The sequence below is a fragment of the Pungitius pungitius genome, chromosome 10, assembly GCF_949316345.1.
Source record: "Pungitius pungitius chromosome 10, fPunPun2.1, whole genome shotgun sequence".
NCBI classification, from domain to species: domain Eukaryota; kingdom Metazoa; phylum Chordata; class Actinopteri; order Perciformes; family Gasterosteidae; genus Pungitius; species Pungitius pungitius.
In genome coordinates, this window is record NC_084909.1 from 1,023,216 (window position 1) to 1,092,217 (window position 69,002).

Consider the following 69,002-nt stretch of genomic DNA (forward strand, 5'->3'; position numbering starts at 1 on the left):
GCCGTAGCAACGATTCATTTAACGAATGGATTTCCACTGCAGATTGTGTGTTAATTGTGACGTTTCGTTTTGCATTCTCACTGTTATTCGAACATTCTGCCGCATGCAAACCAAAGAGCAAGAACGTTCACCCACAGGATCCCGTGAGAAAGCGTCATGGCGGTCAAATGAGTTTTTTTCCTGCAAAGGTTTTATCATTGTTTTCTCAGTTATGTAACGGCCTCCCGGGGGGCAAAGCTGGGAGCCTTCTCCGTGTAATTAATATTCAACCCATGTCTCCTGCACATCGGTCTGCCAGCCTGCCTCCCGCAGTCGTCTCCATAGTAACGGGTAGGTGAGTGAATGAGAGGACGGACGGGATGAGCCGCGTGGGCCCGTGAGTGGGTGGAAGACGGCGCCCACGCGGTTCCGGTGAGCCGTCCGGCCACCGCGTCTCCTCCGAGGCACCTGCCAGTGAACCTCGGGCGCCGCCCCGTGTTTTTCCCGCTCTTCTGGATTTTCCCTCTCTGCTTCTTCTCGTGAGTCACGAAAAAGAGAAGAGCGACGCGACGGTTGATCCCCCCCGCACAATCGACGTCAGACCCACACCTCCGTCCAAACATCATGACCCGGTTGTTCCTTGGAGGCTGCAGGCCTGAGGTTGTACATAATGCCGCAGGAGAGTCTTCTCCTCTGTATCTTTGGTTGTTCATTTTAAATGTTGCAATATGATATCAAACAATAAGGCATGTTAAACGTTATCTCCTATTGCCAGGACATCAAATGCAATGCAGCACTTGAGGGTGTACGAGTACATTTGTGTACTCAAAGGTCATTTTGATTGAGGTTTTCCTCAACGTTTAATCACTGATTAGGATCCTTGGGTTTCTGTGACCTCAGAATGAGCCGTGTGTTTTGAATCTTGGCTTCTAATGGTTTGAATTGGTACTTTGTTCGTTTTTGATGACTAAATTATTACCAGTATTCATGTGACTTTACTGTGTCTTGGAAAAGTTCAGTCCATTGATCAGTGTTGTGAGTCATATGTCATGCTACATGCTGTGTATCTTTACATAACTATATGACGTGTGTTTGTATGACATTTAAGTTGTTATGCAATATTTTGCGACGTCCAGGGCGGCACAACAATTCCATCACTCATCACACACCTACACGGTGTGCATTGCTATTGTCTCCTCATAAATCGCCTCCCACCACACGACTCTGCATGATTATTCATCCATTTATTTTCATGTCAAGGTCCAAACTATAGAGACGCTGCAATCCCAGACTTCAAAAGCAAGCATGTACCTATTTTAACGTCCTGCAGTTTTGCCGTATTTGAGATTTTTCAACAAAAAAAAAATATAGCTTTCTGTAGCCGAAGGTATTTTTGGAAGGCTGGAACTCGTAAATATAAACAGCCGGATATCCCGTGTTGTAAAGCTGAACAGCTTGTATGAGGGTCCGTGTCATCCTAACACTCTGTTTGTCATAAGTCCACCGGTTAACTTTCGTTCACTCTCCCAAGGATCCAAACCACAAAGAGGTTTTCCTCTGAAATGCTTTGTTTTGACTCAAACCTTGTTGTCCCTGTAACCGGGGCACGAGACACCGGGCCTACATCTTTTCTCCCCTGAGTTGTTTTACATCTCGCACGTCTCTCCGCTCCCCCCTTTGAGTCTCTCACCCCCCCCCCCCCCCCCCCCTCCTCTCTGGTTCTCCCCTCTGTCTCACAAGTTCTATTCCGACAGCACGTAGGTGTGCTGTTCTAACGTAGCAGAGCCCTCATTACTGCTCTCCCCAGGTGGAAGAATGACTCACTGGCTGCGACACCTCACGTCTCCACACAGATCCCACTGACTGCCTCCTCCTTGTCCCCTGATGATGCCCTTTGGTGTGACAGATGCCTGCCTTACTTCCATAAAAAAAGCAAAAAAACATTTAATGTAAGCTTGAGCAAATGTACATGTAGGCCTTTTTTTTAGAAGGTTGCTGGGAGAAACCGTAACAATGGAAACAACAGAAAACAAAACATACAGAACATGCACAACAGCAGCAAGCAACTATTTGCAGTTTAAAAATAGAAGTGAGCAATGAAGAATGAAGTCGATCTCCCCTCTGTGAGTGTTGTTATCCCAGATTCCCCTTTTTTTCACTCATGTTTTAGTTTGGGGGCCGGCTTAACGTTCAGCCACGGGAATTCAACTTTCCGCTGCAAGATGGCATTCTGTGTAGCGTGACCTGCGGTGATGTAAAGGGCATTTGTGTTGTGCAATATTGGTCACAACCAAAGCTTAAGGTTGTTTGAGCTTAAGGTAGATCGGCTCCAAAGGGACAGCTTGGAGGCTCACTGCCGGCCCCCAGACACAACAAATAGATGTGAACAGGGATCACATCCAATGGACCAAGGCTCAGGGCCGATGTCTGATTTGAGTCAAATCGCCACTCGTCTTCTTTTGGTAAACATGTGTGCACAGATGTATCCTTTTCCACCTAAGTGAGAGTAAAATGAAGATATTCTGCCTTTCATCATCCCCCTCCTCCTCCTCCTCATCATGCTTTTCTCTCCCCGGCTCCTCGGTCCTCTGCATTCACACTGTTAATCCTGTGGATTGCAGCAAAAAAAAAACACCCACCAGGTCTGTTACGCAAGAAGAGAGAAGCACAAGTGCTGAGCAGCTACAAAAGGCGCAGCAGATTAGTGGCAGGGGGGGGGGCGGAGTTGGCACAGGAAGACAGTGAGAATTACGACGTGCAGTGGAAGTGACTCAATCCCTGTTGGGTGAACAACACCTGCATCGCTTCTCTACCGCCCCGACTCCTGGCTGAATACCTGGAGTCTCTCCCCCTGGAGCTTCACCCCGCGGTGCTCACTGTGCCTGCCCGTCTTCTCTCTCTCACTCACACACACACACACACACACACACACACAGTAAGAGAGAGGGGGATTCAGTTGTCAATAGCGACCCAAAGTCTTTCCTGTTGATATGCAAGACGCATATGCGGATGGTGTTGTTGTGAATGGGTAGCTCGCTCAGTCTTTCCTTCACACACACAAACACACACACACACACACAAGCCTGCACCAGGAGCCACACCAACCCTTGTAACGGAGGAATATACTACTGCTGATGTGTGTTTGTACATCAGTGACTTTAAATCGAGCAATGCATATAAAATGTACATTCTATTTGGGAAAGAAGAGGTGAAAGATCTCCAGGTTGCCCTTTTGCTGGAGAACCCCCAATGCAGGACCTCCGGGGTGTCATCCGTCAAAGCTTGATGCAGTGCACAGTGCATCTGACGTGGATACCACTTGATTTAGGACACTAATGGGTGCCCTCCTAATAATGTAGAAAACATGATCCAGGTCTGTGCAATCGGATCACAGCCCTCTGGAGTGTTTTATCCAGCATTAAAAGAAACGTAATTGCAGGCCTTTCAGTGGGGACCCAAAGGGACGCGGTGCCGTAATGGATGCCCTTCAAACTGAGAAGGCATGGTACCCCGTGCCCTCTACTGTGCCCTTCCTGTCAGAAAAGAACTGATGCCATGCACCCGTGGGATCCTTCCGGTGGGTAACACGTGAAGCGGTGCACTAATGGTGGTCCCTTCAATCGAGGCCCCTTCAGGGGGCTCTTCACGTGGAGAAAACGGGACGTTCAGCGCTAAATGTGGCCTCTGCAAACACACGATGCCTCGCCACATGAAGCAGGAGCCCTTTTTATTTGTTTCAACCCTGCCCCTTCGTCAGGGGGAGGATGACACTGCTCTCTGGTGGTGTACACGGATTATGGGCAGAGCACTGCTTTTTTTCGGTACATGTGACCTTGTATGTTTTGTGCATTGAATCGCTTGATAATCTTCAAAGGAGATTTACGTTAATCGCCCTGTGCGGTAGGTGGTTAATCTGGTGTTTTGTTTGCTTCTTCAGAACAAGTCTGCTCTCAACGAGTTATGTGAAAAATAAAATTTAAAAAAAAGGATCCGCCGTTGGAAGAGTTATGGCGCCCCCGTGTGGCTAAAACACCTGTGGCGTCATCACACCATGACGTCATCAGCAAATACACGTTAAAGAAAGTATAGCTAATAAGTAATGACTACTAACCAAATACACAGCGAAATAGAAGTTATCTTTGGATTTAAAAAAAATGTTGGCTACTAATGATACTTGTAAATTCTTCAATTCTTCAATTTTTGAATTGTATTACATTTTCAAACAGAAATTTGTGGTTGTTTTTGTTCACATAACAATCATTGGCCCATAATGGAGCAATGATGGTTATGTTTTATTCCAAATAGGTATTTAAGGTGTGAGTAAAGCTATAAATATAATTACAAATGTACAGTTGAATACATATTTTGTTGTTTTATTAAAATAAGAGTATTATAGTATTGTGGGCCGACTCTGCTGACAAATCGACGGCTTGCTTCAACTTTCATTCTAATCTTTCCGTGTAACCACTTTTCATCATAAAAACCCTCAGTTTATTTATTAACATTCAAATAAGCACGAGCACACACATTTTGTGGAAACACGTGAGACACACAGAACAATGCAGGTGGTTTGTGAGCACAGATGTATTTAAAACCTTTTATTTATTTCATGGGTTTTGTATTGGTTTGGTGGTTTTGCCTACAGCAGGAAGCCGTGTGAACGAACGCAGTGTAATCCAATCCCAAATCACTTAAAAGCAGCAAGAGCCTGAGCCTGCCTCTACAACAGCATACACAATATTTACAGGTTTCACAAAGTCAGTTTCTCTCGTTCGTCTCAAGAGTTTATTTACACAAACGACGACTGTGTTTCTGCACTGGTTTATTTTTATTGCAAGTTTTACTTTCTTATAATAGGACGTTTAGGTAAACTGTGAGTGCAGTGGTGTATATGTTTCAGGTGGTGATGGCTCAGAAAAAGGAATAAAAACAATCACAAACGCCCGATCAGGCCGTTCTACGACCACCAGGGGGCGCCAGTCGTCCAGAAACACGTTGCAGCGAATACACCCACCTGTATGTAAAAACGAGCAAAGGACAGGAGGAAAACACATGGGTATAAAAACACAGTCTCTATTTAATTACCTTATATTTAGAATCATTTTCGACATTGTTCGTTTCGAGGAGAAAAGAAACGCTCTCGCTATTTCCGAGTTGAGTTTAAAGAGGGTGCCACGCGCCGTGCGTCATTTCAATGAGACACGATGTCTTGGTTTAAAGGTTAAATGGGGCTAAAGGCCTAAATCCTATTTTGTTTGTTTATGTACAAGTCTGAGGCCTTCTCGCAATTACACGTTAACATTAATGCTGTTAAATCTGTCGTTACATTTCGGGGGGGGGGGGGGGGGTTAAATCCTAACCAAACGAATGCATCATTCGCCGCTGTCGCCTCTCTTCGTTCGTTGCCGTTTTTACGGTGTTTGTCGGTCATTTCTCCACAGTCAGTTGTAGTGGCCGTTGATGCTGGTCAGGCTGTTGATGCTGTTCACGCAGCCGATGTGGGACGGGGACACGGTGCCGAAGGGCCCCGGCGGCTGGAGGTTGTGGGTGTGATACAGGGCCGACGGTGGGGTGCCGGGCCAGTAGGAGAAGCCCGGCGGCCCCACCCCGGGACCCACCAGGTTCAGTTTGGAAATCCCGGCGAAGGGGATCGGGGAGAAGTTCCCCTGGAACTTGTAGATGGCCTGCTCCGTGGTGGACGGCTGGCACACCTGCGCCAGCCCGTGGAAGTCGAACTTGTAGGCGTAGCGCTTGCCGTGCACCTTGGTCATGATGTTCTTGTCGTAGTAGTAGCGCAGCGCGCGGCTCAGCTTGTCGTAGTTCATGTTGGGTTTGCTCTTGCGCTCCCCCCAGCGCCGCGCCACCTCGTCCGGGTCGATGAGCTTGAACTCGCCGTTGGTGCCCTCCCAGGCGATGCACGACATGTTGGCGCTGTCGGAGAGGAGCTCCAGCAGGAACTGCCACAGCTGGATCTGCCCGCTGCCTGTGGGGGGGGGGGGGGGGGGGGGGGGGGAGGGGGGGGGCAATGATTGCATGAAAATGATTTGTTCTTTTATTATCAAGAGGGATCAGTAAACACAACACATTGGGTTGGGACGACATGAAACGCGCCTGTTTAAATGCTACATAAATGGTTTAGTCTGGGTTTTTTTAATTTGTTTAGACCGCGCTGTGTTTTTGCAAACGCAAAAATAATATAAGACTAACATTTAAAACACGTCAATGCACTTTGAACTGAACGTGCACTCCATTTATAAAATGGCATTGCATCCCGAGGAGAACTCTTTCTTTCATTGGATAACCTGTATTTAAATGCATATCGTGTTTTCATTAAAGTGCATTGTATTTATTGATTGGTTGTATAGTAACAAATCAATCTAAAATCTACATGTATGTTACATCTTCACATGTTTCATATGTTTTTAGAAAGCGCCGGGTTTGAATTATTTTTCTATCTGAATGTAATATTTAGTGTAATTCGTTTTTACATATCGGTTATGAACCTAACGATAGATGAGACACATTTTCAGATGACATTATTTTGGGGTGTGTAACCCTGTGAGGGGGTGAGACGAATAAAGTCAAATTAGTATCTGTGACCGATAAACTACCGACTATCAATTAGATCAGAATAAATTAAATGACCCTTCAAACAAAATGCAATCAAACTAATAAATTCATTTTAATGTTAATCTGGTAATTGATTCCTAAATTATTCCTTGGGGGGGGGGGGGTTACCAAGAGTTTTCTTTAATAACACTAGAACACAACTGCAATTACATTTTTTTATCCACCGTTAATATTTAATCAGAAATAATCGCAGATATTATATATTACAGTATTGGCTTCTATCATGTAATTTAAAAAAATGACATTAAATAACTGTGATAACGTGTATATTTATTGGGTGTCCTGGCGGTCAGTGATTACTTACCTTTCTGTACTCCTGTGTTTAGTGGACCCCAAGATGTTCCTTTGCTTTCCTTCAACAGAGAATCTGTTGGATCTGAAATCAAAACACACACATCGTCACCACCACGAGGAGTCTGCCCCCCCCCCCCCCCCGCCGAGGCCCGCTGCCTAATTCTTATCTATCATTGGAATAGTCTATGATGTTGTTTTTCTTGGAATCAGTTCAAAATACTCTTATTTTCTTATTTGGCTTTGCTGGGTCAGGAGAACAACTTCCTTGTTTCTATTTCGAAGACATTTATTTAATATCCGCAAGAAAGAATAAAAAATAGGAAAAATAAGGTTGAAAAGGGCGAATTCAATCCGATAGACCTAATGAACCTGTTTTCAGTAGGACATCTTATAGAAAACTGTTATAAGCCGCGGTAAAAAAAAAAAAAAAATCAACCAGACCGGTGCGTTGGATTCGAAACCAAATTTAAAAAAACTTTAAAAAACGGCACAATCTCTACAAACTGTCCAATTGATTAAAAACTCATGATCGGCTCCTCAACCGGTCGCAGTCGAAGGCGAAACTCGCGTCGTCTCCGCGGTCTCCCTCTCCCCACGAGCCAGGAAACGCGTCCAGGAAAAAGGATTTCCGATTTCCGACAAAAGAGCAACGCGGGCTTCCACGTTAAAAAAAAAACCACAAAAGCGGAACAATGCGCCGCGCGGGCACGCGGAGCGACTCCAACGGCACCGCGCCTCGCGCCTCGCTTCCATCCTTCCTTCCACGGGACAAAATGACGAACCTGAGAGATACATGTTGAACATGAGGCTTCCTCCGCCGTCCTGTCTCATTGTGTTCGCTGGTTCAGAATGGGTTGGATTTCATTTCGTTTCGTGGCGGAGGAAAAGATTTTTATTAAACTTTATCTCATAACTGGGATCTGGAATAAATGCGGGTGGACAGATTGAAGTTTCCAGGCAACTGTCACTGGCCCCCATCTCTGAGACAATATTCAGACAGCAATTTCCCCTGCTGCATTGCTTTAATTAAAAGAGCAATTTACCTCTGTCAGCCCGCCTGGTGCCCACAATAAAAAGAGGCTGATAGAAATTGGGCCCTTATCAATCCACCATCACAGTTTAATAAAGTTTCCGCGTTAAGATCTGAGTTTCTATGGTGAATTGAAGTGTTTGACATGGAAACCAGTTCAGATCCTCCTCACTTTTCTGCCTCTTTACCTCTGGGCAAACAACAAAGACCTATTTTGTGTTGGGAGAAGAATATTTACCTTGAAAGGGACGCTTCAGTGCACATGAGTAAGCAAGGACATTTCCTCCCCCATGACCTTCTGTTTGTGGGTTTAAGGTTATATAGCCTCAATCGGGGGTTGTAACTTTAAAACCTGATGCTCAGTGACATTGTCATTGTTCTCCTGGTGTTTTCCACAGGTAGCGGCCTGTGTGAAGCTGTGTTGGGCTCTATTACCTCAGCATTAACACCCTTTGTGATTATTAGTCCTTTTATTAAAACTCTGCTATTTGTAACTGAGCAGGTTTTTCCATTTTCAAAGATGTCGAGGCCAATGGCGGCAAAGTTGAGTCCTATACCGCATGGAACTGGGATCATAGCCTTTTCATGATTGTTAGACATTGATTTATATCGCCCGTCAATCATAATTAACACACAATCTCTTTGACCTTGTTCGGCTTTATTGTTGTAAAAAGCTCTCTGCTCCTGTGTTTAAACCAAAGAGAGGATTCTTTGAACGTTTGTGCGTTTGTGCTTGTCTGGTCCTTATATGAGAGCGACAACGCAACAGACCCATTTAAAAAAAACACTGAAACAGAAGCACAAGTACCACACTGAAAGGGGTTCTTCTGTGTCATCTGGCATCTGGTTCGGTCCGGTCCAAACAGCTGCTGCAGCCCTGCAGCTGTGTCACGACACGTCGTTGTTTCAAAGAGACGCAGAGGAGGAATCTGTCAACAACACTTTGACCGGAATAACTCATGCATTTACACTTTGAATAATTTAATACATGCGTCTAATACACGGCCTTGTAGTGACTGAATTGACAGTAAAATGTGTGCAAAACATTCATAACATTATTTCACCTGACTGAGCTCCGCCCATATGCAAACACACATAAAGTACACACATATATACTCAGGCTGTATTGTATGACAGGTTATTTTGTGTATTCGTCGGCTGCTGATTCTGAGGGAAGAAAAAAAAAAGAAACAGATGCATCAGATTTAAAAGGTCTTTGAGTGTCTCATTAGTTTAAAAATCATAGCTGTATGATATCTCGGTTTTCTCCTCACAGACAAAAGAGGAGGAAATCTCGTGCAGCCGATCAAAGCAGAATTAATTAGCCAATACCCCCCCCCCTACCCCACCCCCCCCGTGTCGCTTCGTCCTGGTGGAGAAGATGGAGAGATTTTCCATTCTTCACACGGAGGCGGTTGGCCTCGGCTCACAGTCTCTGTGCCACTGGCGTCCCAGACTTGCTTTAGCTGCCTGTGTCCGAGTAAAGAGCCGCAGGCAACTTAAAACAAGCCTCGGACGCCGGGCCGTACGGATCCAGGTGAGGCGGCGGCAGAAGGCGACAAGTCCACTGAGAAACATCAGAAAGGCCCTTTGTGTTATCGCATCGCACTGACTCCTTGCTGCTGATGGATAAAGGTTTCACATGTTTGTCAAATGATCGAAGAAGTCAGCGGAAAGTACATCTTACAAACACACCTCAGCCCACTAAGACGCCGACTGGACTCACCTCGGGGCCCCGGAGGAGCTCCTCCTGCACCTCCCGGGGTGCGACTCCTCCGCTGAGGCCGCGCCGGAGCTTTAATCTGTCTGCAGAGGAATGCATGTTTGAGAAAGGTGTGTGCGTGCGTGTGTGCACGGTTACACATTTATGAAAAGATCCTGGTTTGTTTTTTTTGGGTGTGGGACGGAGAAGCCGCCGCATGCTCGTGGGCGTGTGACACAAACCCCCGTGTCCTGGACCGACGGGAGGCGTCAGTGTGTGTGTGTGTGTGTGTGTGTGGAGGCAAACACACACCAGGATCCCTGTGACGTGATGTGACTGGAAGATAAACACCACAATGAGCAAACACACGCTCAGCCAGTGGACTTTTAATAGTTGGGTGTGTGCAAAGGAACTGTTGGTGGGGTAAATCATCAAAACATGTGCTTCCGGGTTTTCCTCTTCTTGATGGTCTCTCGTGGTGTTCACATGATACAGAAGGCCTTTCAGTAGTTGGAGTTTAGAAATCATCACACATGCTGCAGTTTTCACAACTAAAAACTAGGATAACGTAACTCACGGAAGGCTGATGTTTTGCACATGATGGATTCATCAGGACTGGAAGTAGAGTGTATTTATTTGCCTTTCTCCTCCTGGTCCGGAGGGGAAAGCCCTCATTTGATATTCAAACTCTAAACGTGTCTTTACAGCAGTGACTGAAGACTTCACTCACTTACTCACTGCAGTTCTATTGTGCGTCTGCTACACGGTACTTTTGTTGTATCCAGTAAAAAGAACAAGATCAGCAGAACTTGAATGTGATTTCAGTCTATTTTTCCCCCGAAGACGATTCATGTGAGAACACAATTGTACATTTGTTTGTTCAGTGCTGGGCTGGCTATCGCAGGAGGATGTTGGCACAGCAGATTATCGCTACTTTTTCTGATCGTCCCTCCCATAACTGCTTAATTAGGGATTGTAACAGTATAAAAGAAATAATATAAAAACAGACGTGATCTGGTGCACTTTCTCACAGTCTGATACCAACAATGTTACACGTCTTCGGCCCTAACTGTGTTTATTTCATTCTGGTGATCGTGAAAAGAATGTAAAAAAAAGAGAAAACCCGACACAGAGTCTGTAGTTTCGAAGAAAAGCCTTTATTTCCCATTCCTAGAACATGCTTTAGCATGGTAGAAGAAGTAGAAGTAGATATCCATACACGCAGAGCCACACAGTGGTAGATGGAGTTTCTCCGGCTACTGTTGTGTGAGAGGCGTCTGTCCGGGGGTTCGAGTCGAGGAACGGGGGTTTTCGAGGGGAGAGGGAGAGACAGAGAGAGAGAGAGAGAGAGAGAGAGAGAGAGAGAGAGAGGTCGGGTCGGGCAGGCTGCAGGAGGGCTTAGTGCTGGATCCTACGGATGGACTGCACCTGGTTGGTGTGAGCCTGGGTGCTGAACTCGTTGTAGTTCCTGTACTCGCCCTGGCGTCTGTCTCTCTCCAGGATGTACTGGTAGCCGCGGTAACCAGGGAACTGGTAGGCCACCCAGCTGCACACACACACACACACACACACACACAGAGAGAGAGAGAGAGAAGGTCAGACCCCAGAGTACAATCTGCTTGGCGAAGGACAGCTGTGATTTGCATGATGTGTTTCTGTTCGTTGGACGTGTGACTCACGCTCCCGAGTTGACTTTGATGGAGGGCACCTCCTTGCTGCACCAGCCCATGGCCTGCAGGGACGGGTAGTCGTCGCACATCTCGAACTTACGGCCCTGGAAGTCCTCGCACTCGTACAGGGTCACCTTGCTGTCGCTGTGGTTCTGCAGAGAGGGAGACATTCGGTCAGCCTCCCACCAAAGGTCAGCGTGCAGGATGAGCGGAAAGGACGCCGCGGCACTTACGGCGCACTTGATGGGCCTGAAGGAGAGCATGTGCTCGGTTCTGTAGCTGCTGTTTCCGCTCCAGGCCTCGTAGCGAGGGTAGTCTCCCTTCTCCAGGATGAACTGCTGCCCCTGGAACTCTGGGTACTCGAAACCCACCCAACTGGAGAAACAGGGACAAGGGTTGCAATGCCGAGGTCAAATGAGCTGACACAGAGAATGACCTATTGATAGAATTCTAAAATAAAACCGACGATGAACCTGCTAAATGCGAGTGAGTTTTTAGTGCAGCAGCACTGGGGCCCACCGAATGCCCCCCCCCCCCCCCCCCCCCCGGGCGGAAAAACAAAAAGCAGCTTCTTTTGTCAAAGGGAGCACAAAGCAAACATGAAACGCTGCTGCTGCACCCACGGCTTTTTATCTGATCGCCAGTCAGTCAGTCAGCCATTCGGGCTCCGAGCCGCCAGCTGCACACGTCCAACTCGTATCACAACGGGGACACACTTGGGTGCACGCACACACACACACACACACACACACACACACACATGCAAACGATCCATGCCAAGTAGCGATTGCAATAACACCGTGAGCTGCAATTGATGGTTTTTGTTTGTTCTGACTCTGTGTTTAGGTCTTTTGGTCTTTAATCAGAATCGTTCAAGCAGAGAAGCAAATAATGTGATTGTTATGGTTTGGTAAAAAACGCCATGTTTAAGCAGCAGTGCGTGTTCATTTGAGCCTGCAGACCATCACAGTGTGGAATATTATCCCCACTCTCATTATGGATTCGGGTTACGTACGAATTCGAACCAGATTCCAGTAAATTCATCGACTGGATTCACAACACGGCGTTTGATCTCCACGCACGGGGGGGGGGGGGGGGGTGGACGGAACGAGGAGGTCGTAAGACGGGACTGAGATGGAGGGAGCAGAAGGAAAAGAACACCAGCCGGGGTGGACTTACGGTCCGTTCTCCACCTTGATGGAGCGGATCTTGTTGAAGCCCCTCTCCATGATGTTCTGGCACTCCAGCATGAACTCACAGCGCTTGCCCTGGAAGTTCTCCTCCTCCCAGACTGTGATCTTAAACTGGCCCATCTGCTCCATCTGTTGAGTGTTCATGATTGCTTGCTCTAGTGTTGGTACCTTTGATCAGGTGGAGGAACGGGAAAAAAAAACAAAATCAGCGTGAATGGATGGAAAAAGCAAATCAAAATCACAACACGACCGGCACCACCCGAGTGTGGGCATGTCTCCTTCCCTCAGGAGTAGTATTGCTCCAGCAAGTCAGCAAACCACATGTCTGGTCCAGCATCACAATAACGGATCCCTTCTAACAGCCGTCGCTAATCACACCTAGCTTCAGTTTTGGAGATGAAATATAACACATTTAAAAGACTGGTGTGACGAAAAAAATGTTGGTTTGATATCTACATGCTCAACACGGGCCCAACAGCAAAGCATCGTCGTGCCTCTAAAATATAAAAGCAATGAATGTTTTTTTTAGTTTTTTTTTACTTTTACCAGCCAATCCTGCCTGAATCGAATCGCACGTCTGTCTATCTCACACTGTGGGCAGCAGCTGGGGGGGGGGGGTTCCTCCCCGGTACACACAGCCTATTCCTGTTAGCTGAATCATAGCCGGGTCCGAGGCCGCTTGGTGGTATACTCACAGACGGTACTGAGGCGGGACAGATCCAGTGTAATCAATGTCGGGGGAGAGACCCACGCCCGGGTTTTTATAGGGGCCGGGCCCACCGGACCCCCTGGACCGCTCCGTTTTCCCCGGGCAGCCTTGCACACTCAGCAGCTGAGCGTTGGGGGGGGGGGGGGGGGGGGGGGTGCAGCTGAAAGGGAAGCATCAGCCTGGCGCTTTGTGGAGGCTCCCGGGCGCCATTGTCCTCAGAGCCTCAAAAACTGACGCAGTCATCAATCTGGCAGCCCGCGGGTCAGTGGCGAACGGACCCGGGGGCCACACAATGGTAACGCACTGACACAACAGTTTGATTGGTGTGGCAGGATAATGGACACATTCTGGGAGCTGATCCCCTCTCTCTCTCTCTCTCTTTCTCTCGGCTGAAGGTAAACCCGCTGAAGGCACAAGGCATCGCACACAGGCAGCACAAGGACACATGGGCCCATTCCGACCGAAGGCCGTCTTCATCTTCCTCGTTTCCAGAGTCTGCTGCAAGAGCTGCTTTAATGAAAAAAAAGCCTCAAATAGTGCTTTGGGGGAACCTGGCTTATCCTTCTGTTTAGAATATTAAAAATTGCATCGGTGTGCACTGTAGCTTATACCAACGGGTACTCATACATCATCATACATTGTAAAACATCAATAGAATAGTAGTTTATTATAGGGACTAGGCTATAATAATCATTGTGACATTTAAGGACTGAATGACAAATGAAATATAGGAAGAAAACATTATGTTGGAACACAAATGAAGATGTATATGTTTATTTTTATATTTTAGCTCAAATGTCCAATGATGATGATTCATGATATCAAATATGTGATTTTTCTAAATAAATCGTATCTGTACAAGTTTCCTTCTCCTGCATTTCAAATAGTATATACAGCTTCAGAAAACACCAGTGAAATGGATGAGTTACATGTTACCACCTATATTAAAATACAGGCATACCAGAACAAATACAGTGTTTTGAAGTGTCATCAGTTACCGTTACATTTTATTATGGATTTGTGTTAATTGTTCAACTTCGAGAAAAAATACACCTGCGCTCATATCATTAGTGAATAAAAAACCTTCATAGTCATCTATTATATTATTCTTTTGTGGGCCTCTACTGATAACATCAAAAGATTATTATTGTTTCTTTTTCTGTGTGTGAGGCCAAATTAAGTATAATAAAATACATATTTAGATATCAACAGTACAGATAGTATATCATTGTAAAACAAACAAATATTAAATATCAAATTGAAATACGTGATGATTTGTAACTCAGTTGAAGGAACACTGGCCATCCATCAGTTCCGGGTCCACATTTAAAGTTAAAAAATCAAGCTTTCGACACATTGATTATATGCCTTCACTTTGATTTAATCCTACACGTTTTGATTATTTAATGCACCACTGTTTCAACAGCGTTGCAATAACGACACGGATCTGAGAGATGTGTTACATTCATCATTGGTGACATCTAGTGGTCAATGTGTGCATTACACTCAACACCTGTAGAACAGAACAGAAACCTGTCAAAAATGGTCTGCTTTTTTTTTGTTTAGACAGTAAAGAATTATCGTTATAGTAGAAACATTCCAACAGACCAAAATATACATTTACATGGGACTGAAATTGAGTTTATTTGGCACAGGGTGTATGTGTGTATTACTTTTGCTTTGGGAATATAAGTTCACACGGTGACATTGTGGGAGCAGAAACATACAATAACACAACATAACAATACAATCTGCTCAAACGTGAACAGAGTAAACATATGTGTGTGTTTTCGGTTCCCCTCCCTTGGACCCATGTGTGAGTTGTTGACTTGTATAAACAGCTTTCTTGTTGTCTTCTGCTAAGTCATTCATTGTCCCTGTCCCTCCATATGTCCCTTCATGAGTGTGTGAGTGTGTGTGTGTGTGTGTGTGTGTGTGTCTTTGTGTCATCAGGAGGTCGGAGGCTTGCCCCCAGAGCAGGTGATCAGCAGGTGAAAGGACGGGTTTATATAGACACAGATGTTGTGTGCGTGTGTGTGTTTGTGTGTGTATGTGCGTGTGTGTCTTTGTGTGTGTGTGCGTGTGTGTGTGTGTGCGTCATGCGCACACCTTGTCTTTATGTATGTAGACACCCGATGCAGTTCATGTAGCACACACCCAAAGGTCTTGTTAACTTTTACCCATCATGTCTGACAAGATGGATCAGCAGTAAATCCTTACCTTCACGCACGCACGCACACACTCACACACACACACAGACACACAAGCTAATTTAACTGTAAAATATAAGTGAGGGGTTTTGCATCTTTCGGGGACAGTGTGGTCCAGTATAGAGCTTGTACTGTTCTACTTTGAATCCTTATCTTGCCATGTAAAGAATCCACTCTTCTCTTCTCACCGGTCACACGAGACACATCGAGTTTCATATCATTAAAGATCCCAAGTGGAAATAATCCACCAGAACATTTGTCATTTACCCTTTTTTGGTTGCAGCAACATGCAAAAACACAACAGGTGGCAGCGTGTTAATGGTTTTCCAGGCCGTACACACGGCCGGTTCTTTGGTGATAATAACTTGACATGTTGGCATCATCCAATTCGTTATCGTAAACGAGTCAACTGTTGTTGTTGTTGTTGTTGTTTCCACACAGTTTAAGTGGGTTAACGCTGCTGATTATATTTCCGTTTCTGGGTCGGCGTGAGTTGAATAGTCAGTAAATGCAATTGCATTAACACAACCGTGTTTGCATGCAATTGCACACGCACACACGCACACACACACACACCCACGCAGTGACATACAGATTGCGCTGAATAAATGCCCTCTTTCAGGTGGAAGGTTACCGTGGAGATTAAACCAGGTAAGGATGACATGCGAGCTGGACATCTGCTCCTGCTGCCTCTGCTTGTCCCCACTGATCTCTGCAGCTTGAATCACCTCCAACAGAGACCACATGCTCCGGAGCTTTGGGTGTGCTTGGTGCTTGTTGTGTACATGGAGAGACATCGGTATTGAATTGTGATGAGAGACGCACACAAAGCAGGCTGGTTGCCATGATCGGATGCTTTTTTTTTTTTTTTAATTCCCACAAAGACCTCACAGCTCATTTGAGAAAATGTCCTTCTGAGATCTCAAATGTTCACTTGCATCCAGTAGCGCTCCTTGATATCACAACGAGGGGAAGGTGACCAGGAGGCTTGAGCATTTGCATGACTCTTCATTATCAGTAACTGACAGAGGAAACAGCACACAGCCCACAGGCAACACACGCACGCACACACACACACAGACACACACACACACACACAAAGCCTGTGGGGAGAACTCCCTTTTCCCATTTACAGAGAGCAGCAAACAGTTGGGCAGCACAAATGTAATCATGTGGCCTCTGTACAGATGCAAACGATGGTCTTGGTGATAGTCCGAATGGTGGAGCAGAGCACAGTGAGGGTCACGGACGGGCCAGCCGAGTCCCTAAAGCCACCTTAGATTGCCCCAAAATCACAATATACAGATATGTTCTTGTTCCACTGTAGACTGACGACACTCTTTAATGAAGAAAAAAAATTATTAAAAAAAACAATAGGATCAACAGAGGAGGGACTAGTTTCTCAAGCAACACATGTAGTAGAATTATATAAAATGGAATGAATATGAACAAAGGAAAAGTTCAAATGGATTTACATGCATGTTTCTCTCCTGTTGTGTGTTCTCAACAAATGACACTACAATGAAACTTGCTCAGTGAAAATGATTGTCTTGTACAGTATGTGACTAACACACACACACACACACACACACACACACACACAGACACAGTATGGGCTTTTTAAAAAAAAGTTTCTAAATTGTTGCTTTGAAAATTTCTAATTGTGATAGATTGAGACGCTTTTATTTTAACGACTCTCCCCCCCCCCCTCAAGGGTGTAGCAGCACCAGGACCAGCTGGGATAGTCCGTTTAAATTGGGCCGAGGTAACCAGGATACCGAGAAGTGCGAGCTTCCCCTTCCACTGGCGTTAAGCAAATATTGACCCGGAGCTTAAAGCAGAGGCAAATATGCTCTCAGGTAAAAGCAGGGCCGCCTCGCAGCTAATGTCCCTTCTGATGAGAGGGTTTTGTTACGCAATGAAGAGTGAAGGGGGTGGGATGTACCAACATGAACGTCAAAAGGCAACTCTGCAGAGGGGAGCAGAGGTGTTAACTATGTGTGTGTGTGTGTGTGTGTGTGTGTGTGTGTGTATGTACCTGGGACACGCTGTGCTGTGGGACAACACACTCTGTCACAGAGGTCCTCGCTCAGCGGGACGTGATGTGTTAGCCTTTCAGAGAAAGGGATTATCGGGGTTTTACCATCGGCTCATGCAAAGATAAATTTGCTTCAACTTTCTTCAGAAGAAGGAACTTATTATTTCTACAATGATCCAATCAGTCGGGGGGGGGGGGGGGGTTGTAATCTGTGATCTGTGTGTGTCGGGTTTCTGCACCATGTGTTACAGCTCTGAATATCTGTGTTATTTTCCCACAATGAAACAGGGAAACCTCCAGTGTGGCTTTGGATTGAGTTCATCAAATGGAACCAGGGATTTGAAAAATGGTACTTGACTCATCAGTAAAGTGGAATCATTGAGCTGCAACACCAACTTTATTGTCTGAAAATCCAAAAGCAGGACAAAAGGAAAACACCAGCGTTCATGTACACGTCACACAACCAGGCAGAGAAAAGCAGATATGCTGCTGAGCATAAGGAACGACACGTACGCTGACTTGTGAAAGTGTGATTGATGAATGCTGCATCCAAATGGCAGATGGCCCCTATCAGTGTGTGTTTGCCAGCGGTTAATGTTTATTTAATGATTAACATAGCCGGCCATTAGGCCCGCCTCTCTCTGCCCCCGCCTGCAGGTCCATGACGTAGGAGATGGACAGTAATGAATAGGCCTCCAAATGGAAAATACATATTACATTCGATATGAGGGAAAAAAACAACACACACACACACACACACACACACACACACACACACAGGGACGATATGCGGATCATCTTCCCCGTCGTCAATGTCAACCTTTCAACATCAGCAGGCACTTAAAGGTGAGTTCAACCTCTGGGTAGAAAACAACCAGGGAATCACTTGGACTCTTTTTTTTCCTTACGTTGGTTACATCTTCATCGGTGGTGAAAGGTTCCTTTCATCTGCAGCATGGATACTGGAACTCCTAAAATCACCTTCACCTGCTGCGTCTCAATGAGCGACCCCTCCTTTAAGGCCTGGAGCACGGACTCAAACCAAATGAACCGGCTGGAACCCCTTTTGTGCTTTCTTATAACACTGACAATTAAATACAATAAATAAATAAAGTCTTTTCAAACGAGCCTACGGGATTCTTTCTTTCTCCCCCCCCCCCCCCCCCCCCCCCTCCCCTCACCTGCAGATGAATGATTGTGACTCATTGAATTGTCTTTTGCCAGCTGTATGCAAATAAGGGACACACACTGCTGCACACCTGGTGCTTCAGTCACCGAACAAACGCCGTCAACAAGTCGCAACGGCCCCAGACTCCTGACCCCCCCACCACCACCCCACCCCCCCACGACGCCTCGCGCGTTCTTTGGTAACATCTTTGACATTTTTTGGAATGTTTTCCAGACTTTCGCTGCAGTAGAAAAAGGCGGCGCAGAAATCTGCCACCACTCCTCTGCCTCTGGCTCCTTAAAAGACAAACTTCAAAAACAACTCAAACAAAAATACCATAATAAAAGGTCTGAAGTGACACTCGACAGTGAAACAAAGGTTCGCGTCTTTCCCCCCGCGTTGCCGACCCGTACCTGCGTAACGCGAGCCGAACGAACAAAACTTCATCTTTCAGGTATTGTACGTGTGGCTCAACGTGAAGCAAATACGGACATGAAAAAGGTCACAGAAAAGATCACCGCGTGTCACCACGATCCCCGGTGGGGTGGGGGGGGGGTCGCCGCAGGCCTCCCTCTCTCTCCGCTGTCGGGGTGACCCTCTGCAGGGAGATTTGGGAGAAGTCAGAACACACGGCGCAGGATGGATGGACACACAAAGCCTGAGAGCCTACCTTTCGTGGAGGGGGCAGAGCAGGGAGGGAGGGAGGGGGGGGGGGAGGCCCCAACGCGAACAGCCTGGGTCGGATGAGGGCTCACCTTTTCCACGCATTGAATGTGCGGGGTTGGCGTCAGGTATACACCTTTTATACCTCCACATGCTCTCCCTCCCCCCCTCCCTCTCTCTCTCTCTCCACCCGTCATGCATGAAAACAACACGGATGATCCTCAGGGCATGCACAGACACCTGTCGCATGGTGCGTTGCTCTGATCCAATATTGACATAAAGGGGGAGGGGTGCTCGCGCGCACACACACACACACACACACACACAATGCATTATTCCTACCATCCAAAGCGCCCTCCCTTCCCCCCTCCTCCTCCTCCTCCTCCTCCTCCTCCTCTGTGCCAGGCAACGCGTGTGACCTTTGTGCCTGCGTTGATGTGCAGAAAGGTGCGTTGCAACGTCGCTACCTGCGGACTCCGATTTACGTACCAGGCCTCATTTGCATATCATATGCCTCGCAAATGACTCTCTCCTCTCACGGGGGGGGGGGGGGGGGGGGGGGGGGGATCTTCAGTTTATTCCAACTGCCACCGAAGACAAAAATCCACCCGGAGAAGTGAGGGAAACAAAGATTTAGGCAAACGCACGCATGCAGAAGACCAAAGGAGGAGAAGCCTTTGATTCATGACGTTTATTAGGCAGTTTTCGGGGGGGGGGGGGGGTCCAACGTCAGTAGTGTTCTTCTCTGTGACACCATTTTTCTTTCGCTGAATAACCAACGCCATCGTGTAATCTGGATATTTTTCTGTGATTTAACAACCCAACAGGTGAAGTTTTTTTTGTTCTCCGACTGACAACAGAGAAAACACAAAAAGCCACGTGACGGCTGGAGGGACTTTCCTCCGGGGTGACATCTCTCCATCTCTTTACTATTGGGGGGGTTGGGCCTTTGTGTTTGTTGTCCCTCCGGTCGGGTTTTGTAACGGTACCGCGATGATGTCATTATCTATCTTAAATGGGGGTTTAGTAAGATGATATTATCAATTAACAGGCACGGGAGGCGCATTAAAAGACTGTTATGTGGCATTGTGGGAATCGCAGGAACGGCGATGAATACAAGTTGTCTCAGGCTCTGCTGCTTTTATTGTAATTGTTTCCAAACCCATCATTATGGAGGCACAATAGAGAGATGAGAACATGGACATTCAACCCAATAGGAAACAAATTAGTTAAAAAGTTAATAAAATATCACATTTGACATATGTGCAGACGTACACTGTGTCTGGAGATTATCCAACGCTTGATTGATCAGTATTTAAGTGTTGAGGGCAGAATGGAGGATGAAAATCACGAGGTAGAATAGCAAACGTTTAAAAGCATCTCGCTTGAAAAAACAAATAACATAGTAAGTTGATATTTGCACAGTAGTGGAGGAACAAATATTAGTCATGAAAAGACGATTTCCCTCGTAACATTAATTTAAGTATCAAGTCTCAGCTCCCCGAAACAAATGGTGTATGCAGGTCTAGTAACAGCTTTGTCCCCAGGACGCACCGTAAATAAAAAGGTTTTGCTTTTAAAGGGAGGAACCTCAAACTGAAACAGACTTTCCTTTGTATCTTAAAACAACTCCAAGGCGGACTTTAATAACCGAATGATCGTCACGGAAAAGTGTGACAATGTGAAGAATGATGCTTGAGATTCAGATTGAACCATAGACCGTAGCAGCATTTTCCCTAAATTACAACCTCGGATGTCACAGCTATCGTACCAGTCTGGTACTGCAACGGTTGCGTTAACACAAACACACAAATGGAAGTGCCTCAGGAAACAAACTGGTCCCAATAGGGAAAAAAAAAAACTGGCATTTCAAGGTAATCCACATTTTACTGATACATTTCCCCAAAATGTGTTTCATCCTGGTCAGAGGTACCGTAGCAGACTTTAGGCCCAGTTTATTGATACGAGGCAAATCAGAAGAACACAGTTAAAGCAGCTCATCAATACCACCGAATCAAAAGTTTGAATTTACATGCGTTCAGCAGTGACGTGAAGACGTGCTCGCTCACGTTCCTTGATAATGAGAAAATACTTTAGAGGTCAACTGCAGAAGTCCTCATAAAAAGGGTTTAATTTGAAATTCGACGCAGCGCTGCGACCTCCTACTGGCCACTGCGGCCCAGTCTCTTTGTGTAAGCCTCCCAGCCAGACTTCCTGTACGATTCGGCAGCCGCCAGCCTGTCGGGGGCCTCCAGGATCCCGCGACCCACGATGATGACATCGGAGCCGTTCCTGTAAAGGACTTCCTCCGGGGTGGTGTACTGCTGGCCCAAAACATCACCTGCGAGACGGGGATGGTTGAAAAGTGGGAGACAGAGAGAGTGGGAGGTTGTTCAGGAGTAAGCGTAGGACTATCAACATCATTTACTGATCGATAGCTCCACCTTGTGGTAAAGAAGAGGCACCACACCAAAAGAGAGAAAGCTTTTACAGCTCTCCTTCCTATGTTTGCAGCATCACAGATCTTTTTATAAAAATGATCAATGTCAAAAGACATCTTAAAAAAAAAAAATTAAAAATCGAATGTAGTCAAATTTACCGCCGGCCTGCAGCTGCACACCAGGGGTCATGTGGATGAACTCTGGCCTCTTGGTGATTTTGGAGCCACAGATGAACCCAATGACAAAGTCGGACTGCTCCTCCGCCATCGTCAGCTGTGAAGAGGACGGCTTACTGAGATGAACGGTAAACCGGTAAAGGAACAGGACCCTGGAGACAAAAAGGCGCGCTTACCACAGCCCGTGTGTACTCGCCGGTAGCCAGCGACCCCTGGGAGCTCATCTGCGCTATGAGCAAGCAGCCGCGGCCCAGAGGCTTCCCCACGGCGCTCAGGCCCTTCACGACCCCGGGGCCCGGCACCGCATGGGCGTTCACTATGTGGGACCAAGAGGAGATCCGGTACAACCCACCTGGGGAACAGATGAGGATGCTTTAAGAAAAAAAAAAAAAAAAAAAAGAGAAAATTCCTCCAGAGTGATCTCGAAGCGGAGAACACGTCGCTACGGGAAGGGCGATACCTTCATACTGGTGCTTCACCGTGTTCCCGATGTCGGCAAACTTGCGATCTTCGAAGACGAGGAAGTTGTGCTTCTCGGCGAGCGCCTGCAGCTTCTGGCCCAAGGCGGCGGTGTAGTCCTGTTGGCACACCACAGACATGCATTGGACTCCCGGGGGGCCCCCCCCCACGGCAGCGCCCTGGTAAAATAACAAACCTCCCCGTCACACACCCCCCCCCCCCCCCCCACCCACCTCCAGGATGTCCACGTGGGTCTTCAGCACGCAGATGGCGGGGCCGAGGGAGTCCGCCAGCCGGAGGAGCTCCTCGCCGCTCGTCACGTCGGCCGACAAGCACAGGTTCGACCGCTTCTCCTCCATGGCGGCCAGCAGCCGGGACGCCAGAGGGTGGACGTCTACGCACATGCAACAACCGCGGCGTGAAACCACACCGCTGCAGAGGGAGGGGGGGGGGAGGGAGGGGTTGGGAGATGGGGGCTACATACTGGGCAGCTTAGCTCGGTCTGCGTAGCTCAGCTCCGCGCTCCTCTCTACGCACGGCATCTTGGTCGCAGGGAAACCGTTGCCGTTATCGTCTTTGCGGCTAGAAGAAGAAGAAGAAGATGATGCACCGTTGGCGTGCACGTACACACACACACACACACACACACACAGACCTCGCCGAAAAAAAAGGGCGAGCGACGGCACCCGACTGCACCTGAAAGTGTTGTTGTCCAGGATGAACGTCTTGACGCTCTGGCAGGTCTTGGCGTCGATGCGCTCGGCCGCCTGCAGCACCTCGAGCAGCTTGAACATGGAGACGAGGGGGTGGAGCCGGATTCCCCGAGACGCCAACATCTCCACGGCGCCTTGCTCCCTGTCCATCAGCACTACGGCGTCGGTCACCTGCAACGAAGCATCGGGCATTGGCGAGACCGCCGCGGCGATCGTTCGACATCCGTCCGCGGCGAGCTCTCCTGAGAACGCACCTTCAGTCCCTCCTTGTGGAGCACCTCGGCGGTCTCCAGGATGCTTCTGCCGCTGGTCACCGTGTCCTCGATGATCAGACACGTGTCCCCCTGCCGAAATGAGCCCTCCACCATGCGCTTGGTTCCTGGAGAGGGTTAAATAATAATAATTCAAAAGACAGCATCGGCCACATCTGCGGTTCCAGATGCGCGTGGAATGGTCTTTGCAGCTCTGAGATGGGACTACGGTTGTCAAACAGCATCGCAGTAAGCTCCACGGTGCGTGGTTTGTACATCGTAACTTTCCATGGCGTGATGTGATGTGCGACAGTGACCCTGCAGTGACCCTTCGGATCCGCAGAAGGCGCCGTGGGGTCTCAAAGTACCCTAGATGGGACTCTAGTCACGTGAGCACCCACCATAGTCCTTGGCCTCCTTTCGCCTGATGAGCATGGGCAGTTCGTGCCTGGAGCAGATGATGGTGGCCAAGGGCAGGGCTGTGTATGGAACCCCACAGAGGGAGTCAAACTGCAGACCCTCGTCTTGCACCCGCTGGTACAGAAGACTGGAAACCTGCAGATAAAAGAGGAAAGAGTGCTTCAATTAATCAGAAACTATTAGTTACCAAGTGCGGCGGCACGCGCACGCGCGCACACACACACGCAGTGACCGGGTGAGTTGCGAGAAGGCGCAGCACGTGCTCACCTGGTTCATGAGGGCCGGGTGGGACACCAGGACCCGCAGGTCGATGTAAATGGGCGTCAGCAGGCCGCTCTTCAGCTTGTACTCCCCGAACTTCACCCCGCACACCTCGTGGAGCTTCAGGACCAAACGTTCAATGGAGACGTCTTCCATTTCGTCCGCGAGGGAGGCCGGAGTCTCGGCACAAGTTCTTCTGTGGAAGTTGAAGTGCCTCCTCCTCTGTTTGAGGCTTCCTCGCGGGAACGACACTTCCGCTCTCGTTTCTTCAGAATAAAAGCATCGTCCCCGACTCGGATAGTTTTGGGGGTTTTTTTGTACTTTTTTGTAATGTCAGGTTCAGAAAAGTATGTAAGGCTTTTTATTTTATAGCACGCCTGCATTACAAAGTTATGAGGATAATATGCCACCGTATGTATTAATATATGTATATATAATTTTACATGACTGAATAATTAAATGAATGTGACGTGTCTTACATTTACTGGAACTTGGCTTTTATTGTGAAGTCGGTTCTTACCGTAATGCCGAATTAATGCGGTGCCTCTGTGGTGCCACCTTTCATACATCTCCTCGTTTCCCTGGTTACCTTGCCTTGTCAAGTCAAGTCGCAGTGGCTTGTGGGTAATTCCCTTGTACACCCAGACACCCAGACAGCGGGAGCGCGCCTCAAAATACGCGTGCCCGTCCAGGAGGAGTTTGGGATTGGTCCATCTATTTCCCGCAATTATAATCCGAAAGGAATGCGTTAACCGGAAATCAGTCGGGACCAACCACAAGGCAGAGATTGTAAGAGGGAGCGTGATTTCCGTTTAAGGGTTGCTTTTGTTTTTTTGCTTTTCAGAATAAAAGCATAGTTCTCCACACACACACACAAAAATACGAATGCCTAATGGCTCAAACCTGTATTTTATGTTTTATGAATGTATGTGTGGTTGTTACTGGTTATTATTGGCTTCTATTTTCAGTGTCAATCATTTCGGATCTTACAAAAACCACAGCCTACTGTTCTTTGCACATCTGTATTAACGAAATAAGGAGAAAAGTGTTTTTTTTTTCAGTTTAATAAAAAGATTCATTCCACAGTAGTTCAGATTTTGGCACCAACAATATAAAAACAAGTTAATTCAAAATAGTGTACACCCCCCAAAAAAAGCATTGAATAAAATGCCTAAATAAAAGGGATAAATAAAAAAACAATTAAAAGATAAACTTAAAAAATACAAACATGAATGTAATTAAAATGCATTTCAATTGGAAACAATGGCAAATCCTCCTCAATTTTTGTTGCTGTTGAAATAACAGTTTTACTTTTGGTCAGTCAGCTTTTGCAGGTGCTATTCTTAATCTATTTTTAAAACATCCACACTGCAGATTACAGAAGTACATCCAGGTGTTGACTTCAAGAGCCTACGCCAAAATAATAGCAAGGCAACATTGTGGAATACGGCATCATCACTTTCTTTTTCTCAGTGGCCTGTTGCTCTGCTCATCGGACACGGACGACGGAGCAGCTGATCGGACACTAGTGGTATTTAATCGCTTTAATCTCCTGGATTCCAAAGAAGGTCGATTCAAGTCATTAAAACTGTGATCGAAATGTCCACACAGGGCAGTCAAGCTGAAACAGGACAATGTCACTGGATGTAAATATTTCCTGAATATTCATTCTTCACAGCGAGATAAAAAAAAGAAATGATGAATGCAACACAGTTACTATCGGGAACATCATCATATGAAATCAGACACATGTGGTGTGGGTTTTTTTGGAGGGGGGGGGGGGGGGTCAAAGGAAAAGTTACTTGTATTTTTTTAATTGAATTTAAATGTTATTGAACATTAACCATAACCAAAAATGCTGCATCAAGGTGTGTGTTTGAGTGTGTCAACAGTGTGTTTGGCGGTAGGCAGGTGCGAGGTGATCGAGCAGCAGGATTTGTGCTCTAGCTTGATGGAAGAAAAGTTTAAAAAAAAGTTTTGGATGAGGAAAATCCTGGTTTTTCTATTGCCGAAGAAAACATCACATCCAACGTGAAAAGGTGAGGGGGGTCTTTGAAAAAGGCACAGCGGTTGGTGTAGAAAAGTCTCGTTAAGGCACTTAAATTTGGTGAACCTTGAGGGCAAAGATCTGATGGAAATGTCTTCTCATAGTGAAAACAGAAGGCTTCTTTCTTGAAGTGGTATCAACGCTGCAAGGGGTCTCACTCTTCTTCCTCCTCCTCCTCCTCCTCCTCCTCCTTCGCTCATATTCCTCCTCTTCTCTAACCTGAGGGGGTCTGAGCGTCTGCAAGCAGCTCCGGCCTCAAACATTCAATCGGACATTGGATGTTCTGGAGAGCCGAGTAGAAAAGGAAACAGAAGAGATATTGTGACGTATTAGTTTTGACTAAAATACAGTAGCATCGATTTGAAAAAACGGACTATTTTTTAACACGAGCAAGTCCTTTTCAAGCTTAAAATTGTACGAGTGTGTCTATAAGCGCGTTAACATTCGAGGCCGAAAGTAAATGTAAAGCATTTGTTTTTCACATCGGCGACATAACGAGACACCGACCAGTTTGCGTAGAGCGTTTTCTCTGTAACGGTCGAAGACGTCCGAATGGACCGGCTGAAGGAGGTCAGCGTCCACATCGGCGGGTCCTCCCGGGCTTCTGCAGTTCTCACAGCGCCAGCCCTGAAGAGGTGGAGGGACAGGATGAGCACAACAAGGGACGCCATGAAGCAGTTCTGGTGGCGGGACACACAGACAGCGTTGCGCACCTGTTGTCCTCCGTAGCAGGTACAGGTACAGATGGCGCCCAGGTATTCCTTCTGCCACTGGTTTCCCACCTGGTACATTTTCCCATCGTCATAACACGTCGACTCGTCTGTAAGGGGACAGTCACACGTCAACACAGATTTATTTTGTTTTGTTGCATTAATGCCCTTTTCCGTTCATTTCCACAACAGCCGCGGTCCAAATGTGTGCGTTACTTACGGGGTTCACATTTGAATTCTCCCTTGCCATTGCCCATGCAGGTGCAGCTCATCATGTGACCGTTCTCGGCCTGGCGATCCCACTTCTCGCCAATGCGGTAGTTATTATTGTTGTCATGACACCACTCTGACGGAGGGGGAAAAAGAAGTGAGATGAGAGAGAGAGAAAGTGAGGAAGGGAGTGAGAAGAGAAATGAATGGACATCATGGAGAGGGATATGTAAGAGAAGCTCATTAGAGCAAACATTTCCAAAAACATCATCAGACAACGCCCCAGTGGGTTTTACTGGTTCCCAGTGGATTACATACATTGTGCCAGTGGGAACAAACACATAGAGGCAGCGAAATGACATTGAACTAATGGATGTTGTCCCAGTTTCTGGTATCGTCGTGTTAGTTCTACGGACAATACCAAAAAACAGACAGACGCCAGTTAGCTTAGCAGAGCAGCAGAGACACAAATGACATCATTTTATTGCTATACGTAGCTGCACATAGAACCGTACAATTCTATGCCTTTTCAAAAGGCTGCTAAAAGGAATTTATAAAAGCATTCGCTGCTTTGTGCATCGCACAACTCGGACTCGTTCTTTCAGGTCGTGACATCGATACATGGTTTTGTCTTATAAAATTCCTCTTGAGTAAAAGCACATGGAGTGATATAATGTATAATTCCATGGCGTGTTTGCGAAGCATGCTGGGGTTATTAAGCCACTCACTGGATGAATCACATCTAAAATGGCCACTGCCCAGCCCCAGGCAGCGGCACCACAGCTTGAAGCCCGTCTCAGACATGCGCTCCCACTCTGAGCCCACCTCGTGGAAGGTCTGTGTGAATGTGTCGTAACACACGTCCCGGTTGGTGGAAATAGGAGTGTCACCTGGAACTAAAAAGATGGGATACAAAACTTGATTTATCTTTACAAAAAGACAAGGTGGTGGAGACGGGTTTCCTCCATCTTTAGATCACTATTCACAGAGAGACGTGCTACATCATTCCCAAGGTCGAGCGTGGACTACTGTACCAGCGTTGCCGACGGTTACGACTTCCTCCAAAACCTTCTCTTTAGCCCCGCCCCTCATGGCCTCGACCACGACGTTATAGGAAGCTCCGGATGTCAATCCAATCAACGTGGCGCTGTTGGAGGTGCCAGGAAGACGCATCTATGTGGAGGAAGAGGGCGATTAAAAGTGGTTCTTACCCCTGTGTGTGTGTGTGTGTGTGTGTGTGTGTGTGTGTGTGTGTGTGAGAGAGACTGTGTGCGCGCGTACCTGAAAGCCTCTTTCCTCCAGGTGTGTGATCGGATTACAGGACACCTCGTACTCCGAAGTGTGAGGGACACCGGACCAGGAGATGGCCGTGATGGTCTGCGCTTCTTGGGGCCACTCGGTTTCATTGTCAGGGAAACCGAACGCAAGACCCGGCAGCGGACCGTCGCTCACCTGCAGGACGGAACGCACGGTGTGGAGATACGAAACCACCAAATGTCCCACGTTGAATGAGAACCGACGGCTAATGCCTTGATAGCCGTTTAGCCTCAGTTTTCGCTCTATATCTCTTAAGAGAACCACGTGTCGGGCCTCCTCAAATCCCACCAACTCAAGGCGAGAGTAATCTGAACCATAGCGGACCACTTCCTACCTTGACCAAGGGCACTCGGTTTCCATCAGGGCCTGCTACGGGAATGTAGATGAGAGGTTCTCGGAGAGTCGGTCTCTGGCCTTCTCTGGGTCCGCTGAAGGGGCCGTGAAGTCCGTTGTTAGGGCCGAGGTTCTGGTACTCCGTGTAGATGTGCTGGCCCTGCTGACCCGGTTGGTTCTGACCACTAGTACCAGCCAAGTGAACATGGTTGGTGTCAAAACTGCACACAGAAAAAAAAATAAAAAGTAAAGAGTGGTTTGAGGACAGGGGTTAACGATATGTTGAGTGTTTTTGTTCTGAATCAATGGGTTTGATTTTGCGTGTTCATACATCTGGTCGTTGAAGGACTCGGGGACATCCAGGATGTCGGGGGAGGGCCGGTGAGGAACAGGAAGCTGAGGGACCAAAGGCTGATGCTCTATTGCTGGCTCTGTTGGACAAGATGCAAAACGTATGCCAGCGGTTATACGCAAGCAGGGCAAAGCACATGCAGAGATCCACCGGGTAAGAACACACAAGATGGTTCCGTTTCCACTGTGCGACAGAACCCATTAGGCTAGTTATTCAAGAATATAAACAACTGTAAACGCATCATGCAAGTCATTGGGCCCTTTTTAGATATTATTTAACACAAAGCCGATCTCTGATGTGTAGATTTTCCCACATCAGTATAGTACGGAAGAATATACATATATACATACAGTATATTATTCCATACTAGTGTAATGGTGTATTCTACATTAGCAGTAGTTAGACAGGAAAGCCAGCAGAGGGCAGCAGTACAGTGCACTCAAACATAGCCATAGTGCATATGTGGCAATTGTAACTTATTACCTGGACAATATCACATCAATAATCAGAACATCAGAATCCTTACACTGAACGGAAAATGACGTGTTTCTCAAAAACAGTGTGAAATCTTTTTAAGAGAAAGGAGTAAGCTTGACTTAATAAAAAGCAGTGAAGGGTTTGCAGGGGCCATCGGTGCTGGCAGGTGGATGCTGCACTTACGTGTTTTTCCTTTGCCCACTAGAGGTGTGCTTCTTAAAGAATTCTGCAGGGCAACAATCTTAATGACGTACTCGGTTCCTGGTTTCAGACCTGGAAAAAAAAGAAGAAAAAAAAACCGTTTACATTCAAGTATTTGTTGTTTGCCACATTTGGCAACGCATGCATCTGCGCGTGCGGATGCGTACGATGGAGCCCGCGCTCCCCCACCCACCGTTGACGATGGCGTGGCTCTGGCCTGCGTGGGGCCTGGGCATAACCTCCCGAGGCAAACCCCCGGCCTCCTCGTAGGTGACGTAATACCCAGTGACCCCCGGACTGCGGGACGGCTCCCAGCTGAAAGAGATGCTGTCCGGGTTCAGGGAGGTGAAGCGGATGTTTGTGGGCGGGATGAGCACCGGTTTGGCTGAAAGGGACAAACGAGTAAAGAGCATACGTCGTCATTGTGGAAGCTACGTTTCACACTCCAAAGTAAGAGACGAGCGCTCACCGGTGCTGGCGGTGAGCGTGAGCGGCGCGCTGCGTCCGTTCCCTTTCAGTGTGTAGATGTTGATCTTGTAAGTGGTGCCGGGCTCCAGACCTGAAGGGACGGGTAATAAACACGGGGGAAATCTGATGTAATGACTGAATTTGTTCTTTTCGAAAAAGGTGAGGGGTGAAACAAAATGCTCTTAGGTCGTCACGTCGTTGTACCTGTGATGACGAAGGAGCGCGAGTCGGGCCCCGTGGTCCTCTGGAGGGGTGTGTAGCCCGAGGAGGAGGTGGTGGGAGTGGCCTCGACCAGGAAGCCAGAGATGGTGTCCGTCTTGGAGCGCCACGTCAGCGTGATGGAGGAGTCGTTTACGTCAGAGATACGAACGCGACGGGGCGGGCTGATGTCTGGAGGTGTCCGAGGAGAGGGACAGAAGGCCACGGGTGACGAGATGGTTTTAAAGTTGTGAACTCCATCTCTCATGTTTCAAGCATGGAAAACGATCCATTCATTTTTGACACATTTCACAACAAAAAAGGTACAAACTCACTCTCCAGGGTGGTGATCTCTCCTTGGACCGGCCGGCTGGTCAGAGAGTTTTTCAAGGCATAAACGTGGACTTCGTAGGTAGTTGCAATCTAAGGGAGAAAGAAAAAGAAAGATGGGCAAGATGTGGAAGGTTGTAGAAGATACTGAATAACACTCGCAGGTCCAGGCTCACAGAGCCGCACTCACCATGAGGCCCGAGATGTGCGCCTGTGTGGCGTCCGGGGCCAAGTTGATCTCCTTGGTGGGGCCGCTCTTGTTCTTCGGGTTCACCACCACGCGGTACCCGGTGAGCCCCGTCAGGCCACTGAGCCGGTTCTCCTGACCCGGCACTGCCCAGCGCATGGTGAAAGAGGTGGGGCTGACCTGGGAGAACTGGAGGTCGGTAGGAGGGGAGATGGCTGGGGGGGGGGAGACGAATTGAGGTTTAGATGGAGCGAGATGCCCATTGAACTCCCCACATTTTTAGCCGTTAGTTCCTCCCGTACCTGTAGCTTGGGTCCCAACCAGCGGCGCGCTGGCGGTGTCGTCGTGCACCGCGATGACCGTGACGGTGTATTCGGTGCCGGGTTGCAGACCGTGGATGACAGCGGACTCTGCGTCTCCCCGGGGGGCGGGGCGCAGCTCCCGCTCGCCCTCCTCCGAACTGGAGTACAGGACCCGGTAAGACGTGACGATTCCCTCGGGGCTGTCCCAGGTGATCCGGAGGGAGGTCGAGTCGATGTCCGAGAAGGTCATGTCTTTGGGACGGTCCACATCTAAGAGCGGGGGAGAACGGTGCCAGGGCAGCTGGGTTAGATACTTTTTCCATATTAGAGGGCCCCCCCCCCCCACAATATATTTCTCAAGAAAGTGGAAAGCCTTACTCGTTAATGCATTCACCACCACAGGAGAGCTCTCCCCGTCTTGTCCGAGAGCATAGACACTCAGAACGTACTCTACCGTGGGCATCAGTCCCGAGAAAGTCATTTCTGTCTGGTCTGAAAAAAATAAATAATAATAATAATAATAATAATAATTAAAACCTGGTTCAGCTTTAAAATACCAATGAAGTATTTGGTATTTGAACCCCGTACCTGGTGCCACCACCTCAGTGAAAGACTGCCCCAGGCCATTTCTCGGGACCCCGGTCACCCTGTATCCCTTGATTGGGCCCTGGGCCGGGCTCCACCTCACTGTGACGCTGTTGTCGTTCACGTCCATCACCTCCATTTCAGAGGGAGATTCAACACCTAGAAGAGGGGGGGGGGGGTGGGATTAATCAGAGAACGCTGCGAGGGGAAATATGTGGAAGCAGGATGACGTCTATGAAGGGAAAAGAGGGCGCGTACTCGTCTTGTGCATGACGTAGATCGGCGTGCTGGAAGCGGGGCTGTCCCCCCGGCCGGTCACGGCGTACACGGTGACCGTGTAGTCGGTTCCAGGCTTCAGGTTAGTGATGGTGGCAGTGGACTGAGAGCCGGGCACCGTGAACTCCTTGGGATTGCTGTGACCTCCTGGATAGAAGAACGGTGACGTGATGTGAGCGTTCGAGACGTCATGTGGCTACTCCACAGTTTTAATATTCCATATGTGAATAGTAAGCTCACCGCTCTCTCCGTGAGTGACCCTGTAGTAGCGCACGGTGACGGGTGGAGCGTCCCAGCGGACCGTGATGCTGGTGGGGGAGGAGTCGAGGACCTCCAGGTCCGTGGGAGCGTCGGAGACTGCGGGAGAGACAGAAACATCTCAAATGAGCAAAACGACACGACGATATGACGGTGGGTAACTGGAGGGATCTGAAAATCAGGAGGTCGTACTGGTCTTCTGCGTCCCGCTGAGCGGCAGGCCCTCTCTGGGCCCGCTCACCGCGTAGATGTTGACCAGGTACTCCGTGTCGGCGGCGAGGGCCGTCAGGGTGAAGTGGTTCCTGGACGGGGGCAGCCTCTCGTCCTTGGCCCTCCCGCCGCTGGCCATCTGGTAGCGGATGCGGTAGCCGGTGATTTTGCTCTGGGGAGCCAGCCAGTGGATGGTGAAGGAGTTGGTGAAGATCTCGGAGAAACGCAGGCCAACTGGGGAATCCAGAGCTGAGAGGAGAGGCACAAAAAAGGTCATCCGTCAAAAGGCCATTGGTGTTTTTCCCCTTTGAAAAGACCACCCAGTAATAGCGTTTATAGCATATGAACGTGGTCCTTTTTTCAGGACCGACTGAAGATGACGCCTCACCTGTTTTGTGGGTGCCGACGAGGGGCGAGCTCTCTCTCTGCTCATACACGCACACCACGCTCACCAGGTACTCCGTGTTAGGCAGCAAGTCTGAGGACAGTGAAAAAGACATTAAAGTAGTTGTGTGCCTGTGTATTGTATTTTTTTTTTAATGTAACTTACTCCTCAGCACCACACTGTTGCTCCCGTCCCCTGCGCTGGTTTCTGTAATGTCGTCTTCATCGTCAATGGGATGATACCTGAACAATGAGACCACAGGGGTTGTTTTTTATTTTATTTATTTTTTTACATGCGGCTGTGTCGTCAAGACAGAAGAACCTGGATAAAAAAAAAAAAAGATTCTTAAAGGCTTATTTTTTTCCCTCTCGTACCTGATGAGGAAGTTGTTGATGTCAGCTGGGTTGGGGACAACTGGAGGGACCCAGGTGACTTGAATACTGTCGGGCCCAACCTGGTCGAAGCCCAAATCGGTGGGTGCTGGTACAGCTGTTGAAAAGAGGGAGCAGCTTGGATCAGAGTGTGGTTTTTTTATTTTTCTTATAGTGATGGAGGAAATGAGGGGAGAAACGACAAACAACAAAATAATGTAATGACTGAACTAGAAAATAGTTACACGTTTATATAAAAACACATTTTTATTAGCGTGTAAATCCATCTGAAGTTTTACAACCAGCAGCGTTTGCATTGGGGGGCAAAACGAGCCTCGGTGTGATTAAACCGCCAAAACTTAAAGCAGATGGTCCTGGCGTACGCACGGAGGAAGAATTACAACTGACAACACGCTGCACGATGACATCAGCAGCTGGTTTTGAAAGGCCAACAAAAACCTCACCGCCACCATCGGACTCAACATTTACTATCTGCTTAAAGCGTAGTACAAGTCTCGCCCGTTTTGGACTGAATGGCGCTTACAGGTCTGCTGGGTGACCGTGGAGGGCTCGCTCTCGCCGTTCTCCGTCACCGTGATCACGCTGATGTCGTAGTCGATGCCGGGCTCCAGCCCGTAGACGGTGTACTGGCCGGTGGACGGCGCGACCATGTCCTCGAAGATGGGCACGCTCTCGCCGGCCGCCACCACCGTGATGCGGTAGCCCGTGACGGCCGTGGCGTTGAGCGGGGACCAGCGGAGGCTGATGGTGGTGTCGCTCACGTCCCTGAAGGTGAGGTCCGTCAGCCCCGGGACCTCTGGGCGGGGGGGGGGGGAGGGGGATCGGAGGAGAAAGTAAAGAGAGAAGACGACAGAACCACCGAGGAAACGGCAGGCGGAGGAAGGGACGGAAACACAAGAAGAAAAAGGAGCGGAGGTCAGGAAAGGCGTCCGCTTCCAGTGGGGTGAGATGTTCCACATATCACACCCATGGAAGGGCTGCTGCAAAGCGTCTCTTCCTGACGTGTATATAAAGATCTTCTTTCATTTGTCATGCAATGAAACGACTCCATTGAGAATTTGTAATATATACACGTCCAATATAGCATTAGTCATGCAAAACGTCTGCTAAATGCTATTTTGACATATTCATTTCCGTTTAATATCATTTATAAATGGGGGCTGTTTGTTCTTACTGGCGACAAACATTTCCATCATAAACGTGTGAGAATCAGTGACATCGTGAACAGCAGCTCCCCCACTCACCTGCTGTGATGGTGGTCGATATCGGAGTGCTCTCCATATCGTCCCTAACCGTCACCACGCTGACGTTGTATTCCACTCCCGGACTGAGGTTCTCCAGGGTGAAGGAGTTCTGATCGGCCTCCACAAACTCCTCCAGGCGGTGTCCCTGCTGCCCCTTGGTGGGGGCGCATGTCACTTTGTAGCCGTCGATATCTGAGAGAGAAAAAACAACGTGGGTGGAAAATAAATGATGTAAATATCGCAGCAAACGAAGAGTCGTTTCAAACCAACAGAGGGGTCAAAGTCCTTTGCATTTCAAGCCCACCTGGTGTGCTGGCTCCGTTCCACTGGACTATGAGCTCCCCGGTGCCCGGGTTAGACTCCAGGTGGAGATCGGTGGGAGGAGACAGAGCTGGAAACAAAAGAAGAAGAAGAAAAACTGAAAAGCGTTAAAGACGTTGGCGGGCCACCGAGAGAAAAGACGCGAGTCACGGTGCACCGGTTCTTCCTCACGTGTCACGACGCGGCGTACGATTGGGGTCCCCTGCTCGTGGCCGTTTATGACCGGCTGGACACTGTACGTGTACTCCACTCCAGGGGTCAGACCAGAGACGTAAATACTCCCCGAGTCAGAGTTCACATCCCTTGGGGCTTCTCCGCCCTGACTGGGACGCACCGTCAGCTGAGGGGGGGAGGGGGGTAAATAGAGGCAGTGTCAGAGAGGAGGACATGGGCTCGGGGGGGGGTGAAGGTCAGAGAGGTCAATGTTTTCCCAAGAACATGTGAGGCAGAGGAGCATTCTCAACTCGGGTGTGACATATTTCGGGTTTAAACCCCGGAGGTCTGTAGGTCCGGTGTCACCTAACTTCAGATGGAGCCTTCACTCCAACCCAAGAACAAGAGAGCACGTTTCCAGGAATCATCACACAAGCCACTTCATCAGACATAGCGACACAGTGACGGTACCTTGTATGCAATGTGGGGAACTGGAGTCCAGGAGATAATGATGGAGGTGTCAGTCACATCCGTGCTGAAGTCAGGGGCGTGGCCCATTGGCGGATCTACAAGCGCAAGGAAGTTCTGATCAGTTACAGTCCCCTCATCTTACAAGAGGACGGTTTATTCTTCAAAATGTATTTGACACTTAAATCCTGCGATGAGACACACGGCGTCCTCGTTTTGAACACTCACTGGTGGCGAACGCGGCGGACTCCCCTTCACTCAGCGTGTTCTCCTGCTCGGCGTGCAGCACGGCGGCGTACCGGGTGTCGGGCCGGAGGTTGAGCAGCGTGTACCGAGAGGGGCGGGCGGGCAGGCGCAGCTGCTCGGACGCGGAGCCCTCCACGTGCAGGAAGAGACGGTAGCCGCTGACTTTGGCCCGGGGGGCGAACCACAGCATCACAGCGCTGTCCTCGGTCACGTTGGTGAAATGGATATCTGTGGGAGCATCCGGCTCTGGGAAAAAGATAAATAAAAATACACACGTTAGATGTGGAGCATTTGATCTGAAGAAGGTTGCACACGTCTTGGCGCAGTGGTTCTCAGCTGGTTCTGGCTCCGGGACCCACCATCACCCCTTGGTGACCCAAATCGAGGAACATTCTCAACTTCTCAAATTTATTCAAAATCGAGTTCATAAGCTGAATTTTATATTCAGGATGTTTAATTATCCTAAAAACCCAAAGTCTCCCCCCATATCAGAATGGTTTGACCCAACCCGGCACACGATGCTGAAAACATGGACGGAGGAGCCGGCGAAAAAAAACGACACGCTGCATTAAAAAAAGTCCCTTCAAAATAAAATCACAGGAATTCTTTTGTGATTTTTTTTTTTTTTTAATTCTAATTTTTATTTTCCCATTTCCCATTCAAAACGGGTCCCACCAGTTGAGAATCGCTGACAAAACTGCAGGACCTCCGTTATACTCACTGGTGGCCTGCTCCCCGATGAGCGGCGGGCTCTCCTCCCCGTTGCGAAGGGTGTACACGTTGAAGCCGTACAGCGTCCCGGGCTCCAGCTGATGCGCTTCGACGTAGGTGGTGACGGGCAGGGTCATCACCCTCGGGGGAGAAGCGGGCTCGTCGACGGCGGCGACGGTCACCCGGTAACCGGAGACTGCGCCGGCCGGGCCGGTCCAGGTCAGGACGATTTTTTTATCCGACACCTCGAAGAACTGCAGGTCCGTGGGAGAGGAAACTTCTTCTGTTGACAGAGAAAACAAACAAAAAAAAAAAAAAACAGCTTAAAGTGTCGGTCTAGGGACAGGCTGATGTTAGGGTCTGAGTTTTGATGTATTATGAGACCACATTAGGACAAACTGGATGGAGGGACAGACTCTTCTAGGTCACGAATCTTCGTTACATCACACAGACTGTACAAAAAGTACACGCATACAAACACACTTGGTTGACCTGGCAGACTGTAACGTTTCACGTAACAAGAGTCATGCAGCATGAGGGAGGAGCCGCTAGAAACCCGATGACTTCGCTCTGTGCCTTTTTGAGAATTGGAATCTTGTGTCTCAATCTGTGGGGGCTTTCAAAGGGGCAATAAGCAATAAAAATAAAAAGCAATTAAAGCCAATAAACCGGGCGCTCTGGAAGGTGTGCAAAAATCTGAATGTGACCATTTGGAAGCAGGTGTGGACCTCAAAGATGTAAAAAATGTTAAAAATGCCATATATGGTATTCACTCACACACACACACCAAACATGACCTGACTCAGGGTTTTCAAATAGCAGTTAGGTCCCCCTTGTTTTACACCTTGTTCCTGTACCTGGCGCTGGAGCTCCAGCTGTGTTGACTTGCACAAAGATGGGCTCGCTCTCCAGGCTGTCCTCCACGGCGTAGATGCTGACGTTGTACAACTTCCCGGGCAGAAGGTCGCTCAGGGTCACGGAGGTCGCCGTGTCGGGGAGGGTCAGCTCAGTGCTTTCGCCTTCCACCGACGGCGTGTAGACGACGCGGTAGCCTGCGTTTGCGGAAGGGCAAAGGTCACGCGTGGGTCATTGCGCGTAAGGGGACCCGTCAGCGGGTTCAAACTAGGACGGCGGATTCCCGCGTCATCACGTACCAGTGATGGGAGCCAGGGGCTTATCCCAGCTGATCACCATGGACGTTTCTCCCACCTCCTCCACTTCGTGGTCAGCGGGAGCATCAGGCGCTACGGAAACAATAAAGAGGTGCAAGTGTGAGAAGGAAAACTACCATTGCTGCTCCTTGATTTATAGTCACTGGCGGCTTGCGGGGCCTACGAACCAGTGGTTTGTGAAGTGGTTAGAATGAGGTTGTTCTCGCCGCCAGTTGTAACCTCATAGACATTAACGGTGTATTTCCTCCCAGGTAGAAGCTCATTGATGTTCACTGAGGTGGCCGTGTGGGGCAGGTCTGATGGGGAAGAAAAAAATATATATTTGAAAACGGCTAAATAAGCAGTCTGTCTTGGTTAAAGGTTCAGAAATGCGGCCCAAACTTGACAGCGTACTCCAGCGTGCATTCACACGTGCACGTGTGGCCTCACCTAGCACCAGGGGTTGTCCAGTGGTCTGTCCCTGCTCACTGAGCTCGTACTCCACTCTGAAACCAGAGACCGTGTCGGAGGCGGACACCCACGAGATGACGAAGCTGCTGGAGGTGATTTCAGTCACCGACTCGGAGATGTCGACCGTGGGCGGAGGCGGGGTGGTCTCGCCTTGTGATGTCGCCACTTCAGGGGGGGGGGGGAAAAAAAAAAGAAGGAAAATAGGAGAGTTGGTTCCCTGCTGCCTCTGAGATCAGGACGTGGCCAGAATTATTCTGATTAGTATTACAAAATAAAAGCACAAATCAAAAGGCGATTGCATAACGTTGCAAACACATGCTCATATTTATCTTGCAAACCACTGCAGGTTAAGCAGGAAGAAACGCATAAACTTAAAAATAACCGGCCCGTACGGATGATTAAACATCACCGAGGTCCGTCAACTGCCCCAACTCACGTGATCCGTAGTTGGTGGTGAAGTCAAAGCGCGTGAGCTCCTGGCGCCCGAACCGCAACACGCTGATCAGCTGACCCTCGTAGGTGATGCCCGGCTTCAGGCCGGAGATGGTGTAAGAGTTCAGATGGCCTGGGATCAGCACCTCCCTCCACGCGCTTTGACTGTTTTTCTGGAAAGACGGTGATGGAGAATGTCAGGAAAAGAGGAGACGCGTCCGAGGCGGGAGGCGGGCGGCCGAAGGACACGGGCGAGCAATTTGTTTGTCTCACCACTCTCCATTTGAGGATGTACTGGGTGATGTGAGCAGATTGTGGGGCGTTCCACTGGATGGGGTGGGAGTTGGGTTGGGTTCCTGATTCAGTTATGATCACCTGGACGGGGCGACTACCACCTGTCAGCGAGAGGGAGACACACACAGAGAGAGAGAGGCCTGAGCGATACAGAACAGAAACAGAATCTCCAATTTATTCAAAATCAAGTTCAGAAGCTGAATTTTATATTTTATATTCAGGAGGTTTATCTTAAAAACCCAATGTCTCCCCCATATCAGGATGGTTTGACCCAACCAAAGCAAAAACCGACACTCCGCTGCATTAAAAAAAGTCCCTTCAAAATAAAATCACAGGATGATTTTTTTTCAAATTTTTATTTTCCCATTCAATGGCCCAATGACCCAAAAAAAACGGGACCCACCAGTTGAGAATCACTGGGCTATTCTACCACACGATACGTGTCCGAAAAGTTGTACACGACCCGCCTCAACAGTGAGAGTTAGTGAGCGTGCTGCAGTCTTTTCCTGAACAGAACACAGAAAGAGTGAAGGAAAACTAGCACAAACATGAGAGATTCCAGCCCAGATTTCACCAGCTGGAGGAGAGACGCCTTTGAATCTACCTTCTCCTCCATTTCATACATTTAAAAAAACAAAAAAAAACACACTACCCAGGGTATATGAGGCACTTCAACAAAACAACGAGCATCCGAGAGTTAAATGAAGAAGCAGGAGAAAAAATAAATATGCTGCCAAGCCGATGACAAAAATCCTGCAACTTTCAGTCGTAGAAAACGTGGGTTCCAGTGTTTGACTGAGCTCCTCGGATCTGCTCCCACGCCGCCAAAAGGCATTTAAGCAAAGTAGCAAACAACAACAACTATGCACTATGTTTGTTTCCTGGAAAACCTTGCGGCGGGGTGTAATACGTGTGTAATACGACACAAAAGCCAACGAAGTTGTACCGTCCGTTGCTGTATTCGGAAGTGAACAAAGCGCATCGAGTCACCTTTAATGTAAACAGAAGTCATGTGGCGAGCAGACTCGGGACGCGAGCTTCTATAAAGAACTATAAAAGAACTGAGGTTTTAGGACCACTTTTTCCAAACGGCAGACCTGTAATCCAAGTTTCTGAGCAAGTGGCTCGGTTAACCCAAAGTCGCTCGCAGATACACAAACCTCAAAAACAATCTGGGACCAATTACCGCCTATTACGGGACCCACAGGCCACTGGCGAGGGGAAGGGTTACACAGAGTCACATGTGGGAAGCAACGCGCACACAACCCAGCAGCATGACACACGTACCTGTGCAACGCACATTCAGACAGCTTTCTGTACTTTGCACAGCCAGACACAACATTAAGCATCGGTGCAGATAAGGGGCCCGGCGAGGTGGTGATAAGGACCACAGCGAAAAAGGGGAAGTAATGTCTGCAGTCGCCCAAAACAACAAGAAACAGCCCGAACGATTCAAGATGAAAACGCCCTCCAGACGAGGAGAGATAAAAGCACAGCGCGGAATAAGAAACACACTCCCCCCCCCCCACCAGAAGATCGTATCAATGCTTGTGGTATCTCTTAAAAAGATCCGTCCCTGAGATTTTCCATTTTTGACCTTTTATGGTGTTTCTCCCCCCCCCCCGTAAGCCAACCGGCTGGGAGCCTGGATTCGCCGCCCTTCAATCTCAGCGAGCTGCATTTTGTGTGCAGAGCAGCTTTACAGCTGGTTGCGATTATAGCCACTTATTGAGGAATACTGACCTATATTTTGTATGTCCCTACAACCTGCTTCACACACACACACAGTTTAAATGTTCCTTTACATACGACTTGTTTGAAGCTCCAGCTCTGTAACTGCTAAGGTAGCTTCTAGCAGATACATGACGCATCAAGACCATCCCGCTGTGCACCACTATTTTAAAGTAAAGGAACATGTTTTGGGGGGGGGGGGGGTTTCGGGGATGCCATACAACAAGATGGAGAATGTGTTGGGGTTGTAATGACCAAAAAGGCTAAAGACTAAAAAGATAAACAACAACAACAACGCCGCCTGTAAAAGGTTGACCATCACGGCTGCACGATGCTTCATTATAAAAAAATACTCTGCGGCACAACGGCCCATCCGAAGTGATCCTCTAAATGTAAAACAGACTTTAAATGTGTGCATGTGGTAGATGTGTGTGTGTGTGGGATGGGGGGGTAAACACACACGTGCACACGGTGATGTTTTGTACAGCTGTGGCAACAGCACAGGGGATGTACCACATACTAGCAAGAACAAAGGCTCAAAGTAGGGGAGGGGAAGGGGGGGGGGTGCATCTATAAAAGAGGAAATCACACCCCCCCCCCCTCCCATCGCTGTCTGTTTCACATCAAAGTCAAGGGCCTCATTTTGAAGGAGACTTAAACCAACACGTTTCCCTGCAGGGCACGGAGCGTAACGCGTGAGCTCAGGGTAACGTCGCTGAACGCATCCCGACAGTCTCACAGCTACTGTGAACTTCTATCCTGTTCACTGCCAGCATACGCGCATCAAGCTGTGCTTTAAAAGACACAAAGCATCAACAACTAACACACTAAGAAGGAAATAGAACCAGGGGCCGACACAGGATTAGGAGTAAAAAAATTAAATAATAAAAAACTACAATATTTCATCATAGGTTAGTAAAGTAGGGATCGGCTCCGTAATGGGCTTCAAATCTTACCTGGGTAGGACTGCTGAGGCTCGCAGCTGAGCTCTCCGACCCCGTTGCCATAGCAATAGCACTTGTACATGATCCCTTGGATGACTTTGTCCCAGGACTCCCCAATCTTATAGAAGGCCCTCGTCTCGGGCTCCTGGCACTGATCTGAGGGCAGAGTCATCGAAGCGGGTGATGCAACTGGGAGGGCGGGGGGGGGGGGCTGTAAAACAGCCCGCCGCGTTCCCTCCCCTCAAGAGGTCGATCGGACGCCGGCAACTCACCGATGGCGTCGCACTTCCAGCGGCCGCGGCCCTGCCCGAAGCAGGTGCAGTTCATCGTGTAGCCCTCCTCGTGCTGTTTGCTGAAGGTTTGGTTCACCTCGTAGGTGAGACTGTCCACGATGCACTGGTCTGCAGCAGACAAGCATTTATAGGCAACATGTTACCTTTTTTCCCCCCAGGTCACTCACCCCTTATGCACAGCTGCCCTTGTGAACTGTGTGTGTCTGTGTGTGTGTGCGTCTTTGTGACGCAGGTGCTGCTGAGGGGCCCCCCCATAAAGTGCAGGTGTGCAGCCTTGCTTGTTGACCTTTTGGCCTGCGAGTTGTTGCGGATCCAGTGTCACTCGCATGGCCCGGAGCCCGTCACCAGCCACAACGGAACCCACAGTATCTGACCTTCTGGCACAAACCTTTAAGCTGGGAGTACGCAACACAACTCCATTCTCCCCTGCCGTTGCCGACGCAGGTACATCGCATCATGTGACCCAGAACGTCGTGCCGCTTGTCCCACTGCTCGCCCATGCGGTACATCACCCCGTCACTGCTCGTGCACACTTCTTCGTGGTCTAGAAGACACAGAAGGGGGGGGGGGGGGGAAGAATAAATAATACAAATCAGATGCACAGACCAAACACATCCCGCAGCTCGTTAGCCAGGCGACCGGAGCGGAGCACTGTGGAGATTCTAGGGTCACTACACGAGGCCACAGAGGGTTCAACCAACACCAGAAGCCAGAAACAGCTGTTTCACCATCATGTTCTTAAATAAGGGAGTCGTTTTTCTATCCAGGAGACGTGGAGAGTTTGTTCTGGTAGGGTTTTACAGTGAAAAGGGGCTCCTTGCAAATAGCTTTTATTGTTGCATTCCATGACTCTGGTGTGTTTTGGTGCCGTGGAGCAGACAAAGCTCATATTCATGCACGTTCATCGCTCCACACAGGAGGAGGGAGGTGGAGGGAGAGATAAAAAATTAAAAAAAATTAAAAGATGATGTGTTTTCTTGGGGCCCAGCACAGAGTTCTCTAGGGCAGGCAGGATCTGGACCAGAGCCAGACCATCTGCTCGCTGGGACCAGAGATCATTTGAACCTGGTCTGGCTGCTATCCATCAACGCCCGAGGCCCCCGGGGCAGGAATACAGGGGCCGGGGGGGGGGGGGGGGGGGTAGCCGGGCTCTGGTATGCGGTGTGCAGTATCCCCGGCCCGTGGCTGAAGCCTATTGAGCATTTGAAGGATCCGAGTGGCCCGGCTTGTGAGCAAGGTTATTTGATTGTAATGGTATATATGCGTTGGGGGGGGGGGGGCGTTGCTTAATCCGAGGCCATTTATTGCCACATATGTTACGCATAGAGGAGTTTGACTCTGTGAAATGTTTAGTTCTGCCATCAGCGTGCCCCGGGCTTATCATGACCGGAGACTAATGTCTGCTTACACCCCACCCGTCCCAGGTTGTCTAAAGCTGGAGGGCGTAAAAAAGGGGGGGGGGGGGGTGTGACTGTATTTGGCTAAGGGATCTCTTTAAAACCAGCCGAGATTTTATCATGGCGAAGGAAACTCCTCTTAATGACGCGCGATGGAATGTTAGAAGATTCCAGCTGAGGCGCAAGAAGAAAGGCCGACGCTGCACGTTCGCTTCGATTGTTAGAGGAGGTGCAGGAAACGGTGGAATAATGTGAGGGGGGGGGGGGGGGCAGTTCGCACGGTGGAGACAGAGAAGCAGGTCAGCCCGGGCCCACACTGCGACCCCCCCCCCCCCCCCCCCCCCCCGGAGGACTGGGGAGGGGCTCCAGACGGTTACCGTCCTTTTAACAACGCCATTAACATCTCAAGTGCCATGTTTGTTTTGACAATCCCTGTGAAGCCATTAATGTCAATATCAAAGCCCCCCCCCCCCCTCCCTGCAGCACTGAGTTCAACACAGACAACCTGACACTGGCTAAAGTGTCCCCCCCCCGCCCCCTACTCTTTAAATCTCGACAGGGTGTCGTTAACAACAGGGTGTCGGTCCAGAGGTGGGTCCCAGGATTGAAGTAGGCATATAAAGAAAAGGGGAGAGAAAATGACAGCTTTAAAAAGAAAAGAAAAAAAACAAACTAGAAATCAGCACAAATTGTTCCGACATCACTTGCAATGTGGTGACCAACAAGGATCGGTATTCTTCATGCACACTCATCTGAATCCCTTCAGACGTCAGAGCAAAGTTTATACTTCGATCAATCACTGTCCAATCCAGTGATCAATTATTAGTATTATAGAAGCAGAGCTTAAAAATGAAAGCTTTCCTCCAATTTGTTGTAATTTGAATTGTTTTACATCCGTCTGCTCTGGACTCGTGTAACATGACTCACTATAATTAAGCTATAAAAACTAATAATTGATCCGTTATCTGGATCTTGGATCTACACTCAGACATCAAAATACCTCCGCCTGATATCTAAAGCAGTCCTTTAGCTTCTCATGGTGAGTCCCTTTGTGAGGTGGCGTGTTGGTATCATCATTACCATATCGTTAGTGCGCCGTAAATGACCCCCCCCAGTGTATTAGCCCCTTTTGTTACCTGTGGAGACCTAATTGACACCTTTCTCTCGGGGCAGTGACTTCAATGTGAATTAGATTAGATGTTGTCTGCTCATAACAGCTCACATGTAAATCAAGTAAAGGTTTCCCGTAAAAGGCTTAAAGAAGCGTCTTAAACCGGAGGCTTTGTGCCTTTTAACTTAAGAGTAGGAGGGGACATTGTAACTAGCTGTGCTAATCACATTAGTCGCCAATATGGCAAGAAAACACTTCTGGCTAACACTAATATGTTAAATAAATTAAGTTATTTAGGTTTTTTTTTAAATGGACATAGAAATTATATTTAGGTCATCAATAATAGGAGTGGCATTCTTTTGGTTTCAGTACCACACAACTTTAAAATGCATTCAAAATCCTTTACTTCTTCTTCTTCTCACACACTGAAGCTGCCGGTACAAAGTACGCATCATGTCTTCAACCGGGACACCTGGTGCACAGAGGACTGTGGGTCACACTAGACGCAGAGCACGCACACTGCCAAAGACAACCAGATGCGGTACGACATCCTGGTATCTTTTGGGGCTGACATGATATGTATCGGGATGAACTAAATATTATTTTGGCGTACTGGACAGTATCGTAGTATGCATAATGGGGCGCATCGTTCACGTCTCTCCACACACACACACACACACACACACTTACCAGCCATCGGACAGAATCCAAAACGCTGTTCTCCATCGTAGTCCGTCGTGGTTCCACACCACTTCATGCCGTCTCTGCGACCATCTGCAGTGCAGTCGGTGTAGTTTCGCCCATTGTAGAGGTAGGGGAACTGGCACAGGGCACCATTCGAATTGCCGCCTCGTGTTGCCACGATTACTGTTGAAAGGAAAACACGGTTAACAATCTTTCCCCCCCCCCCCAATACAGTCAGCTAGTTAGACCCCCGGCTGAGTAGCATTCAACCCATCTGCTCACCATTCCTCTCCGTGCAGAGAGAATACTTCTGCTCCGTCTCAAAGTCCGAGGAGGTGGAACACCAGAGATGTCCGTCGCTGCGTCCCTCGGAGATGCACGAGTGGTAGGTCTTCCCCTTGTAGGCGAAGGGAAACACGCAGGGCTGACCTCCGGAGTTGCCGCCGTACACCGGAGCCGGTCCATCTGTGCGAGGAAAGAGAAAAATTGACTATTGAACACACAGCAGCGCGAAATCACCCCCGTTGCTTTTCACGAAGCGACGTCGCTCACCCCACGGTTCACAGCTGACTCCGTTGCCGAGGCAGGTGCAGATCATCTGCTCGGCTCCCTGCTTCTTCATCCAGCGCTGGCCGACGAAGTAGGAGAGCCCCGCGTCCGCCCGACAGGGGCCCACCTGGGCGGCGGGCTGGGGGGCGGCGGCGGCGGCGGCGTGGTAGACCGCGGGCTGGATGTTAGTGATCACGCGGGAGCCGGTGCCTGGAACGATGGGCCGATGGCAAAATTAAAAAGGCTTCCCAGTCGGTGATGATGCAGCGAAAAACCAATACCTTCGAGTTAAGGCCGTCGACGTTAAATAACTGAAAGACGACTGTAGCGCTTTGCCTACAGTGAAGCATCCAATGACATGAACGGACACATGCTCCTGTCCCCCTCACCCGACCACTTCATTCATTCCCTTCTCACCCAGGCCGGTGGTGTGGAGGGAGGCGTGCCGCTCGCACTTCCACTCCCCCCGGCCGTTCCCCGTGCACAGACACTGCAGCGAGTGGCCCTGGGCGTCCGTCTTGCTCCAGGCGTCTCCGATGCGGTGGGAGGTCAGAGTGTCTTGGTCGTTGCAGCGATCTAGGAGGCAATTGTGAGACGGCGTTGTGGTTGGAAACATGCGGAAACCTTTGGGTTAATGTTCAGAGTGAATGTTTAAGACAGTGATTCTCAACTGGTGGGTCGGTTTTAATGGGTCGCGGGCCTTTCCATGGGAAAATAAAAATTAGAAAAAAAGAAAAAAAAAAATCACAAAAAAATCATCCTGTGATTTTATTTTGAAGGGACTTTTTTAATGGAGTGTTTTTTTGCGCTCGTCAGTCCATGTTTTCAGTAGCGTGTGCCAGGTTGGGTCAAACCATTCTGATAAGGGGGAGACTTTGGGTTTTTAGGATAATTAAACATCCTGAATATAAAATATAAAATTCAGCTTATGAACTTCATTTCGAATAAATTTGAGAATGTTCCTCGATTTGGGTCATTAAGGGGTGATGGTGGGTCCCGGAGCCAGAACCAGTTGACAACCACTGGTTTAAGAGTAATGCCTCCTGGCCACCAGCTGTTCCCGTGTTTGAGGCAGCGTAAGAAGTCGGCGACATGAAAACATCTGAGGCCACCCCGAAGTCTTTCCAACATTCATTCTCAGCCTGCATCATTAGGGATGAAAGTCTTTTTTTCCTAATACCAAACACAACTGTCAACATGTCCTCACACAGCTGGGAATATCTTCCAACAAAAGGGCCGTGAGTTCTATCAGTGCAGAGCACATCTGCGCGGCGCTCCGTCAGGACAAAGTTGTATTGACATACGGGACGTGTTTAGGCCGCAGAGATACAGCTGTGTGGGTGAAAAGATGCTGATTCAAACAGATTACACATCGACTAAAATGGTTCCGGTGACGGTTTTATAAATAGAGGTCCTTACTTCTGGAGGTGCATGTGATGCGTCCGCTTCCTTCTCCCATACAAGTGCAGTCCACCACCATCCATCCCTGGTACGGCTTCTCCCACGTCTCCCCGACGAGATAGGACGTCCCCGCAGAGTTGTCATAGCAACGCTCAGCTGGAGGAAACAGACTCGTGAGCTACTAAACCAATCCCCCAAAACGCAACATATCATAACAATAAATGTATGCTTTAAAAAAAAAAAAAGGCCAATTTTCTTGCAAACCAGCCGGTCCCCCCCCCCCCCCCCCCCCTTCAGTCATCGTTAGTCAGTGGTGACTCACCAACAGGTTTGCAGGTCCACTCTCCCTTGCCGTTACCCAGACAGACACACTCCAACATGTAGCCTCCCGTTTCATGAGGTCTTTTCCAGGTGTCACCAATCTTGTAGGAAGCGCCACCCTCGTGACAACGGTCTGGGTGGACAGGAGGAAAAGTGTGTTTAGACTGCGGCCGATGTGCATGGTGTGATGCACGGAAAGAAACACACACACACACACAGGCATTTCTCCCTTTATCGTAACGGCCGAGGAAAACACGTGAGCCGGGATGTCCGCTCAGGGGTCAGAAAAGGTCAACTCACTAGAAAACACCAACTTACTGCCGATGGTGCAGCTGATCTTGCCCCGACCCGACCCGATACAGGTACAGTCCCAGATAAAGCCCTCCTTGGGCCTCTCGTAGGTTTCTCCCACACTGTAGGACTTCTTGTTGATCTTATCGTAGCACTTTTCCTCTGCTACAGGAGGGTGAGGGGGGGGGGGGGGGGGGGGGGGGTGGGAGGGTGCGTTTAATGTTTGAAATGCAGATGGAATCATGTGGGGAAAAGAGTTTAACACACGCAAACTAACCTTCAGGTTTGCTTTTACACTTGATCCCAGCGACTCCATAGCAGGTACAGACCAGGAGGCTGCCCAAATATGGTCGTTCCCACTGGTCATTAACGCCGTAGAACTGTCCGTTCTCTAAACAACCATCTGACCAAATCAACAAAAAAGAACAGAAAAAACAAATAGAGCTAATTAGACGTCGGCACAAGCTAGAGTCGGACAGCAGGAGGTCCAATGGAACGCGTGCTCTTACACTAGAACACAGTGGAGGGAAAATGTGAGGGACAGAGAAAACTCACAGGCTGTACCGTTTGTCTTTAATTGGTAAAAAGACAAATTAAAATAAACAGTACACTTTCTAAGTGGAGCTCAGGCACGGCTGTGAAATGGATCCTGGATGAGTTCACTGGACTTCACAAAGGCCCCCAGGGCTAAGTGATAAATCAGCTGCACAGAGAATTAAATTATTCCCACCTTAATTCTTTCTCTCCCCACCAGAGAGAAGGTTTCCTTTGTTCACATCTCACATGACGTCCACAGCATCTTTTTTTTGCTTTAAAACTGAAGACTTTTTACCTGGCCCGTTTTTTTTTTTCTTGGGGGAGGTTGAGAAAACAGAAAAGAAAATTTGGGGGCGTTTGTCAACTAAATGCAAATGTCGGTATATAGAAGGGGATTACATTTTTTTTTTTTAGGAAAACAAAGTTTCATGATTTCTGTCTCGACAAATGCAAACAAATGCGTGAACTGCAATCTCGTTGTGTATTTAACTCCATCAAAGTAAACTCCGGTGGCCCCTTGCTGCAACACCGCAAACACTCACCCTGAGAGACCGAGGAGACGTGATGCTGCTGCGCCTGTCGCCGGCTCCTGCGCGCCGCGTCGGGCATGCAGTGCGCCGCGGCCCCGATCAAGAGGGCCACCAGCACCCTGGCCACCGTGCTGCGGGACATGCCTGCTCTCAGGTGCGAGTCGCCCCGGTTATAAACGCGACGCGGTTCCGGGAACGGGAGCAAAAACTCGGGTAAAAACGGTTTGATTTTTTTCTCACGGAGAAGAAGAAGTCGGTTGCGAAGCTATCCGAGATCGGTTTGGGTTCGGTCCGCTCCTCTCCAACGCGCGGGCCGCAGTGTGCAGGTCTGCGGGCTGTGGGAGTGATTTATCTCTGGGCATGGCTTAGCTTCTGCCGGAGGAGGGACCGACTTCCCTCCCAGGAGGGCAGACCAAACTTTTGCGAAACAAAGAGGATTACGCCCAAACATGCTTCTCTTCCCTCCCCCCCCCAATGAAGTAAGATTATTTTAAATGGTCTACATCCAAACACGCTTTTTTTTTACACTGCCTTCGCTATTATTACCAGAGGCAGCAGGTTTGGATCACCCAGTTGAAGATGTAGGGCCGTGACTAAACGTTTGCAGTTTTGGACCTTGTGCGTCCATCCATACACATGAATCCTGGAATCCTCTCACTTTTCCTCTCGAGGCCTAACTTCATACTATATGCATTTATTTAAGCAGAGCTATCCTTGCTGCAGGATGCTCTGCAGCACGTCAGCCTGGTGGTGACATGCAGGAATTAGGTCAGTGGCATCGGGGTCTGGAACGTCTCCAGTGGCCTCGTGTTTCGATGTCTGGAAATTGTTTATGTGCGCAGGAGTTTTTATTGAAATGAGTCCTCTGTGATGTAAGCGCACTGTTATGTTGGAGTTAACAGATCAATCTTCGTTTTAACCCGTGCTCCTCTCCCATCTGCCTCCCTTTTTTCAAAGCATTTTTTCATTAGTGCTGCTCCAGTGTCTGTCGCAGGAAAAGCTTCACAAAGTTTACACTGGTGGTTTCTGTCGGTTTTGTTCTGCTACTGGAACAGTAAGAGTTGTCTCCGTGTGGATTTTCGGTGGCACTTGAATATTCCATGGTGACCACGTTGGAGATCACCTGCCATGATGTTTCTTTTTGGCCTAAGTCACTCACTGGTTTCCGCTCTCCGTGACTGTAAACCTCTGGGCTCTTCTGGAACATTCCGAGGTTGAAACAGTCATGCAATGAGTCCTTCAATTTGTCTCCAATAACACAAACAGTTGTTTTGTGACTCCCTTGGGAAACCTCGGAAAATAAGACAAGAGTACACGAAACCACTGCAAAAAACGACAAAAAAACTCTGCCTACAGGACATCTTTGAATCAACGGATGCTTTACATCGTTGACACGTGGTCAACGTCTTTTATTGAGCACGTTTGAGTTTGGCTTATTGTATTTTTCTTTTTCAGTCACTTTTAAAATAAAAAAGCAGAGATCATTAAAATGGCTCAAAGACTGTATTCCTGTCGGAACGGACCGCCGAGTCGTCCTATTTGCAGGTCACCCTGACCGAAGACGCTGGTTCTTTTTTCTTTTCTTTCTTTTTTTTTACGATGTGCTCAGCTCAAGACGCGAGTAAAACACCACATCCGAGCCAAAGGGTGCCTCGCATGTGTTTTCTTTCGTTTTTATTGTGTAAGTGTAACCTGCACAACGCAAGTGATCTTCCTCACATGGTCATCCCCACTTGTGTCCATTCATGGCCACGCCCTCGGCCCTCAGGATACACCCGTCTATATATGGATGTATGGACGTGGATGTATGGTGGATGTCTCGTGAAGGTGAAGAGTTCTCCTGATGAGGTGCTGAGTGTGAGCGTGTTTCTCATTATCTGTGGAGGCTTTGGCCATTATTATGTTTCTCTCTTTTGATCCTCGACTCACAGCTTGTGACATCAGATAATTGGAAGATTTGTACCGCAGCGGCGACTTCAAGCGCGTCTCCGCAGAGAGGGAAAACCACACCGGTGTCCTCACATCGTTCAGTGATAATGACTTAATCAGATCAATCTGATGCAGTGAGATGGCTCAGTTTAATTGAAATGCAGTTTATCCGCTGAGGGCACAAACCGCTGGATTCTACACTCTGTGCGAGGCGGTGCCGTCTTTTTTTTAAGATCTTTGACTCATTCACCTACAAGACATTCATGCTTTGACACAGTAGCCTCTCCCTGGTGCTCTAGTTACGACAGATCTTTCTCTGTTTGACGACTACCCCCCCCAAAGTGAAATCATTTCCGTGTGGTCACCATCTTTGACCGCTTCTGCTTTAGAAAGGCGTTTTCTGGTTATTGCTCATGCTCACATATGAATATACCAATGTTCTTCTGGGTTATAAAGTGAATCAGCGTAGACCAGAGGCCTTTAAGTGTGAATGGCCTTGTGCTGGTTCAGGTTGAGATCTGAGAAGAGGGGAGGGGAGTAGTGAGTAAAACTGAAGTTGGGAAATTGGTTTAAGAGTTGAATATGTGGAAATCAAATCAAACTGCGATTGCATTACCCAATACCCTCAAAAATGATGATCCTGAGAAACAGCACGGGGGTGATCACGGAGGTCACAGCTGCAAAGTCTCCGTACAGCTGCTGCACGTTTTCATCCAACTTTTGCTTTCCAAGCTCTTCTCTCGCAAAGAATAATCGGTCATTCCTCACGCGGCGTTGAAACGTCCCCGAGAGCCTCTGCTGGCTCCTCTCGTCTCACACGATTCCTCTGCAGCATTCCTTTAATTCCACGCATCCCCTTTGCTTTCTAGTCTTGCCCCCACTGCAACTTCAGACTTTGGATCTCAACATTTCAGCATTAAGTTCTTGCATCAGATCTCCGTGGATCATTAACGTTTAATACAATTAAAAAAAAAAGGTAAATCTGTGATAAGTCCTCATGATGCTTGAGAGTTAAAGTCAGGAGATCAGAAACGTCAGAGGGCTTCATCACTTGGGAATGTCTTCTCAGACCTTTGTTTCCATTCATACAAGTAGGATTTCTTATGTGTTTTGTCAACATTCTGTTTCCCTCCCCCCGCTGTTTTCTCCTCCTCCTCCTCCTCCTCCTCCTCCTCCTCCAGGGAGATGAGGTCACAGTCTGAGAAAAGATGGAGTGATTAGGGGTTCAGACTCCACACTTTTCTCCGCTGCTTTTGGATAAGTTCTGGTTATCTTCAAAACATCTCTGTATTTATAGCTGGTCAGACCTGGTTTGAAGTGACTGAGAAGGTCCTCTTGTTGTCCTGTTATCTGCGGTCCAGCAGCCGCAGCAACACCTACGCTCAACGTTTGCCTCTCAGCATCCCAGATGTCACCGAGGGGCGGCTGCTAAAAGATCTGCTCAGTAAGGGGCACATTGTCATGGACCTTTAATTCCAATGCACACAGAGGAAATGAATGTCTTAATCTGTTTATTGAATCAGTTCATATCAAGTGAATTTTAAAGGCATGAACTTACATTTTTTATTTTTGTCCTTTTACCCATCAAAAACGCTGACGCCCCCTTTGGTCGGACCTCACTCGGGGCCATCAGCTATGGGGACGCCCAAGAGAGAGAGACAGAGAGAGAGAGAGACGCACCACAGACACGAGTGATTCAGATTAACCATGTGACCTAAGGACAGGAAACCTCTACGTGTGTCACGTGCACCTCATGGACCACTTCCACTGTTGTTGTCATGGCAATCACTATGTTTTCACACCGTGTGGATGGTGAGGTTACCCGAGAGCTGTTTGGGTCTCGTCTGGAGCGGCAGTGTAAAAATTAAACTAAAAAATCAACCTTTTTCAGATATGGCAATTTGGAGAATGTGGTGATTATTAATAATGAATGAATAAAACGTTTTGGTAAAAGTACCAAAGGAGTCTGTACAATACAAGTGTTATTTTTTTCTGGGGTAAACATGAGGAGGATGTGTGTCTCCCGAATGAAACGGCCTTTTGGAGACGCCATATCCGTCAAATTCATAGAATAACACACAGATGGAAGCTGGACTTAATTGGAAAGCTCATCCACAGACTAAGCAGCGCTCTGAAAGCAAACAGAGCCGCGGCGACATTTGCTTATTCAGCGTTGGCCGATGCATCCTGTTCCAGTCCCTCCGTCAGCTTCTATCACTTTCTCAACACCCGCACTTTTCCTCCAATGTCCCCTGAGCCCCCCCCCACCCCCCCACCCCCCACCTCGACTCCCCTGTAAACAAACAGACAGATGATGTCATCACCGGAGCATTTGGTTTATCTCCCGGTGACAGACGCACTGGGCTGTGGACCCCCGCGGGGCAGCCGGCAGGAAGTCAGAAGTCACACGGGGGCGTGGTGGTCCCTCCTTTGGGGGGGGGGGGGGGCTGCGGCCCGACGGACCTCACGGGCTGATGTAAAGTTGTGCTCAATGCGAGTAGGGCCAAAAAAAAATCATCATGTCATTTAGCTGAGGCTTTAATCCAAAGAGACTCACATTAAGTGCATTTCAAACACCAAGGGGATACAAACTCAGAACGTGCAATTTCATCAAATAAGCCAATTTACTACTTGCTGGAGAGAAGATCCGTTATAAGTAGAATTAAAGTGCAACACTTTTTGGGATTTAGTCAAGGTATAGTCTGAAGTAAGAGGTGTGTCTTTAGTTTTAAGTTAGACCTTAAAGGTGTGAATTGTAAGATCTGGTTTAAGAACATTCAAACAATCAGTCACTCGTATCAATATTTGTGAAAAAAAAGGGCGGCTTTTGCAAAGCACCACGACATCATGGCTGCAAGTGGCTTACTAAGTCAACACGGTGTACAATGAAATAATAAAGAAATTGCTATTAAGGCATCTTTTCCAGACAAGGAAACATTGTGGAACAAACCCTGCGCTGTGTTTTTAATCCACAAAGTCATCATCCTGACTTTTAGCTGCACTGCTGCTGTTTAATCTCCTCACCGGCTCCCATGTGCTGTTATAATTAAGGGCGGATGTGGTCTGAACACTCAACACGCCAGACTGCTGAAGTAGTGAGTATATTTTACCAGTTTACTAAGCTGTTTGGCAGCATTTCAGTGACAATTCTCGTTTGGAAAACCTCTCTTTGGGCTTTGCAAACGCCGCTTTTAGTCCATACCAAGAATCCGGGTCATTTCTTTCCCAACTTTCACGTGCAGAGGAACATTGAGTTAACAGGCCTCTCACTACGTGTGGCAGCAGCACTTGATCCCAGATTAAGGAGAATATTCCACAAAACACACAGAACACCCCCCCTCGACAAGGAGGACATGTTTTTTTTCCAGCCATTGCGGAAAAGACAAGAGTTTGCCTTGTAGGCAGATTGAAGAGTGTTGAACGGGCTACTGAAGGGAGACGTGTGAGCCCGGACGCTGACCCCTGCGACCCCGTCTGACCTGCATACATTTAACGTCCTCATCTGCATAACGTACTTCAGGACGGCAATATTGAAATGTGAAAGTCGAAGGAGTCATTTAACCTCATTGCAGGGCTTGGTCATTCAATTTTTTTTTTTGGTCACAAAATAAGTATAAGTAAGACTTTAATAAATGGATTTTGCAGTTGTCATTGTTTTCTTGAGGCCCTGTGAAGATCTTGTGTTGGTTACTAAGGGAGATTCAGACTGGGGTTTCCATGGTTACCACATAACACCGGGGGAGGAATTCCAGAGTCATAACTTGATGGTAGAGTAGAGTGTGTGTGTGTGTGTGTGTGGGGGGGGGGGGGAAGAAAACCTTTAACAGCATCGTTCACAAAATATGTCAACTGAATGCTATTATTCGATCCTAAAAAAACAGTCGCCGAGCACGGAAAGTATGGGACGTCTGGGAAACGATGACTTCCCCCAAAACGTCTGAGTCATACGCGGTGGTCATGTTCTAATTAGAGGTGTGGAGATGCTGGGGAAGAGCTGTGTGCCCGGGTCTCCTTTCATGCGAGCACCGTGGCCACGCTGGAGGTGGCCGATCTGGGGTTGAGGTGAAGATCTTCCTGCCTCACATCCCATTTGGTTCCCGTCCCTTCTGCCCCGGGAGGGAAGACCGGGTCGTCACACAGGAACCCGACCCGCAAGGCGGGTTTGTTTTGGAAAAAAGGGCGGGCCCTCCCAAAATGTACCCGGCAACGGGGATGAATGTGTCAATTACACTCTGGCAGAAGTCAGTCCATCGAGAAAAACCCTTTCTGTGCTGTTTTTGCTTTTTTTTTTTTTTGCTCTTCCTTCAAAGAAGGAAGTGACACGAATGTAATTCAATCCAGCTCGCATTCTGTTTTGGAGGAGGCAAACACTTACACAAGACTGATGTCTTCAAAAGGTCAAAATACGTAAAGAGAATTAACATCTGGTGTTCATTCTGCGTCAGCACCGTCAAAGTAAAGAGTGTGTGCATGTGTGCACAGGTGTGCAGTAAATAGAAGAGATGGAGGTCTTTAAGTTGGGGCGGCATCATTAGAAGAGTCCCTGTCCCAGTTCCACTGAACCAGGATCAGGTCGGTTCTTCTGACGCCGCGCAGTGACCTGCGACCCCGAACCTGGGCTCTGCCGTCAGGACAGAGGAGGGACTGTTGGATGAAGGGCAGATAAAAGGCCCTAAGGCTTTTTTTTATTAATCCCTTTGATGACTTATGGAGAGAAGAGAGAGGGAAATGAGGAGGGATTGACAGATTCAACATGGCACAGTAGAGGTACTGCAGGCACGCAATGAAGAAAGACAGGAGGTGGATAACAGAGCTTCCTTCATCCCTCTGGTTGGGAAACATTTATGTGGATTTTCTTTCCAGTGATTGTGGAGGAAAAAGGAAACTACCAAAAGTAGTTGTCTGATCATCGGTAAACTTTGCTAGCGTGGAGTGAATGTCATTTACATTACATAACAGCTTAAACATTTGCTTCACACCTATGTCGTAATCATGCAGTTAAGTTAAGTAAGTTCAACATAAATTCAACAAATATATCTCTTGTTTATCATTTTGGTTTTCTGCCTGATTTGAGTTACACGTAATTGCTTCCCTATTTATGAATACTTATGAGACCCACAAACTGACAAATGCAATTGAATACAGTACAGAAGAAAGACAATTGGTAACATCTGTCTCACATCTGTGACTGATGACATCAAGAAGGAAAACGCAGGAAGGAATGAGCCACAGACGACACACTCTCACACCACAAGAAGATCACAATTAAAGCCACTTATTTTTAATTCACTCGTGATTTTTTGTGCAGATTATGATGTCATTCGTGTTTACCCAAAAATTAGGAACGGGTCAGATGAACCCCCGCTGGTACCCTTTGTGTTCTGAAACACTTGAGCAACCGACACATGAGTCAGTACAAACAAAGGGGAAAGAAAAAACAGTTTTGGTTGTTAAACAGAAAAAGAAATAACCATGATTCACCACTTTAGTTTCCCATTCTGTAGACTCCCCCCCCCCCCCCCCCCCCCATAGATGGACGTGGTCAGCTGCTCTGGGGGGGGTAGTGTGTGGTTGCCTCGGACATTTCAACATTATCGCTTTGTTTTTTTGAAGAAAAAAAAAAGACTCCCTCCCTCACCCAGCTGCGGTTCATCCAAATAATCTCAGCAAATAAAAAAACGGAAAGCCGCACACGTTGGCGGTAAAACAACGCGGCAAAATTCTTTATAAGAGGATAAACATTAATTTCATCTCCATTGAAATCGCATGTGAGTAGCTGAACAGTCGCAGTGCGCTTGTTGCGCACTGTGAGACTCACGGGCCATTCGACGTCACGTCACACCTGCAGCTGGCGTCCTGCTGTTTTCGCCCACAGTGCAAGACGTGGGAAACCCTGCCCCCATCGACTCGTCTTCTCAGTCCAACATGGCCTCCGATCATCGGGTCCGATAGACGGAAAGCTGGGCCTCAGCGAGCGAGCCGGGACGTGTTTGGACAGTGTTTAATAACTAGAACTCTCTGGATGGTGTTGAGATGCACATCTGGAGCATCTGCTGGCCAACCACAACACTGCACGCTGCTGACAGTCGTCTCGCGCAGGAGTGACTTTCTGGTTGTGAGGTACTGGAAAGAAGAGTTGGTCTTTTTCTTTCTACATCTGCTTTGTTCGGCTTGTGTGCGGATGCCTCTCCCCCCCCCCCCTTCCCCCCCCTCTCCCTCGGGCCATGTGGCTTTCCTCGAAGGTCTTTCGCTTCCACGCGTCTCCTCCGTCTGCACCCGTTGGCTTTTTTCCTCATCAGCTGCGTCCTCCTTCCTGTCCCGGTGCCCTGAAGGGGACTTGAGAGCCGGGAGAGTTCACTTCTCCATTCATTCGTTCATCAGCCAAAACCCGCGGATCAATTTTCTTGTGTGTGTGTGTGTGGGTGACCTGTTTGTATCTGTCCACTGTAACTGTGTGTGTGTACATTTCTGTGCGAGGGTCACACCCAGTTCATCCATCATGATAACAGGGGGGGGGGGGGGGTCAGACCTCCTGATGGAGTGCAGGAAAGTGTGTATATGTGCGCGCCTTCACTTCCCCAGCCGGCCCTGAGCCGGTGAGATAAACACTAACGAGGCTTCTGCCCGGGTTACTAGGCAGAAAACTGATTTAAGAGTTTCCTCACATCAAAGAGAAAAGGCTAATTTGTTTTAGGTTTTTATCTCATTCCGTCCAGTCTCCTCGTCTCCTCCCCTTTGCTCTTCATTTCTCTCCCCCTCTCTCTTCATCTCCCTCTCTCTCTCTCACATCCGGTCTCCAGGTCCTATCTGTGCTCTAAGTAGCTTCATCCTCTCCTCAGAGACTAAACAAAGAGGAACTTTAGGTTAATTTAAAACCTAATACGAAAGCAACCTACACTGGCATCAGTCATGTAACACTCACCACGTTATTACAGTGAGAGCTTCAGGGCTTTCATCTGAACATGACCAATGTCCACTTCCTCCCACATAAGGCCATTCTTAACCCGTCCAGTTTGAGTTCCATTCTCAGCCAAGAGAACAGAGAAAAGAGCACGACACAGAGCGGGGCTTCACTCCGCTTGTTGCCGGGCAGGAAGTTTGCCAGACGAGGCCTCTATCGCAATCTGTGTATCAGGGTTCCTCCCCCTCCTCCTCCTCCTCCTCCTCCTCCTCCTCCTCCTCCTTCTTCTTCTTCCCCCCCACCAACCGTTGCCCGTCCTTCACGTCCCTCACCTCCTCTTCCTCCTCACCGTCCTCCTCTTTCAGACATCTATCTCGTCCTCGGTCACTTCCTCTGCCGACTTTAATTTCATCTTCTGCCACCCCCCAACCCTCCTCCCCCCTCCCTCCTCCTTCCTCCTCCTCCTCCCTCCTCCCTCCTCCATATCAGTCTCCTGGAACAAAGGCACGGTCAGTTTACCAAGTCCCGCCAACCTCCCTCGGCTTCAAGAATGTCCCGTGGATGACAAGAATCGTTTTTGGAGCATTTTCAATCAATAAGTTCGTAACTGAAACCCCCCCGCCTCCCCCCGCCTCCTCTCGCCTCCCCCCGCCCCCACCTTAGTATCAGTTGAGGACCTTTCAAGAGACCCCGAGACAGTCACGGGTTATTTGTGATGCTAAAGGCTCTGTGAATCATGGCCAGAAAAAACAAACCAATGACTCCATGGCTGTGTTGTCTTAAACGTTGCTATCCCGCTGTGGGTTATTAGGGGGGGGTGGGGTGGGGGGGGGGGGGGGGTGGTTCATGCACGTCAGCCTTGTATCAACACCGATTGGAGTTCACACAGAGATGCAGGAGTCAGGTCTGGGGAGAGAGGGAGGAGGAAGGTAACGATGGAATAACAAAGCAAAGGGGGGGGGGGGGTTTGTCTACAAATGAGAAGTGGTGGGGGATTTCAAATGGCTCGCTCATGACCACAGACACACACACACACACACACACACAAAAGCTCCCAGCATTGGTAGAATAAACCTCTTCTGTTGGATGGGATTTGAGATTTTCAGTCTTCTTTTGATCATTTTTTGTGAGCTCTCTTCAAAAGAAAAATACCGCCCAAAACGGAGAAGGAGAGATCTGGAGCATTTAGAAGAAGTCACGAGGCCTCCACGTGGAAGATGAACGCCTTCTCTCTCGGGGGGGGGGGTTCAGATGGATCTGAAATGTGCGAGAGCCCCTCACAGCTGATCTGCATCCATACATCACTTGTTCTCTTGATTTGCCCCGTGATGTGGTTGTTGCATCGCTCTATGTGACTCTATGTGACTCTATGTGACTCTATTTGACTCTATTTGACTCTATTTGACTCTATTTGACTCTATGTGACTCTATGTGACTCTATTTGACTCTATGTGACTCTATGTGACTCTATTTTTCCTCTATGTGACTCTATGTGACTCTATGTGACTCTATTTCCCTCTATGTGACTCTATGTGACTCTATGTGACTCTATTTGACTCTATTTGACTCTATGTGACTCTATTTGACTCTATGTGACTCTATGTGACTCTATGTGACTCTATTTGACTCTATGTGACTCTATGTGACTCTATTTCCCTCTATGTGACTCTATGTGACTCTATTTGACTCTATGTGACTCTATGTGACTCTATGTGACTCTATTTCCCTCTATGTGACTCTATGTGACTCTATTTGACTCTATTTGACTCTATGTGACTCTATTTGACTCTATTTGACTCTATGTGACTCTATGTGACTCTATTTCACTCTATTTGACTCTATGTGCCTCGATTTGACTCTATGTGACTCTATGTGACTCTATGTGACTCTATTTCACTCTATTTGACTCTATGTGACTCTATTTGACTCTATGTGACTCTATTTGACTCTATGTGACTCTATGTGACTCTATTTGACTCTATGTGACTCTATGTGACTCTATGTGACTCTTTTTGACTCTATGTGACTCTATGTGACTCTATTTGACTCTATGTGACTCTATGTGACTCTATGTGACTCTATGTGACTCTATTTCACTCTATTTGACTCTATGTGACTCTATGTGACTCTTTTTGACTCTATGTGACTCTATGTGACTCTATTTGACTCTATGTGACTCTATGTGACTCTATGTGACTCTATTTTCCTCTTTGCCCTCTGCTCCTCCGCCCAACCACCGCTGCACCCTGTCATTTAACCGTACCACCTCTGCGTGCGCCTAATGCGTCTCTCCCAGGGGGGGAGGAACAGAGTGTTTGAATCACACAGGACGCCCCGAGCCAAGCGAGACGCCTTCAAAGGAGCACACAAGCACGCACACAGACACACAAACACACAAACAGAGGGAAAAGTCCACGCCGCATTCAGCTCAAAGGGTGAGTGGCACGGAGGCACGGGGCAGCGTTTGGACGTCAGATCAGGGGACACGTTGGGCTTTCCCCCCTCATTCCACCTTTGTGAGCGAATGACAGCTGTTTTTCAATGAGCTCATAATGGTGGTAGCCCAGAATTTGTCATGTGTGTGTGTAGACCTACATCTGGATATCTGGATGGTGACTCATAGAAAGTGCAGATTGCAGAGTCAGGGAGAAAGAATACAGCCCCGAGCTAAAAGCTAAACAGGGATTGAGAAATCCCCTCAGACGAGGTGTGCAGCGTCCTGATCTCCTCAGGGAGGACCTGGCTCTTCTGCTAGAGCTCTTCTTTCTGTATCTGCTGAGAAAAGCTGAAATGTCAATGAAATGGGAAAATAACAATTGTTTATTTTCACTTTTCGATAGTGAAAGAAATATGACACCCCCTTTAAGTCTTAACATATTTCTTAGACCAGGATTTTCAACGAATTATGATCCACTTCCATTAATTAACATGAAAATGCTAATTAGATGTAGATGAATGAAAGATTACTCCACAGATCATTCCAGCTGTAGAATACTCAGATAAATGATGGATGGGTAGAAACAGATGATTGGACCTTTTTCATCCGTTATCATGATGTCTGAATCAGCCGGGATGTCTGCAGCCTCGGGCCGAGACTCCATGAGCGCCGAAGTTCCCCAAAGATATTCATCTAAATCAAGTCGAGACCATGACTAGTGCTCAGGTAGCAGGGCGGTTTCTTCCCCTCCGTCTGCTGCTAACACCTTGTAGCCCAGACGACTGGAGTGAAACGGGTGAAGGCACCGAAGGATGCTTTGGACCTCGCATTCCGGGGCGCAGTAGGATCTGTTGGAGGGAGAATGAGCCGCGGGCCAAGTTTGTAACATGCGAGGACCTGACCAGCACCGTATGACCTCATCTGGGAATACAGGCAAAACATTTGTTTAAATGAAAAATTATTTCATTTCTCTGCAGCCAAATCCTCCAAAAATACTACAGCTCGATCAGAACGCGCGGCGCCTTGTTTCACATCGCACCGTACTGCCATCCAACGCGTGGTTATTAGGAGGAAAAAGAGAAATGACTGGATACAGAGAGTCTATCATGGAGAGTCTGACCCACCCTGTGGAACCACGGAGTCACAGGTAGAATCCTGCTCCTATTCCAGAACTGCTCCTGCTTCTTTGCCTGGGGGGGGGCACGTCTCAAACACTTTTGTGTGCGTTGTTGTTGTCGAGGGTCACGCCTTGCAGGTCAGGCACTTTGAGTGAACATCAGGTGAGAGTTGATGGAAGCTTGATGGGACTTTTCCTTGAGAGGAGGGACTTGACGATGAACAAGAACAACCTTCACTTATTCCCATTGTCTTTCCTTAACCCCTGTTCCATTCTATTCCATTATCCAAAGCCACTTACAATGAGTGCATTTCTACCAGAAAGATGAAAGGAAGTGCAATTTTGTCGTTATAAGTACAGTTTAAGTGCTACGATTCGTTTAGTGTTTGAAGACGTGAAGGTCTGAGGTCCTGATGTCATCCTTCCACCACCTCCTCCATCTTGGACTCTTCTCTTTTCTGTCCTTCCTGCAGTTACTTTGTTCTTCCTCGGTGGTGTCAGAGCGTTTATTGTTTGGTAACTCGGGGTTACGGCCGCAGGACGCGGCGCCACGGTTCCACACGCCATCTCCATCGGTCACGCTCCCGGACGTCACTATTTTAAAGTTACACGTAGCACGGCTTTGCACTTGTGGGGTTGAAATGAGGCCTGAACAGGAAACCGAAATTAGCTGCATTTTTGCAGCGTGCTGGATTTGGCAGGAGGAATGTCGCGGGGCTTTGGAGACAACACTTGATTGATGCCCATCATGTCATATGGTGACCCGTTGATCCTTCGTTGGATTCCTGAGACGCTGCAATTGTGGAAAAACAATGACCTCGACCACGTGGGTACATCGCGTCGATCTCCTTTCATCGTGCTTGATTTGAGGGGGAATTATTTGTGATATTTTGAGAGCATCAGTGCAGTTGTGTAATTACACCGCTGATGACCACAGGCATGCTGTAGAAAACCGCCCGCCCTGCCCATGTGTGAGTGTGTGTGTGTGTGTGTGTGTGTTCTGCCCTTCACTCCTGCCTGAGCCCAGAAGCTGAGAATGAAAGTGATTTGAAGAACATGACTTTGGTGTCGGAGCAAACGCTGCTTGCAGGGTGAAATGCAGGAGTGAGCTGGGAATCCATTTGGTCGATTTTGTTTTATGATCGTTGTTGCAGCACAGTAGCGCAGCTTAAATCGTGTGGACCGCGCCTTCGAATCTAAGCGTGTGCCATGTGAAAATAGCAGTAGGGAGGAGTCGAGCTCGACGGCGTCCCCTTTGAGCGGATCGTTGACCCCTGACCTTCTTTTTTGGGAGTCGCAGAGGTCAGCACACCGCCCGGCCCGGTTCTCCAAACATCCGCTACCAATTACCGAGTGTGTGTGTGTGTGTGTTTGTGTGCGAGAGTGTGCGTATTCATACCGGTCTGTTAATGTTTATGGGTTTGCTGTCATCGCTGCCTTATCACCAGTTGGGGCAGGTGCAAATGAATACTTCCTGTTTGAGCATTGCCAAATACATCTGTGTGTGTGTGTGTGTGTGTGTGTGGGGGGGGGGGGGGACCATCTTGTCTTTCTCCCTGACCACTTAATCATTCCCCTCTTTCTTACGTCATATTTCAGTCCAATTAACATAAGAACGTTGACATGTCTCGCCTAGTCCCTTTGGGAAAGGTTGTAGGAATTCAGACCTGAACTTCAGAAAGTCTAAAGAATGATGTCAGCATTACTCGATCTGAAATGCACACACACACACACACACACACACACACACACACACACACACACACACACACACACACAGTGGTATAATCAGAAAAAGGTGCAAGCAGCACAATGGCTTTCAGCTCTACCAGACCATTGGTCGGCCTCCTGTGCTGCTACCCTCCCCCTTTTTGTCCCACATCTGCTTCCCCAAACTTTGGGAGGGGGCCTTTGGGGGAGAACAATATTTGGGTCAAAGTGAGCTCTCTCTCTCTCTCTCTCTCGCTCTCTCTCTCTCTCTCTCTCTCTCTCTCTCTCTCTCTCTCTCTGCGTGTGTGCACACAGGCATGAAGGTCTGGACGACATCCACTGCATTAAGAACGTCATGCACTCTTTGAACCTGAAGACAGTGTCCCGTAACTTGTGTGTGTGTGTGTGTGTGTGTGTGTGCATGCATGTGGTTAAGAATTCAAAATTAGTTTGAAATGAAAGCCAAGATGAGACATTAACGTCTGCATCCTGTTCATAAGATTTGTGACGTTGTTCTCCGTGTGCTGGGTTTAAGGTTAAGGTTTAAGGTGATGGACAGCATTACATATAATCATTTTAACAGTGAACATTTGGCTAAATAGGTTCAACAATGAAACGTCACCCCCTCTGTGATACAGACGTTTCCATCTGAATCAATCTGAATTACAATCTAACCCACTAAAGCAGGATAAAAGCCTTTGCTGCCACCTTGTGGATGGAGCAGGTAACGGTCATGACACTGATCGAGCACCTCCAGCCAGGCGGAGCAGGAATATGTTTTTATTGACAAGGTGAACAAAAAGGATTCAAGCAGCATGTAGTAAATAATTCATTTACCAACTGTCATACTGCAGGGAAAGTACTGCTTTAATATACAGTAGATAACAGTTTTTGACACAAAATATATTGAATCTTTTTAAAAACAAAAAATAATTAATTTTTTTTCCATGATTTCTTTTTACAAAACGTATTGACAATACTGTTTTTACATAATATATATTTAGGACATTTTTTTTCCCAGATGACATTTTCAACAATTTTTGAAATATTTTGATTTTTTTTCCAAAACATTTTCTGACCTAATATTTTTTTAGTATTATTAACACATATCTACAAAACCTAACCAAACATAGTAAGGACAAACGTTATTGTTTATTAATAAGTGCAACAGTAATACTAGATGAGTCATATGTCTACTATAAAAGATAAAACATATGTTATCTTTGTACAGCATGTTTTGTTTATTTGGACCATTAAATGGTCCAAATAAACAAAACACCATATGAAATTAGTTCAATCAACAGGATAAATCAGAGAGAAGGTTTAATTTGGAATTAGAATGACATTTTCCTCTAGAATTTAATGACTGTTAGAGTTTGGCAGAAAAACACAAGCTTTCCTTTCACAGAACAATTTCAAAATGTGTCTTTACCCGCTCGTACGTCTTCTTTTTCCCCGTCATTGTCTCTCAGCCCACTTTGCTGGGGATATTTTTCTGTGGCCAGTCTGACAAAGTCCTCCGCACTGTCCAGTGACACCAGGCGGTCCTGAGAGAAAGAAGAAGGAGACAAAAAACGACTCAGACAGGCAGCGACAGACGAAAACACAGAATAACAACAGAAAAAGCCAGATTAAACATAAACAACCTCCATGTAAAAAACACATCTCAAGGTGTTCATTAAAAAAAAAAAATCAAAGTGCTGCTGGAACAAAACACCTTCTGAGTCCTTTAAAAACACTGTAGTGGATGTCACTTTTAGAGAAGAAATGGTTTTTAACTTCAGTCAAACCAGGGCCTCTTTGATCCTCTCCTCATCATCCGCGGTGATGGGAATGAAACAAACTAATGTGTGTGTGTGTGTGTGTGTGTGTGTACCATCACGCAGAGGTATGTGCTCTGGTGCTCCGTTTCCGGGGGAAACAGAGAGGTGCGGTCCAGCAGCTGTTCCAACAGCTCGGCCGCTTTGTTGGGTCGGTCCTGGTCCCGACTGAGCCGCCGCCTCCGCTGGCTCACGCACAGCAAGGCGTCCGCCTCGCACCGGTAACCTGCCCCGGAGACCAGAGGGAGGGGAGGGGGGTGGGGGGGGGGAGAGAGAGAGAGAGATCACACAAAGCGGAATGCGGCCTTCGAGCGTGGACACGGCGCGCCACGGCGTCCCACCGAGCTGCAGCAGGATCTTCCTCCATCGAGATCTGACCTCCCGTCTGGCGCAGCGCAGCGAGTGGATGTCGTAGTTCAGCTTCTCCCACTCCTGGAACACAGTAAAAACACACACGCCATGCCAGACGGTCCATATGTGGAGGAACCTGAGAAAAGGGCAAATTGTGGAAGTGGAAAAAAAAAGCTTCGCAGCCTGCAGTTTGTTCACAGAACAAAACATCTGAGCTGGAGCTTTAAACAACACAAAGTTTATAAAAGGCAAATTCAGCTTTATTCCCCCCCGGTGGTGAATTTCCTTTTAATGCATTTGGTTGGTTTTGTTTGGCCTCACGACGTGGTTGGGACGGTCGGCTGAACGTCCCCTTTGAACCGGGCAGCCGGGCCCGGTGGCCCACATCTCCACAGAGGAATGTCACTTATTAAAAAAACACAATGTCCCCACTGTGTGCCGCTGCCCGCTGCCCCCCCCCCCCCCCCCCCCTCCCCACCCCCCACCCTCACCGAGTCGGACCGCCAAAAATCAAACTCTCTCCGCTCGGCGACTTCAGTCCCTCCGCAGAGGAAAGAAAACGGAGGGAGGAGGTATTTAATGAAGTGAAGGGATCCTTCGAGGAAACAAGTATTCTAAATAAATAATACATACACAACCTGTGTGTGTGTGTGTGTGTGTTTCATTTCTCCCGTTGTGCCCCTTTTATACAAAGGTACTTTGGCTTCTAGGTCATTCTACATCTACTGATGTGAGTTACAGAGCTGCAGTAGAACACACTTAGTGCAGAAGTGACCTCTGGTTCCCACACAGTGAATCCTTGTTTCCTCTTCTTCCCCCCCCCCCCCCCCCCCCCCTGCAGATTAAAAACACCAGGTCTCTGCTTAGGGAATTTGCCACTTTTCACTGCTAATTGTGTAAAACAGGCTAAAGGTTAAGACTTCACTAATTCACTCAAACCTGGTCAATTGATGAGGGCGTTGTAACCTTCTGCAGATTCAGATCACTTCGTAGGGATTACAGCTTTTTACATCGTGTCCACAATAATAACAACTTCCACAGTATTTCCTTGAAAAGCATGTTGTCACTATCAAGTGATTCATTTTGAATTAAACACATAGAAACAATTAATCAATGATGTCATAGTGTATTTCAGACCCGGGTTCTGCGTGGGAACAGTCATGGTGTCTCCAGTCTAAACTGAAACGTTATTTTTTAAAGCTCCTCTTATTATGCTAAAAACCTCCATTTCCTGACATCGTTTGACCCCAAAAGGCCGACGATTTCCGAAGAATAGAATTTCAAACGCTGCAGATGAACAGGGTGGATTATAAAAGACGCCACACTTATTCTTGAATGCATGTGGCATGCCCAGCATAGCAGTAAATTTAGTAAATGGCTTCCCCGCCCCCCCCCCCCCCCCCCCATCTCACTTACGCCCCGTGAGTCAGTTCCAATCTCACGTTGTCTCTCTCTGCAGCTCTTATGCAACAGCAGCCCCCCCCCCCCCCCCCCCCCCCTCACCTCGGTGGCCTTGTCGGCCTGGTCCCTCATGCTGATGAACGCCTGCAGCTCTCGGTCCGACCCTCTCCTGCTGCTGGGAGAGTCCGGCGGGCCGTCGGTGTGCCTCCTCCAGGGCCGAGGCCCGAAAAGGCTCTCCTCCTCCGTGTCGCTGGACCCGCTGGATGCCGCCGGCTGCCTGCTGGTGCGCATCCTGGAGAGGAGGGACAGGGGAAGGACTGTGGTCTAAAAGAGCGGTGTGTCCAAATACACGGAGGCGGGAATTTGGGGCTTTCGATCGCGTCCAATCGGGCGTTCGTCTCACCGCAGAATAGCATCCTTCTCCCCGCTGTGGTGTCTCCGATAGCAGCAGATGGTGAACTTGGCTCCCATTGACCTTTTCCAAAAGCTTGCATCAATCAAAACACATATGCTCCCTGATAAACCCCCCCTCCCCCCCCCAAAAAAAAACCCCGGTCCGGCCCACCTCGTTCCACGGGTCCTTCCTTCCTTCCTTCCTTCCTTCCTTCCTTCTCCCACGCCCGGCCCGGCTCGAATGAGAGCTGCCCGTCGAGTGCATTATCCACGTGAGTCCAACAGAGACAACAAAAACAGCACACACACACACACACACACACACACACACAGGGCAGCCCAGGGATGAATGGCACACTTATTCAGCCAACTCCTGATGGTGCAGAATGCAGCAGGGGGGAGGCGTAGCTTTCCTAGGTGTCACGTTCCGCGAGTGTTTGGGTTCACGTGCAGAAATCAGCTGTTGTATCATTTGAGCGGCTCTTCGTGAATGCTAATACATAACCCATTCACAGTTTGTCTCTCACATGATCCCTTGTGTATCGACCCGTGTGTTAGCTTGTAAATAAAAAGACTTTTTTTAAAAGAGATCCAAGGTCAGCTGGTGGATAAAAACGAGCTTTGTGCTGCAGGAGTGAGTCGATCCGGGTTCAGAGCAGCGAGGACACTGTCTTAACAAATGCATAGGTGACGTTGTCCTTTTAATGCCAACAGGTATAACCTAAGCACTCTAAATTAACGTGTGTTCAAACAACAAAAATAAAAAAATATATTAATTAATAATTGATAGGATTTCAAAAGGCCCTCTCCCTAGACGGGGCCCTGGGTAGTCAGGGCCACTTTCCCCCCCACTACCACGCCCCTGCGGGGTGGTGTCCGCGTCTCTCGCCAGAGACGTCTTGGTGTAAGACGGGGAAACCGTCAACGATAGGAAAGGTTGTTCCACAAAATATTGGGCGAGGACATTTCTGACTGAGGCCTTTAATCTGTAATTAGGGCTCGATAGTGACATTCATACGTCATGAGGACCAGAGCTGCGGATGTCAATCCTCTTTGAAGCAGCAGGGGGCAACGTTGTCCCGTTCCTCCCGCATCCCGACACCTTTTGAAGCATCCATTGTTCACTCTGCATGTATGAGAATGATTGTTTTGTCATTTCAATCCCAGCACCAGGGTGTGGCCTTTGTGTGTGTGTGTGTGTGTGTGTGTGTGTGTGTGTGTGTGTGTGCGTTGGTATTAGGAGCCAACACGTCCAGATTCACACGAGTTTTCATTCAAAGAGGAAGCGTTGGCATTTTTTTTTACGAAAGAATATGTCTCCTTTGAGAACTTTTGATGTTTTCTTCTACCACCTCAGTGTCCGATGGACCATCCGTTATTCACACACACACACACACATACACACACACACACACACACCGTGCCAATGACCATGTGACAGCAATGAAAACATAATTATAGCCCACCTTCAGGGAACACACTATTCACTGCTCCATCACTTACAGTCACGAAAGATAATCACAGATGACTTGGTGTGCGGCAGAGACACACACACACACACACACACACACACACACACGAGCATAAGAACTGGGCAGGGATTCAGAGACACAGATTGAAGGTGATTATAATTCACAGTGAAGTCTGGCTGGTTTAGCCATCACCAGCTCATCCATCTATTTGTGTGTGTGTGCGCATGTGTGGGTGAGCACCCATCAGGGCAGAAGGGGAGGAACACACTGTGGTCGTATAAATCAAACAGATAGGGAGAGCGGGCCGGGGGGGGGGGGGGGGGGGGGGGGGGGGGGGTGGGGTGAATCGAGCCCACCCATCAAAGAAGAGGTGAGTGAAAAATGGGTGGAAGGAAACAGGGTTTGCTGGAGGACAATCCAGGGAGGGGAGGGGAGGGGGGGGTATAATGTACATGATAGCACAGTGTGTGATTCACAAAGCAAAAGAGGTTCAGTTAAAGCAGACAATGGAGACTTAGCATTCTGGTCGGCCACTGGAGGGAAATAGAGGCAATAAAACAATGTGGACACATCTGTGTGTACCTGACTTTGTTTCTCAGATGCTTCTGCATCAGCCAACACAAAGGTACTTATACCATGGCCCTGGAAAGTACCTCTTGTTTCAGTCTCATACACAGCTCCATGTCAGGATGCAAAGTAAACGAAAGAAAGACGCTGTTTTCAGTAATCTTCTAGCCCCGTAGCGCATGTTTGATTGCACTGAGAAAATTGATCCTATTTTTACGGAAAATAACTAAATGAGATTTTGATGTGAAAAACTCTGTAAAATGAAAGCTATTATCTGTAAATTAACAATCCAACTCTAAATTAAAGTATTGTCAAATTAAATGTTTTTCTAATGATATTAGAAATTTTTATGGGGGAAATACTGTATTATTTTACTATT

General features: G+C 48.2%; 5 protein-coding genes across 8 annotated transcripts; all 5 read right to left on the minus strand.

Annotated features, from left to right (window-relative positions):
- Positions 1 to 4,355: 4,355 nt before the first annotated feature.
- fev (FEV transcription factor, ETS family member) lies at positions 4,356 to 9,247 on the minus strand. 3 transcript variants are annotated; one of them, XM_062565217.1, is made up of 4 exons: positions 8,998 to 9,247; positions 8,742 to 8,816; positions 6,914 to 6,985; positions 4,356 to 5,962 (listed from the first exon to the last, which is right to left on the minus strand). In XM_062565217.1, exons 1-4 carry the CDS (start codon positions 9,041 to 9,043, stop codon positions 5,421 to 5,423), a joined length of 735 nt encoding a protein of 244 aa, XP_062421201.1. In that variant the 5' UTR covers positions 9,044 to 9,247; the 3' UTR covers positions 4,356 to 5,420. The 3 variants fall into 3 exon arrangements, with proteins under 3 accessions (XP_062421201.1, XP_037344865.1, XP_037344863.2); XM_037488968.2 differs by having other exon boundaries at positions 7,686 to 8,816; XM_037488966.2 differs by having other exon boundaries at positions 8,742 to 9,247.
- A 1,368-nt stretch (positions 9,248 to 10,615) lies between these two features.
- On the minus strand, positions 10,616 to 12,728 carry LOC119228843 (beta-crystallin A2-like). The gene is made up of 4 exons (XM_037488802.2): positions 12,485 to 12,728; positions 11,539 to 11,680; positions 11,315 to 11,457; positions 10,616 to 11,181 (listed from the first exon to the last, which is right to left on the minus strand). The coding sequence occupies exons 1-4, from the start codon at positions 12,640 to 12,642 to the stop codon at positions 11,034 to 11,036; spliced, it is 591 nt and encodes a 196-aa protein (XP_037344699.1). The 5' UTR covers positions 12,643 to 12,728; the 3' UTR covers positions 10,616 to 11,033.
- A 7,660-nt stretch (positions 12,729 to 20,388) lies between these two features.
- umps (uridine monophosphate synthetase) lies at positions 20,389 to 24,280 on the minus strand. Its single transcript, XM_037489498.2, has 10 exons — positions 24,014 to 24,280; positions 23,728 to 23,881; positions 23,330 to 23,454; positions 23,059 to 23,246; positions 22,847 to 22,944; positions 22,596 to 22,756; positions 22,364 to 22,481; positions 22,080 to 22,255; positions 21,886 to 22,000; positions 20,389 to 21,627 (listed from the first exon to the last, which is right to left on the minus strand). Exons 1-10 carry the CDS (start codon positions 24,161 to 24,163, stop codon positions 21,449 to 21,451), a joined length of 1,464 nt encoding a protein of 487 aa, XP_037345395.2. The 5' UTR covers positions 24,164 to 24,280; the 3' UTR covers positions 20,389 to 21,448.
- A 1,499-nt stretch (positions 24,281 to 25,779) lies between these two features.
- fn1a (fibronectin 1a) lies at positions 25,780 to 48,845 on the minus strand. The gene is made up of 49 exons (XM_037488763.2): positions 48,538 to 48,845; positions 47,736 to 47,861; positions 47,486 to 47,623; positions 47,169 to 47,300; positions 46,865 to 47,002; positions 45,863 to 46,021; positions 45,449 to 45,655; positions 45,179 to 45,361; positions 44,903 to 45,079; positions 42,093 to 42,248; positions 41,684 to 41,812; positions 41,424 to 41,567; positions 38,716 to 38,837; positions 38,447 to 38,615; positions 37,990 to 38,175; positions 37,728 to 37,856; positions 37,543 to 37,632; positions 37,246 to 37,440; positions 36,399 to 36,671; positions 35,660 to 35,923; positions 35,435 to 35,529; positions 34,982 to 35,150; positions 34,794 to 34,880; positions 34,490 to 34,681; positions 33,769 to 34,041; positions 33,228 to 33,342; positions 33,019 to 33,095; positions 32,857 to 32,946; positions 32,451 to 32,717; positions 32,241 to 32,357; positions 31,983 to 32,147; positions 31,728 to 31,883; positions 31,518 to 31,631; positions 31,140 to 31,409; positions 30,841 to 31,052; positions 30,656 to 30,743; positions 30,327 to 30,512; positions 30,124 to 30,213; positions 29,848 to 30,039; positions 29,637 to 29,726; positions 28,956 to 29,055; positions 28,626 to 28,845; positions 28,256 to 28,426; positions 28,009 to 28,147; positions 27,703 to 27,870; positions 26,985 to 27,110; positions 26,768 to 26,874; positions 26,562 to 26,681; positions 25,780 to 26,337 (listed from the first exon to the last, which is right to left on the minus strand). Exons 1-49 carry the CDS (start codon positions 48,665 to 48,667, stop codon positions 26,269 to 26,271), a joined length of 7,512 nt encoding a protein of 2,503 aa, XP_037344660.2. The 5' UTR covers positions 48,668 to 48,845; the 3' UTR covers positions 25,780 to 26,268.
- Positions 48,846 to 63,385: 14,540 nt separating this feature from the next.
- LOC119228755 (melanoregulin-like) lies at positions 63,386 to 66,961 on the minus strand. 2 transcript variants are annotated; one of them, XM_037488674.2, is made up of 6 exons: positions 66,757 to 66,961; positions 66,595 to 66,666; positions 66,294 to 66,483; positions 64,781 to 64,871; positions 64,496 to 64,665; positions 63,386 to 64,166 (listed from the first exon to the last, which is right to left on the minus strand). In XM_037488674.2, exons 2-6 carry the CDS (start codon positions 66,660 to 66,662, stop codon positions 64,035 to 64,037), a joined length of 651 nt encoding a protein of 216 aa, XP_037344571.2. In that variant the 5' UTR covers positions 66,663 to 66,666; positions 66,757 to 66,961; the 3' UTR covers positions 63,386 to 64,034. The 2 variants fall into 2 exon arrangements, with proteins under 2 accessions (XP_037344571.2, XP_037344570.2); XM_037488673.2 differs by lacking the exon at positions 66,757 to 66,961 and having other exon boundaries at positions 66,595 to 66,720.
- Between the last annotated feature and the right edge of the window lie 2,041 nt (positions 66,962 to 69,002).

Bases quoted from the DNA above. Each gene is read 5' to 3' on its own strand.
- fev (XM_062565217.1), bottom strand. From the start codon at position 9,043: ATGTGTGTACTTTATGTGTGTTTGCATATGGGCGGAGCTCAGTCAG. The intron at 6,986-8,741 runs GTACTTGTGCTT...TTTTGATTTCAG, and splicing joins GAAGAACCCCTTTCAGTGTG to ATCCAACAGATTCTCTGTTG. The intron at 5,963-6,913 runs GTAAGTAATCAC...CCCCCCCCACAG, and splicing joins AAACACAGGAGTACAGAAAG to GCAGCGGGCAGATCCAGCTG.
- LOC119228843 (XM_037488802.2), bottom strand. From the start codon at position 12,642: ATGAACACTCAACAGATGGAGCAGATGGGCCAGTTTAAGATCACAGTC. The intron at 11,681-12,484 runs GTAAGTCCACCC...CTGTTTCTCCAG, and splicing joins ATCAAGGTGGAGAACGGACC to TTGGGTGGGTTTCGAGTACC. The intron at 11,182-11,314 runs GTGAGTCACACG...GTGTGTGTGCAG, and splicing joins ATCAAAGTCAACTCGGGAGC to CTGGGTGGCCTACCAGTTCC.
- umps (XM_037489498.2), bottom strand. From the start codon at position 24,163: ATGGAAGACGTCTCCATTGAACGTTTGGTCCTGAAGCTCCACGAGGTG. The intron at 23,882-24,013 runs GTGAGCACGTGC...TTTTATCTGCAG, and splicing joins ACCCGGCCCTCATGAACCAG to GTTTCCAGTCTTCTGTACCA. The intron at 22,945-23,058 runs GTGCAGTCGGGT...TTCTTCTTCTAG, and splicing joins CTGGACAACAACACTTTCAG to CCGCAAAGACGATAACGGCA.
- fn1a (XM_037488763.2), bottom strand. From the start codon at position 48,667: ATGTCCCGCAGCACGGTGGCCAGGGTGCTGGTGGCCCTCTTGATCGGG. The intron at 47,862-48,537 runs GTGAGTGTTTGC...TGATTTGGTCAG, and splicing joins CGTCTCCTCGGTCTCTCAGG to ATGGTTGTTTAGAGAACGGA. The intron at 35,924-36,398 runs GTGAGTATAACG...TCTTTTTCCCAG, and splicing joins CATCGGGGAGCAGGCCACCA to AGCCGGATGCTCCCACAGAT.
- LOC119228755 (XM_037488674.2), bottom strand. From the start codon at position 66,662: ATGGGAGCCAAGTTCACCATCTGCTGCTATCGGAGACACCACAGCGGG. The intron at 66,484-66,594 runs GTGAGACGAACG...CCTCCTCTCCAG, and splicing joins GAGAAGGATGCTATTCTGCG to GATGCGCACCAGCAGGCAGC. The intron at 64,872-66,293 runs GTGAGGGGGGGG...ACTGTGTTCCAG, and splicing joins AGGCCGACAAGGCCACCGAG to GAGTGGGAGAAGCTGAACTA.